General features: G+C 44.7%; 2 protein-coding genes across 7 annotated transcripts; both read right to left on the bottom strand.

Annotated features, from left to right (window-relative positions):
• Nucleotides 1–14,810: 14,810 nt before the first annotated feature.
• Nucleotides 14,811–38,997, bottom strand: NSFL1C (NSFL1 cofactor). Its single transcript, XM_003941034.3, has 9 exons — nucleotides 38,856–38,997; nucleotides 36,488–36,585; nucleotides 30,384–30,458; nucleotides 27,136–27,301; nucleotides 26,400–26,492; nucleotides 25,229–25,338; nucleotides 24,702–24,839; nucleotides 16,979–17,143; nucleotides 14,811–15,218 (listed from the first exon to the last, which is right to left on the bottom strand). Exons 1-9 carry the CDS (start codon nucleotides 38,958–38,960, stop codon nucleotides 15,056–15,058), a joined length of 1,113 nt encoding a protein of 370 aa, XP_003941083.1. The 5' UTR covers nucleotides 38,961–38,997; the 3' UTR covers nucleotides 14,811–15,055.
• A 6,685-nt stretch (nucleotides 38,998–45,682) lies between these two features.
• On the bottom strand, nucleotides 45,683–59,562 carry SIRPB2 (signal regulatory protein beta 2). Of its 6 annotated transcripts, none has more exons than XM_039479603.2 (5): nucleotides 59,354–59,562; nucleotides 51,117–51,482; nucleotides 49,688–50,029; nucleotides 48,758–48,823; nucleotides 45,683–47,768 (listed from the first exon to the last, which is right to left on the bottom strand). In XM_039479603.2, exons 1-5 carry the CDS (start codon nucleotides 59,436–59,438, stop codon nucleotides 47,632–47,634), a joined length of 996 nt encoding a protein of 331 aa, XP_039335537.1. In that variant the 5' UTR covers nucleotides 59,439–59,562; the 3' UTR covers nucleotides 45,683–47,631. The 6 variants fall into 6 exon arrangements, 4 of the variants coding, with proteins under 4 accessions (XP_039335537.1, XP_074262443.1, XP_074262444.1 ...); XR_012519327.1 differs by lacking the exon at nucleotides 45,683–47,768 and adding an exon at nucleotides 49,346–49,432; XM_074406342.1 differs by having other exon boundaries at nucleotides 47,677–48,823.
• Nucleotides 59,563–59,854: the final 292 nt, after the last annotated feature.

Genomic DNA, 59,854 nt, shown 5'->3' with positions numbered 1-59,854 from the left:
CCGTGAAGAGTGCAGCACAGCGGGATGCTGAAGCTTTCTGGCTGGAAGCATGAAAAGGGAGCCCCAGGAGGCCAGAAAGTACCGGGAGATTGTAAAAAGGGAGGAGCTCATGAAAGCAACCCTATTACATTGTTTATGAACTCCCTGATGCACCCTCCAATTGCACCTGTATGGATCTGATTGTCATCAGCATATAAAGGCTCTGAGAAATGAACTAACAGACCACACTGCTCAGGTCCCAGACTCCCTGCTGGGTAGTGCACACAGAGGACCAATCCAGATAGTCAGCAAAGGCTTTGCAGACTAAGCTGACATTGGAACCACCACACACAAAAGGTTGGAACTTAAGGCCTGAACCTATCCAGGTTGACTGCCTGCCAAAACAAAAGATATAAACGTTTCTCACAGAACTTAAACATAATACCGAAAATGTTCAGGTTACAATCCCAAACTACTCAGCTTGTGAAGAACCAGGAAAATGTCAACTCTCCAGGGAAAAGACATCAACAGATGCCCACTCCTAGATGACACAGATGTTGGGGTTGTCGGACACTCTTTGAAGAAGTTACTACAACAATACTCAAACCAGTAAGAGTAGATTCTCTTTTTCTTGACATAAAATTCAAGTAACATAAAGTTAATCATTTTAACATGGTGTTTAGTATGTTTACAATGTTGTTTAACCACTACCTCTATCTAGTTCTAAATATTTTCATCTCCCCAAAATAAAGGCCAGTATCCATTAAGCAATACTTCCCACTGTCCCCTCCACACAGCCCCCAGCAACCTTCAATCAGCTTTCTGTCTCTACGGATATATCTATTCTGGGTATTTTATATAACATGTGGCTGTCATGGTATGTGAGTTTTGTGTCTGACTTCTCACTTAGCATAATGTTTTTGAGGTTACCTGGAGTTAGCCAAACTGCAGGTAACCTCAAAAACCTTGTGCTAAGGCACAATCCCCCAGATCACCAAATTTGACTCCCAAGACTCTGACACAAATTTCAAGGTCAAGGGTTTCCTAAACCCACCCCCCCAGGTTGTTTAATTCACTAGAAAGCCTCACCGAAGCCTCTTACATGCACATCTATGTTTATTACAACAAAAGTATACAGATTAGAACCAGCCAGAGGAAGAGATGCATAGTATGGAGCTGGGAGGGGTCTAAATGGGGAGTGTTTGGGGTCCTCTCCCCAGGGTCATGAACAGTTAGTTACTTCCTCATAGCCATGATGTGTGATAACATGTGCAGAGTATTGCCAATCAGGGAAGCTCACCTGAACTTTGGCATCTAGAGTTTTTACTGAGGCTTCACTACATGGGCATAGTTGACTAAACTCAATCTTCAGCCCACTCCACAACAACCCTGGAGGTTGGGTTGAAAGCTCTCACCATAAATTCTATGTCTGGTCTTTCTGGTGTGGCCAGCCCCTCCACCCTAAGACTATTAGGTGTGAGTGGCACTATGAGTCATCTCATCAGCATAAACTACCAGATGTGGTCCCAGTGACTCACCATAAATAAGGAGGACACTCCTGTCATGTGGGAAATTCTAGACATCTCTTTGAGTGAGGCCAAATTCCTTACAACATGGGAAGTTCATCCATTATAGCATTTTTCAATACTTCATTCTTTTGTTGTTGTTGTTTCTGAATAATCCATTTTATGTGTACATGACACGACTTGTTTATTCATTTGTTTGTTGCTGGACATTTGGGTTGTTTACACTTTTGGGCTGTTTTGAATAATGCTATTAAACATGGATGTACAAGTATCTGAGCACCTGTTTTCAAGTACATACCTGGGATATTTAACTTTATGCACTCATTTGACTGGACTATGGGATACCCAGACACATGGTAAAACATTATTTCACAGTGTGTCTATGAGGGTGTTTTCTAGATTCGTATTTGAATTAGTAGACAGAGTAAAGAAGATCATCCTCCCCAGTATGGGCAGGCATCATGGATGAACTTCAGTGTTAAAGGCCCATTCAAATAGAATAAAAAGATGGAGAAAGTGCAGATTCTTTCTCCTTTTGAGCTGGACCACCTTCTCCTGCTCTTAGATAATGCAGCTCTTTGTTTTCAGGCTTTTAGACTCTAAGACTTATAGCAGTAGCCCTCCAACCCCCAGATTCTTAGACCTTAGGCCTTGAACTGGGAGTTACAACAGTGGCTTCCCTGATTCTCAGGCTCTCAGACTTGAGCTGAATTACATCACTGGTTCTTTCCTGGTTCTTCAGCTTGTAAATAGTACGTCATGGGACTTCTTGGCCTCTGTAATTGCATGAAACAATTCCCATAATAAATATTCTCTATCCATATGTATTCCATTGTTTCTGGTTCTCTAGAGAACTCTAACATAACTCCTAAGAGTTGGAATTTCTGGGTGATATGTAATTCTATGTTTAGCTTTTTGAGTAGCCAACAAATTGTTTTCCATAGCAGCTCCCAACAGTGTACAAGGGTTTCTATTTCTCCATATCCTTACCAACATTTGCTATTTTCCATGTTTTTTATTATAGTTAACCTAGAGGGTGTGAAGTGGTTTATCTCTAGTGGGTGTTAAGTGGTATCCTACTGTGGTTTTTATTTGCATCTTTAATAACAAATGATGGTGAACATGCTCTCATGTACTTACTGGCCATTTGTATGCCTTCTCTGTAGATATGTCTATTCAGGTTCTTTGCCCATCTCTTAAATTGTTTTGTTTTGGGGTTGATTATAAGTGTTCTTTATATTTTTCGTAGAGATAGGGGTGCCCAGACTGGTTTCTAACTCCTGAGCTTGAGTGATCTGCCTGCCTCAGCTTCTCAAAGTGCTGGAATTATAGGCATGAACCACCGTACCCAGCCACTAATTACTCTTTTTTCTTTTTCCTTTATTTTTCTCCTTTTTTCTTTCCCCCTTTTCTCTCTCTCTCTCTCTCTCTCTCTCTCTCTCACTTTCTTTTCTTTTCCTTCCTTCCTTCTTTTGTTCTTTTTTTCACTTTTTTCTTTTTCTTCCTTTTCTTTTCTTTCTTGGCTCAATAGAATGGAGGTGTATTAAGGGTTGAATTGTATCCCCACAAAAGATATGTGAAAGTCCTCACTCCCAGTTTCTGTGAATGTTACCTCTTTAAACAGAGTCATTGCATATGTAATCAGATTAAGATGAGGTAATACTAGATTTGACTGGGCCCAAATTTTAATATGACTGGTAGCCTTGTCGGAAGAGGGAAATACAGACCTAGACACGCAGACACAGGGAGCACACCAAGTGATGATGAAGGCAGAAATTAGAATCATGTGTTTAAAAGCCAAGTAATGCCAAAGATTGCCAGCAACCCCCAGAAACTAGGAAGAAGCAAAAAAAAAGGATCCTCCCTTACCTTCAGAGAAAACATGGCCCTGCTGATCCCTTGATGTTATACTTCTAGCCTTCAGAGCTTTGAGAGAATAAATTTCTGTTATTTTAAACCACTAGGTTTGTGGGACTTTGTTATAATACCTCTATAAAACTAATGCAAGGTGATTTTTAAAATAAATCAGTAAACCTAAAGATAGTCAGTAGAAGTAATATAATCCAAACAACAAAACTGTTTTAAAAATTAAAGAAATAAACAGAGCCTCAAAGGCCTGTGGGGAAAACAAAAGATCTAAGATTCATATCTTCAGAGTCACAAAAAGAGAAGAAAAAGGAAAGAATGTAGTGATAAAAAAATTTTGAATAAATAATGTCTGAAAACTTCCCTAACTTGGTGAAAGACATAAACCTACAGATTCAAGAATCTCGGGGAATCCAAAGCAGGATAAACTCAAAGACATCCACACCCAGACATGTTAAAATAAAATGGCTAAGAAGTAATGGCAAACATCCAGAAGTAATTCAATGGAGAAAGGAAGACAGGCTTTTCAACAAATGGTGAGGAAAAAATTGATCATCCACATACAAAAAAAACAAATCTCAACCTAAAATTTATACCTGAAAAAAAAAAAAGGAATTAAAACTAGATCACAGATATAAATGTAAGCAAAAAAACTATACAACTTTTAGAAAAAAAAAAATAGAAGCAAGCCTTCTTGGTTATATCACCAAGGCGTAATCCATCAAAGAAAAAAACTTTCCAGAAAAGTGAGATGGAAAAAAAAAAGAAAAAATTCATAAGTTGGACTTCATTAAAATAAAAAATTTGCTCTGCCAAAGCCCCTGTCAAGAGAATGAAAAAACAAGCTACAGACTGGGAGAACATATTTGCAAATCATGCATTTGACATACATATTTTGCATTTATATTTTTGAAATCACAATTTGTAAAGAACTCTTGAAACCCAACAGTAAGAAAACAAATAATCCAATAAATAAAAAGGCAAGGACTCTTAAAAATGCTTTATCAAAAAGGATTTATGGGTGGCAAATGGCATATTAAAAGATGTTTAGCATCATTAGCATGACAAGACATGTTAATGTCAAAACCATGACAAGAGATAACTACACACCTATTAAAATGACTAAAATAAAAATGTTGACAATACCAAGTGCTGATGAGGCTGTGTAGCACCTGGAACTCTCATATACTGCTGATGGAAATGTGCAATGGGACAGCCACTCTGGAAAATAATTTAACAGTTTTAAATAAAGTTAAACATACAATTACCATATAATTCAACCACCCCAGACCCTAGCCATCTCCATAGTATTCACCCTAGAGCAGGAGTCCCCAAAACCTACGCCATGGGCCAGTATCAGTCTGTGGCCTGTTAGGAACCAAGACAGCAGGAGGTGAGTGGCTGGTGAGTGAGCAAAGCTTTATCTGTATTTACAGCCTTGCCCCATTGCTTGCATTACCACCTGAGCTCCACCTTCTGTCAGATCAGATCAGCAGCAGCAGCATTAGATTCTCATAGAAATGCAAACCCTATTGTGAACTGTGCATGTGGGGGATCTAGGTTGCATGCTTCTTATGAGAATCTAATGCCTAATGATCTGTCACCGTTTCCCATCACCTCCATATGGGACCATCTAGTCGCAGGAAAACAAGCTGAGGGCTCCCACTGATTCTACATTAAGATGAATTGTATAACTATTTCATTATATATTACAATGTAATAATAATAGAAATAAAGTGCATGATAAATGTAAATGCACTTGAATCATCCTGAAACCATCTGCCCCATTCCCCCAGTCTGTGGAAAACTTGTCTTCCATGAAACCTGTCCCTGATTCCAAAAAGATTGGGGACTGCTGCTCTAGAGAAAGGAAAATTATGTTCACAGGAAAACCTGTACATGAATGTTTATAGCAGCTCTATTTCTAATTGTCCCAAACTGGCAACAACCCAAATGTCCTCTAATGGTTGAACAGATAAACAGATTGTTGTACTTCATACCATGGACTATTACTTGGCAATAAAAAAAACAATGACCTTTTCATATACGCAACAGTTTGGATGAATCTCAGAGGAATTATGCTAAGAGGTCAGTCTCCAAAGGTTAACTACTGTATGCTTCCATTTATATGATATTCTGAAAAGACAGAACCACAGTGACGGAGAAGAGATCAGTGGATGTCAGGGATTGAGGTTGGGAGGTGGTGTGACTATCAAGGCATTGCATGAGGGAGGTTTTGGGGTGATAGAATTGTTTTGTGTCCTGATTGCAGTGGTGGTCACATGAATCTATACATGTGCTGAAATCCATAAAGTTATATACAATATAGTTAATTTTACTGTACGATAATTAAAAAACTTAATTAGAAAAACATTAACAGTTAATACTCACATGGCTAAATGTATAACAACTCTTATGAGGTAGGAGACTGGCAGAACTTATTTTCTGGTCACAACCCTGCTGACCAAAACAGGATGAGGTGTATACACAGTGAAGAAACCAGTAGGAAGCAGCAGATGGTGAGGAAAGTGATCCCTAGCTGCCCTCATTGCTCATTAGCATATGACACTCCCACAAATGCCACAGCAGTTTACAAATGTCACAGTAATGACCTGGAAATTACCACCCCTTTCCTAGGAAGTTCTAAATAACCTGTCCCTCAGTTTGCATTGGCCTGCCCCTTAATTTGCACGTAATTTAAATGGGTTTATGTGAATATAAATAAAGTTGTCAGGAGCCCGTATGTTGCTGACTGGAGTGCACTGCCTAGGGGTTATCCTTGCTCTACAAAGAGCAGTACTGTTCAACAAAAGATTGACAATTCCACTGGCTTGTCCTTAAAGGCCAAGAAGACTCCTGGGATAAGCACCAATTTTGGTGCTCACCTATTCTGTATCAGTTACACTGACATACCCATTTTGCAGATGAAGAAAAGGAGGCCTAGCAGGGCTGTTGGCTTGCCCAGGGTCTCAGAGCTAATAAATGGCCAAGCTGAGATCCTGATTTGGGGTGTTTGCCCTCAGGGTCATTATTCAGAATCTCTTTATTAACTGACTCAAATGGAGGCACAAAGCCAATTTTTTCTGAGTTTTCAGGCAGTCAGTGATTGTTTTTCTTTAAATGTCCTATGAATTTTTTACAAATTACATGTTTTTGTAATTTGTTACATGCTGTAATACGAACTTTTAAAAAATCAGATTTACAACAGCTGAAGTTTCTAAAATACAGGGTGCTTGATCATAAGTCTCTTTAAGAAAAAGATGTTTCAGAATACTAATAAATGTGAAAAAACTGTGTTCTTATCTGGGCCCTTTTATCAGTGAAGCCAAAAGAGCTATTATAGGACAACTTAAAACCCACTCCAAAGATAAAGACAGATGTCTGCACAATGCAGTGCATCTCCACAAGACAGTAATGAGAATCCACCCAACAGCGAAGAGAGCCATGCCCGTCAGGAAAGCTGGTGCAACTGGAAGGAAGGAAAGAAGAGTGCTCCAATCAGCATATTTTTCTTTGAGAACATGAATAACAATATTTATCAATTTCTCATACCCACAAAAATGTTCTAAAAAAACAGAGAAAGCAAGTTAGAAAATCCGCAACCATAGCAAGCAGTAGCCTAAAGAAACATAACTATTTGTTCACATTCCTGAAACATGAACAGGGAAAATGATATATATTTTACCAACTCATCAAAGATTGGCCACATATGATGAATACTTTGAATACCATCCTGAAGTAGGAATAACTAAAATTTGGATAGATGTTATAATCAGATCATTATGAATAAGATGCTGGCATTCATCAATCCAGGAAACTCTAAGGTGGAAACATTCAACATTCAACCCTAAGTTGGATATTGTCTAACACTTTATGCACAAGTAAATGTTTGGGAAGACAATACGCAGAGTGGCTAAGAGTATAAGCTCTGAAATAAACATTCTAAGATCAAGTTTATCGCTGGGTGCAGTGGCTCACGCTTGCAATCCCAACATTCTGGGAGGCCAAGGTGGGTGGATCACCTGAGGTCAAGAGTTTGAGACTAGCTGGGCGCGGTGGCTCAAGCCTGTAATCCCAGCACTTTGGGAGGCTGAGGCGGGTGGATCACAAGGTCAAGAGATCGAGACCATCCTGGTCAACATGGTGAAACCCCGTCTCTACTAAAAATACAAAAAATTAGCTGGGCATGGTGGTGCATGCCTGTAATCCCAGCTATTCAGGAGGCTGAGGCAGGAGAACTGCCTGAACCCAGGAGGCGGAGGTTGCAGTGAGCCGAGATCACGCCATTGCACTCCAGCCTGGGTAACAAGAGCCAAAAAAAAAAAAAAAAGAGTTTGCGACCAGCCTGGCGAACATGGCGAAAACCCATCTCTACTAAAAAATACAAAAATTAGCTGGACATGGTGGTGGGCGCCTGTAATCCCAGCTGCTCAGGAGACTGAGGCTGGAGAATTGCTTGAACCTGGGAAGCAGAGGTTGCAGTGAGCCAGGATCATGCAACTGCATTCCAGCCTGGGTGACAGAGTAAGACTCCATCTCAAAAAAAAAAAAAAAAAAAAAAGACAACAAAACAAAAACCCCCACAAAAATGAAGGTCAAATTTATCATAAAATTGTGGCCTTGCATATGCTAGCCGGGTGCAAGAGGTACGTGTCTTAACCTGTCACCCTTGTATCTAAAATGGAATTAAAAATGGTACCTGCCTTATGGGGCTTGTCTGAGGATTAAATGGGATGATTTATGAGAAAGATTTAGCTTATAATGTGGTACAGAAAAGTACTCAATAAATGGTATTCACGGGGTTGGGTGCGGTTGCTCGTGCCTGTAATCCCAGCACTTTGGGAGGCCAAGGTCAAACTCCTGAGGTCAGGAGTTTGAGACCAGCCTGGCCAACATGGTGAAACCCCCTCTCTATTAAAAATACAAAATTAGCTGGGAGTGGTGGTGCGTGCTTGTAATCCCAGCTACTCGAGAGGCTGAGGCAGGAGAATCTCTTGAACCCAGGAGGCGGAGGTTGCAGTCAGCCGAGATCACATCACTGCCCTCCAGCTTGGGCAACAGAGCGAGACTCTGTCTTAAACAACAACAACAACAAATGGTATTAACGCAAAGAAAACCGCACTGGGAATCTAGTGCTCACTTACCTGATAGGCAAATGCTTACAGCGCACTCTGCTGGTAAATCTGTGGGAAAACAGGTTCTCACGTCCACCGCGGGTGCAAGAGTAAACTGCATTTGTGCATCTAGGAATTTACTCTTTACACATTTGCTGTCCCACTGCAGTACTGTTTGTAACAGCAAAACCCTGGAGGCACCCACATGTCCTTCACAACAAATAATCTCCAAAATCTACTGTGAAATGGAAAAAGATGTTGACAGTGATGGGCTGGCTGACATACTTGTGAATGAGAATCGCTGCAGTTCTATTGGCTCTAAGATGCCAGAAGTGACAAAGGCACCATTAATTTGTATGCCGCTAAGAAAGACCACTGCTGATTCAACTGGCACAATCCTTACAATTTTCTATTTGAGAACTTGTTCAGACTTAAGATATGAATTTGTATCATATCAACTTTGGGCACAAATAAAAAGGAAACATATAGGCAAAATAAATATGTTAAGGTATTCAGTGACACCAGGAATGCCTGATTGTACGATGCATTCTGATTTCAGAGTTGCTAAAACATGAGAAACAGCAGATGCCTTAGAATAGACAGGGAGAGCCGGGCGCGGTGGCTCAAGCCTGTAATCCCAGCACTTTGGGAGGCCGAGGCAGGTGGATCACGAGGTCGAGAGATCGAGACCATCCTGGTCAACATGGTGAAACCCCGTCTCTACTAAAAATACAAAAAACTAGCTGGGCATGGTGGCGCGTGCCTGTAATCCCAGCTACTCAGGAGGCTGAGGCAGAATTGCCTGAGCCCAGGAGGCGGAGGTTGCGGTGAGCCGAGATCGTGCCATTGCATTCCAGCCTGGGTAACAAGAGTGAAACTCCGTCTCAAAAAAAAAAAAAAAAAAAAAAAAAAAAAAAAGAATAGACAGGGAGTACTGGATTGTATTTAGGAACTCTGGAAGGACACCAAAGAAACTCATAGTGGGGAGGGAGGAGAACTGGGCAAATGGCATGGGTAAGAAGGGAGGTGTCTAAGACATTTTTTGGCACCATGTAAATATATTACCTGTTTAAAAGTAATTTTTTTAAAAAGGCCATTCCTGGGTCATAGTCAAGATTTTGAACTTCATTTAGAAGTATGGCTTCTCCCCTCTCTCAGGGGCAGGATCGCAAGAGAGATGGAGGTGCAGGAAGCGCCTACCGGTTTCCTTGGCTGGTGCAGATGCTCTCGGCTTCCCTCTAGGGCGCATTTGTTGGTTCTTCAGATCGTGGCTCACTTCCCTTGAGGAAGCCAACAGACTCTCTGGCTGGTTACTTGCACCTCCTCCTGGAATCCAAGGTCTATCTTGCACTGAGGTCTCCCTGTCCTTCCAGAGCAAGACCCAGGAGAGTCCAGTCCGGGTGCCTCATGGGTTCACATCTGGCTGATGGGACATACAGCACCCGCTGGCCCCTCAGGCTCTTGGGGTACAAGCTCCCTTGGCACCAAGTTCTCTTCACTCCATCAGCCTTTTGCTTTCAAGATCACTCAGGTGTGAGGCAGGTGCCTGGCACCTTCATCATCCCCAAGCTCAAGTGGTCTCCTTGAGACCCCATTCCCTAGGCTGAGGGAGGAGGAAAGCTCCCCGATCCCCTGAGGACTCAAAGCCCTGCAGCAAGTTCCTTTAAATAAAACCGTCCTCAGAGCTCCAGCTTGAACCTTTAACATCTTTGGTGTAGGAGAGAGGCAAGGAGTCACACAGCTAGTTTTTGACCATCTCTTTGTAAGCCCTGTGTGTGGGCAGCAATTTTCCCTGGGAGGTGGAGTGGCTAGTCCCCCTATTGCCTCAGGAACCCAGCCAAATTGGGCTCAAACTAAGGAACTCACCGATCGAACTAACGAACTTAAGGAGGCCACACAGCTAGTACACAGCAGGTACCCAGCAGGCTGACTTCTAAGCCTGAGCGTTTCCTGCTGCAGGTGGTTCACCCCAGAGGCTGATTTAAAATACAGCTCATGGTACAGAGGCCAGGAGGATGGAGTTAGATGGCCTGGGTCAAATCTCAGCTGTCATGTATGAGTAGTGTGTCCTCCACAGCTTTCTCCTCTGATTCTCCAATCATTTATCCAATATCTATTTAACGGACAGGTTGTCTACTCTGTGTAAGGCACTCGATTTCATTTTGTCAAGATGTGAATAATAAAAACATCTGCCTCATAGAAGTGTTGAGAATTTATGAGATCATGCTTAAGCATTTAACATAGTGCCTGGCACATAGGAAGAGCTCCATAGCAGCACCCATTATTGTCATTTATAAAGTTCCTACTGTGTGTCAAGTGCTTCTCAGACATCATCAATCCCCATAGTGTAAGAGGTAGGAACTATTATCCCTGTTTTCTGAATGAGGAAGCCAAGGCTCAGAGAAGCTTAGATGACTTGTCTAAGGTCATACCTGGTAAAAAGTTGGAATCTAAGTTCAAAGCCTGCCCCAAGCCTCCGCATGCCCTTTGAGTTTGTCTCTTAAGGAAAACCTTTTCGCCTTTTTATCAAAGAACCAACCTCTAGTCACCCTTCATAACCCAGCTCCAGGATGCTTTCTTCTGTTTTCTCTGTTCCTCCCTGCCCAACCCAATCATCCCTCCTGCCAGTGCCCTTGGGCCTGCCTTTTTCACAACAGTAGAGCCTCGTGGTCAAGGGTTGTGGCTTTGCATTCAGGCAGCTGGGATTCAAATGCCTCTTTCTCTGTGTGTGACTTCAGACAAGTCCCATCGCTGATCTAAGGCTCAGTAACTTTTTCCACAGTGGGCTAACCATCGGCCTGGCACAAAGTGAGTGCTCAAATCATGGTAGCTGCTATTTTGATTAGCAGTAGCAAGTCCGAGTTCTGGCATTAAGGTACTCAGGCGCTCAACGCGGAGGGTAACTGGCCCTTAATAAAGGGCTGAGACAGGGCAGGAACAGACTGAGGGACATTCCTGTCATACCTCCTTCCACCTGACCACGCCTTCTCAGCACCTGTTGCAGGAAGGCCCTGTGGCTCCAACTGCCCTTAGGATGCCCCCTTGTGGCGGAGAGCCTGCTTTGGGAGGAGGGACCGCAGTTGCAAAGCATGCACCACGCCTTTAAACCTTCTTGCTTCCCATCTTTTTATATAAGGTCTGGCCTCCATTTCACAGGTTCATCCAAGCAGTTACTTGTAGAAGACCTACTATGTGTCAAGCACCATGTCACTTGCTCCGGATACAAGAGTGAGGAAAAGGCTTATCTGCCCTCATGGAGTCTATGATCTAGTGAGGAACCAAGGAAACAAGCACGTAAATAAGAGTACATATCAGGTGGCGCAGAGACAAGAAAAATGAAGCAGGTCAAAGGGATGGAGGGTGGTGGGAAGGGGCCAGGGCCTATGGGCCTCTGCGGGTCTTAGAAGTTCCCAGGGGTAATGGAAAGCACCCAAAGATGTTAAAGGATAGGAGTGACAGGCTGTGGTTAATGTTGCAAAAGAAGCCCTCTGCCTGGGTGGGCAAGGGCAGAAACTGAGGGACTCAGGAGGTTCTCGTCATAGGTGAGTGACTATGAAGGATGGCCCAGGTGATCGCAAGGAGGGGTGACAAGGGGCACCTGGACGATTGCTGATGGACTGGACATGGCACGAGATTAGGCCACTGAAACAGAGAGATGCAGTCACACAGTGCAGGAGCTGGCTCAGACTGGGGCCTGGGTCAGATGTTACAAGTCAAAAATGTGTTTTCTACTGTTTACCCTGTCCTGGCCTGGGAGAAAAAGTATGGCCTGGAAGAGAGGGGCTGGGATCCCCAGCCACAGGCCCTAAAACACAGGAGTCAAAACCATTTAAAGAAGGAAGACCTCCTTTTATTTGGGCCTGGGAGTCCAGGGTTGGCAGTTCTCTCTGAAACATGAGGAGTTAGGAGACAGGGAGCAGCAGGGAACCCTTATTTCTGCACCAGCTGCTTCCCCTGAATGAACTCTAGTCACCTTTAAGCTCCTGGCAGGGAAGGGCATGCTTTGTCCTATGGATGGGCATGAAAAGGGCCACTGCCCCACTGGAAGGCATTTTGGCAATGCCATTAAAGCCATGCCCAGCTCTTGCCCCACATGCCTGCTTCTTCCCTGGCCTTCTGCTGAGGAAGCAGCCAGATCTGCGCAAGACTCAACCTACCTACAGGGTTGCTGGGCATGACTGTTAACAAGATCAAACAAACAACCCACATCCCACAGCAGACTAAAACTGCACTTTTAGAAAGGCCATCATGACAATTACCTTGCCTTTTTCATTTTGATGAACTTTGGGTATCTTTCCATCAAGGCATTTCCAATGAATTGGCCTGACCCATTTAATGCCAGGAGGTTCTCTTACTATCGTTTTTGGGGAAACCAAAATGCCCCAGAGAACAACTGCCTTGAATTCAGAAGCCCCAGAACCAGTGGCTGAGTAACCTTTTCCTTTTAAAGCTGTGAAAGCCTATCTGGGTGGATGGACCTTTCCATCTGGACTGCCCAAAACAAAAAACTAGGGCTGGGAATATCCTTCCCCAGCATGGAACCAGACCAGTGTAATCCCTGGTCCAAGGTCAGAGGGACTGTCTCTCAACTGTGGTGGCTGCATCAACAATAGGTTAAGACTTAGATCACCTGCCTCACTTACTGCCCAGAGGTGCTGGGGGCCCTTTGCAAACTACTGTAGATGATTCAGGTTTTAAGTGGGTGTTTTTACAATCTCTTCTGGCATGTACTAATTAAGCAGACACTGTGAGGAGGTGCGGGGAGGTCAGGTATATGTATGCAGGCCTGGCAGTTACGGATGGAGTATATACTGTACTTCATGGGGGCTGAGCACAGGCTCTGGATGGGAATAGGCAATAGCTTACCACTTAGTAGCAGTGTGACCTGGGCCCAAGGTTTTGCACTGTAAAATGGGGCCTTTGCGAAGCAGAGAAGTACTTCTGGCTGCTGTAGTTTCTGTCAAAGCAACCCATTAGAAAGTACAAAACTCCATTGTCCTCATTCTGGTTTTTAATGGTCAAGGTGACAACAGTGTACAGTTTCTCCAGACCCATATGTAGGTTCCACAGTAATCTCCACCTGCTGGAGGAAACGCCATGACAGATGCCATTGTCCCAGCAGGCCACTGCCAGTGTGAGAACTTTGGGATCAAAAGCACCAAGCCAAGTCCCTTTCTCAGGATGGGTCTTGGTTGAAACCACAAGCCCTTCTGCAGTTCTAGGTGGATGTAGTGTTGGTTCTTGGCTCATTGCAGGGGTGAAGCAGGAAAGAGAAAGAGGCTGGTGAGGCCTGCTTGGAAAGAGGATCGAGGCACATTACGATTCCAAACCAGGAGATCCTGAGTCAGCATGGATTCTAAGTCTCTGGTTTGTTTAATGGGGAAAGGGTTCCATCCAAGAGCCCAATGGCCCTCCTCTCCCAAACCTGCATAGGAAGCAAACTTATAGAGGTGGTGGAGGGTGTTTACCAGGTCAGGACTACTGCCTAAGTTTCTGCAAGTCACAAGTCAGCAGGTCAAAGAACTGTGAAGCAGAACTTGCTAAGCAAAGCCAACTAGTGATATTACACTCACTTCCAAGATGTACCAGCAGAAGCCTCCTGTAAGTACCAACAGTGACAGGTGCTTGTAGCACAGGAAACTCACCCCTTCTTCAACAGTTGATTTGATTTGCCACACATATCACTAGTGAACAGCTCAGTGGCATTCTGACTGTTTATCTTTAGGGCAAGATACCCTGATTCTGAACTCACTTGGGTTGGGTTGGCATGAGCTGTATCCTACTGAAAAAATACTCCACCTCCCTGCTAGGTCCACTTAGACTTCTGCAGGTGGAGTAAATAAAGCCATAATGGAGCCCATGAGAATTCCCAGGAGGGGAGCAGTCTGGATGGTGATGGAGGAAAGGGCCAGGCAGGCAGGTGAAACAGAATCTCAACTGGCCAAGGCCTGGCAAGATTGGATTTCCCAGGGGTTGAGTAAAAAGAGCATAGGGAAATATTTCAGTTTCTGAAGACACCATGTGCATGCAGCTCTGACCTCCCACTTTAGGGGACTCTGGCTGTTGCTCAGTTTTATCTGGGCAAGTGATACATTCCTGTAGGAACTAGTGGTGGCGAAGCCTCTTTCTAAACGTTTCTGCTCCTTCCTCCAGTCATCTTTGGGGCTGGTGGGTGGGACACACTAGTGAATAAGCACTGTGTGCCACAAGTTTTTATGCAGAGGATGGAAGGAAGTTTTGTCCCACAGGCCCCAAGATAAATATAATTTTAAAGCAGTTAAAGCCTGCTTCAGTGGGAGAGTTTCCGTACAACATGCTGGTGATATTCCTTCAATTTTTTTGGTTGTTTTTATTTTTTTCATTAAAGTCCATTGATCGTCACAAAAACCCAGGAAAATGCAACTAAGGAGAAAACAAATGTCCAACCAAGATCTAAGAACCCAGAGCTATGGAGGAGACGTCACACTCGACTGCTGGGTGTGCACAAGGGGGCAGGAGGGGCGATCCCCATGGACCATGGCCACTGGCCGTGGGAAACACAGGAGGGAGGCCAGGCAGCTGGCTGGGTGGTTATGTTAACCGCTGCACGATGACAGCATTGAGCAGGTTGGCTTCCTTCAGGGTCTGGCTCTCGTCAGCCAGCTCTTTGTTCGGGAAAGTAGTCATGAGGATAAAGCTGGTGGCAGCCATGGCCGGCCGGGCATCCACGATGAAGAGTCGGATGTCGCTGATCCTGCAGGAGTTGGGGAAGTGGTGAGCAGTGCCCTCCTCTGCCGTCCACACCCTGCCCCGTGGAAAGCCAAACACCTTGCAAATCCCGTTCCCTGACCTTCTCCACAGAACAGTGAAAGCTACGTTCAAGCACACGGGACCATGTCCTTTTCCTGCTGAGAGTCCTTCACTGTTGTTTCCATTTTCCTTGGGATGAACACCAACAACCTTGCTGTGTTCCCAAGGCCTAATTTTAGACCACCCTCTTTCCCCTCATTCTTTTCTCCCCACTTTTAGTTCATCAGGCCATACTCTTTCTCTTCCCACATTTCGGCCCTTCTTTCCAGAGGCTCCCCTGCCTGATCCCCGTCCTGCAATCCTAATCACAATTCAGGCCTCAGATCAAATGCCATTTCCTCAGGACAGCCTTCTTCAGCTCCTTGTCTCCATCCCTGACCCTCTTTCCACATTTCTGGGATGATCTGATTAAGTGTCTCCTCCTGCAGCTCAGGAGTTCCACAGGGCAGAACATGTCTCTTTTGGATGTCACAGGAGGCACTCAAACTATTTATCAGAAATTAATGGTCAACTTCTCAGGGCCAGGAATCATTTCTCCAGACACTGCCTGTCTCCTGAACCTGGAGATCATATGAGAATGAAACCATGTGGAAACAATGCTTCCTTCCCCAGAGCACTTAAACAAAAGTTTCCTTTTGCCCCAAACCCCTAAAATCTATGCAACTTATAATCTGGCACATCTAAGGGCAAGGACCTGCAGGATTCTGACTGTGACTTTTACCTTTTAGCAAACCAAGCTTTTTCACCCAGCAAAGCCCTCTGCATGGGCTGTTCACCCTGGGAGTGGGCAGCAGTGTGCTGAGCTTAATAAGTGAAATGAAACTGAGGCAAGTAACTCACATCAGTGGGATGGGTTACTCCCTTAATCACCAGGCACTTGAGTGAAGGGTCCTGATGAAGGAGGTCTGAACAGGCCTCCAGATGCTCCTGGCTCACAGCTGGGGCTTGTCGCCTGCTTCTACCCACAGGTGAGCCCAGTTAATACTCAATGACTGTCAAAGCATTCACTGACCCAACATGTGGGTGCTGGCTTAGAGGGCTCATGACCAGTAAAATTAAGACACTTCTGTTATACAGAAAGGAGATGCCAAATGTATTTACTGGCAACAGTCTTCTAGCACCTCTCCCACTAGTCTCTTCACTTTGCTGTGCCTCAGTTTCTCCATCTTTAAAATGAAGGAGGCACTAATCCAGCCCAAATGGTCTGAGATGTAGAGCAGGTATTCCCAGAATTCTCAACAGCCAGATCTAGAAGAGATCTTCCTGGCCCTGCGGTTTTCACAGGCCCCTTGTAAGGAGGGAGGTGGAGGAAGCCAGGTGAGTGGGATGCTGGCATTGCACCACTCACCCTTCCACCAACTACAGCAGTTCGAATTTGATCTCTTCATAGGACTTTAGCATGAGACTTCCTCTGAACAGTCTGGTAGCTAAAAAATGTCCCTGAGAAATCCAATACCCTGATTTTGCAGATGAGGAATGAGACACACAGGGGAGAACTGAACAGTCACTGGCCACACTAATGGAAGAGTGGGGACCAGACTAAGGCTTCAGACTTGTAGTCCTTCCCACCCTCGTGCCTCCTTCAGGTAAAGCATGGAGGGCCTGCTGGTGTTTAGGAGGAATAAGGGCTCTCTACTTCCCACACATTTGCATAAGTCCCAGAGGACACGCCTAGAATACTCTAGGTCACACAATGCAAGGTACCTGTGGCTGTGGTTAAATTTCTGCACCAGCCTCCCGCCGTCTGCAAGCCGAATTTGGATGTTTGTGGTAGGCTCTGATTCGTCGATTAAAATGGAAGAGCTGGCTTTGGCTTCATTTTCTGCCTGTTGGGCTGGAGAGCTGGTACTCAACACCTGGGGGGCAGTGCTGAGAAGAGAGGATGGCATCAGGACACAAACAGAAACAAGGCCCCTGGGAAGAAGGGAACCCCATCTTGGACTGTTACTGAGCATTTGCTATGCGCCTGGCATTGTTTGGTGCTGCTGATGTATTGACCCAAACAGGCAGAATCGTACCCTTATGGAACTTACAGGTCCAGCAGAATTCACCTCAAACCCTGGGCCATACGTTATTGCTAGCTCCCTCGCTCCTGAGTAATGTGGGCAAGTTATTCCGCCTTTTTTCCTCTTCGGCGTCTTCACCCGAACAAGGGCTTGAAGGGAGGAAAGGACAACTTAGGGTGGAAGAGACAGGGTCATGAGGCCAAAGACACTATAGACCAGGGTCAGTTTTAGCCTCCATGGAGTGGTGGAGGGGAGTGTTCTGAGTCTGCAGCTGAGGCAGCCCTGGCACAGCCTGGCAGGTGAGTGGCAGGATGTAAGGGAAGCAATCCAGATTCTTCCTCTGTGATGGAATTTTCAGGCCTGCATTACCTAGTGCACCTCACTCACATGCGTATCTGTACTCATATATCCACTATTGAGGGCAGGGGAGAGAGTTCTGAAGGGCACTGAAAAACCAACCAAGTGCTGTGTACTGCTGGGATTCATCATACAATGAACAGGACACAGCGTCTGCCGCAGTGTTAGATTTCACATCTCAGAATCACATGGACCAGGGTTTGAATTACTCAAGCACCCTTAGTTTCAATAAAGGTAGTAATTAGATTTTTAAAGGGTTAAGGCTATAGGCTTTGCTCAGTTTTTGTGAGGATTAAAGGGGAAAACTGCCTAATGCACTCAGGATGGCTGACAAACACAAAATGCACACACAGGACTCCCAATTCTCCATAACTATATGGAGCCGCCTTCTCTTCTCTAAACCACCTGTCCACTTCACTCTCAGTCTTTCTCTTAGCAGACAACCTGACCTAGACCTTTGCAATGGTTTCGGCCATTAGATGAGTGTTTGCTTCCCCTCAAAGCCTCTAATGAGATCAGTTCTTGTACCTTATCCTTCCTCCTTCACAGCCCAAAAAATGGTACTCAGAGCAAATCCAACTGAAAGTGCTTTCCAAAGTGTGATCCATAGGACCTCAGTCCCTTGAGGGACTTCAGAGCCATTGGCATATTAAAGGTTTTGAGACTGCACAGTTAAATATTTCCCTGAAGCATATAATTAACAAAGAATGTCTGAAAAGTAAACTTAATTCTTTTCTGTGAATGTGAAAAATATGGGTCTACAGGATTACAAAGTAGAACTCAGAGGAGAACGTCACCCACATTACTAGCACTAGAGGAGCTGCTTCTGTGCATCAGCCTCACAGCATGAGGGACTCAAAAAGAGTGGCTGGAAACACAGTTTAAATCACACCACCATAGGCCACAAGAGTTGCTTGGAAACAGTGAAAAGGTAAATGTTACATACCTGTAAATGCCTAAGCTCTACACCAAGTTTATCCCACCACCGAATGCGGCTCAGGATGGCTTTGAATGCAGCCCAACACAAATTCGTAAACTTTCTTAAAACGTGAGGTTTTTCTTTTCGCTTTTTTTGTGCTGTTGTTAGCTCATCAGCTATCATTAGTGTATTTTAAGTGTGGCCCAAGACAATTCTTCTTCTTCCAGTGTGGCCCAGGGAAGCCAAAAGACTGGACATTCCCAATCTATACTATCTTGTTTTGTTCATTAGTTTCACAGACATTAGGTCAACTCTCCAATTAGACTTTAGGCAGCCTGTCCCTCACCTATTTATAATAATTCAAAGTACATGTACTCATTGAAACCACTGTCTGCCAGAAAGAGAACTATAATATTTTCATTCAGGCCTAAAATTAGGCCTGTTAAGCCAAAATAGCTGATATCTATACAGGCAAGGGGTGGGGAGTAGAAACAACAGGAGTGACATTTACACCAACTTTGTGCAGGTGCTGTCTAAAGGTGCTTTCATAGCCATGACCTCACCAAATCACCACAACCATCCTTTGAGATGGGTGTTTGTCGGGAACATTCCCGTGTGAGACCCCCAAAAGGCGTGAGTCTCACTATACGGTGAGTTTGATCCCAAACACAGTTTCCTACTGGAGGCAGTTGAGCTATCGGGGGAAAAAGGAACTTAAAGATGGATGATCAGTTTCTAATATCAACCACAATATCGTTTGGGCCTAAAACTATGCAGTGCTGCTAGACCGAGTGACTCCCTGCCAGCAACCAGTTCCTGCTTTTAACTTTTTATGACTCTTTCTTTAAGAATAAGCTTTAACCTTTTCTTTACTTGCCTGACTGCCTTGTACCCTAGATAATGGTTTAACTGTCGGGATATTTGCAAAGCAAATGCCACCATAAGGGATGGCTTTGATTCCTGACTCAGAGACTCCTGAATGGGGAAGTTGAGATAAGTTGAGTCAGGAGCAGACAAAGGAGAATCCGGTTAAAAGATATTCTGATGAGGAAAACCAGAAAACCTTTTCACATCTCAGTTCTAAAACAAGATCAAACCAGAAATACCTGCAGCCAGGAGGAATAATGTCTAGATGTAAACAAGCTTTGTGATCACAGGAAATTCTGTTACAACCACTGATTGCATATCCGATTTCTCTATTGTATAGGCCATGTAAGGTATAGATTTGCATTTCCTCTTGCAATGATGTAAACCAGAGCAAAGAAAGTGTATTTATTCCTGGCCTTTGAAAAAATAAAATTTGCTGTTTAGGCATGGCCTATCAGCCCTCCAGATCCCCGTTCTCTGTCTCTCATATTTCTTCAAGCGCACGCTCTCTTCTAGGTATTGGGACCCTCTTGCAGGTTGAGAGACCCCCGGCAGACGTGCCTACCCGTCCCGGAGGGTCCCTGACAGGTGTTATCTCCGTTTTATAGATAAGAAAACAGACACACATGCTATGGGCCAGTTTCAAAATTTTTAAAAACTCATGAAATAAACAAACTTGCTTTCTCTATATATTCTGTATATTCCCACCAGTCAGGACTTTGCCAAGCTTAACTCAGTATAATTTATTTTAGAAAAATAATATTTACATTGAAAATGCTTTCTCAAATTTCTCCCCTTCTCCTAGTCTCATTCCTCACTTACGAGCTGACGACCCTCAGCAAGTTACTGAGCAGCTTGGCACCTCAATTTCCTTTTCTATAAAATGGAGATACTCTCCCCATCACACCTCCATACCTTTTAGGGGAAGCAGTCTTTACTGTCCCTGTTTTCAAGGAGAGTTGGTGTGATGCTGGAGAAACGGCACAAGCTTTTGAGCTGTGCCACCTACCACATGGCCTCAGCTCTGCCTCTGAACTAAACAAGCAGTGTGGCTTTAAGCAAGTCACAACTTCCCAGGGCTTCAGTGTCTCTGTGTGTAAAACGACGAGCTGTTCTGTTGTGAGGATGAGATGAGATAATGTGCACGCAGGACCTGATATTTAGAAAATCCTCAGCACAAGGAAGCAGCTGCTGTTTGGGTCTGCTTGCCAGCATGTTCTGTTGCAGAGGACTGGTACTCATCACTGGAAGGATGAGAAAAGCCTGATGCCTGGACTTGGCTGTGTTGCTTCTGACTGGCTGTTTCTCTCACATACTCCCTAAAAATTAGGTGAGGCAGGCTGGCCTGATAAACATGGTAACTGTTTATGAGGCACCATTCCTGAGTCAGGCCCTGTGCTGAGTACTTCACATGTATTAACCTACTTAACCCACAGGCTTAACCCTCAGCCTATGAGGTAGTGATTCATCATCTCCACTTTACAGATGAGGAAACCGAGCTACAGCAGGATTAAGCAGCTTGCCCAAAATCCCAGTGTTGGTTCACAGTGGAGGTAGTATACAATTCAAGCTGTCTGGCTCTCCATCCTGTGCTCTTCACACTATCACACTCTCCTGCTGGACCTTACAGTCTGACAGATACAGGCCTGGATTTCAAGACCCAGTTTCCTTATCAATAAAACAGAGTTAAAACTTCCCAGATAGTTGAGAAAATAGCTAAAAATACGCACTGTACCCAGCACACACTAAAAGCACAAACAAATGTCTATGTGACTATGCTATGCAAGAATATCCAGGATGCTATGCAGGTTGGCAGATAAAGGCAGAAGCTGTAGGGACCGAGCTCTGCACTGGCCAGCAATATGGACCTCATTCCCTTATTTGTAGAATGTGGATCAAAACAGGATTAAAGAAGATAAAACATGTGAAATAGTTAGCACAGTGCTTAGCTAACAACATAAAAACTAGTCAATTACTATCATTCTTCAAGGTCCTGCCCCTTATATTTACCTCAATTCTGGACCAAAATCAACTGGAAATGCTATCAGCTGTCCATGAGCTGTAAGTGGAAGGTCACCTGACAGGCATTCCCAGCCTGTGCTGCTCTCAAGGATGGGGAGTGGAAGAGAAAGAGAAACCTCAAGACTAGGCCTCCTCATTCTTCAAATAATAAGAACAAATCATTCAAAGAACCTGAGTTCCACAGTGCTCTAATCATCCTGCAGGGCAGCCACATGCATCTGTTCAAAGGAGGCGGCCTGTCGGCTCTTGCTGAAAACTGCCAACAGCTGGGCTACAAAATGAGTCTCAATTCAAGAGCACAAATCACCCAACACCTTCTAGCTTTACAGTGAGAATAAACTGGCACTAGGTACTTTCTTGCCACAGTTACAAATCCTGAGACCAGTCATCTTCTCCACAAAAATAATCACTACAGAAGGCATGGGAGCAGTTAAAGCTCACTTCCAGCAGCAGTGACTCCTACTCCCAAGTGCATTCTTGCTGTCTGCAATTCGAACCTTCAGATCAGCTCCCAACCCAAACAAACTAATCTAAAACCTAAAACAACAAAAATTTAATACGATTGAATTTTCTCAAAATCTTTGAACTGGGACAACTTATTCACTTTGAAGTATTTGCCCAGATAATTAAGAGAAAAAACTCAGTACTGACTGATTTTTGAAGCAAATCTGAGAAAATTTTGTTGATCTTTTGGCTTCTGATCATTTTGGTTCACAAGACAATGAAAAATGTAGTAAAATTTATGGGAAAAACTAAAGCAGCTGTCCCGATTTAGACTGAAAAGCTAAAGTCCCACCTCACTTAGCTATATAAAACTGTAGCTTTTTTTTTTGAGACGGAGTTTCGCTCTTGTTACCCAGGCTGGAGTGCAATGGCGCGATCTTGGCTCACTGCAACCTCCGCCTCCTGGGTTCAGGCAATTCTCCTGCCTCAGCCTCCTGAGTAGCTGGGATTACAGGCACGCGCCACCATGCCCAGCTAATTTTTTTGTATTTTTAGTAGAGACGGGGTTTCACCATGTTGACCAGGATGGTCTCGATCTCTTGACCTCGTGATCCACCCGCCTCGGCTTCCCAAAGTGCTGGGATTACAGGCGTGAGCCACCGCGCCCAGCCTGTAGCTGCTTTTTAAAAAAAAGTTTTCATAAAGAGCCAGAACTGAAAAAAAAAAATGCAAGTGGAACTGGCAGTGAACACTTACTTTGCTGATAAACATTGTGCTGATATCAAGTTCTATCTTGTGCTTATCCTCCACACTAATATTTATTCCTACCATGCTAAAAGACTTCAAAGATAACAATTTTCTGAGATGCAGAGTTACACACACATAATATAGTTAGACTTTCCAATAGTAGAAGCATTTCTTGTTAGTATTATAAAATCAAACCCAAACTGCATGGTGTTAGGAAGTTCTGAGCCCTCCCTTGTAACTGATGGTGGAGGTAAAAAATATAACCTTTTTGAAGGGCAATTTGACATCTTAAAAATATGAAGCCATTTGAGACAAAAATCATATTTCCAGTCCAAGATCAAAGAGTATAAAAAGATTTAATTTCAGAAATATTAACTACAATGTTGTAATTCTGGCATCTACTTAAATGTTTAACAGTAGGGACTGGTTAAATCATAGCACAATTATAGGAGAGAAAATTACATAAGCATTATAATTAAAAGTGTAGAAATACACTTTCTGATATAGGATGATAGCCATACTTCACTGATAAAGCAGGTGATAAAACAGCATATTTACAAACCCATGTAAGTAAGAGTACAAAGATATATTCGCCAGATAGTAACTGAATATTTCTGGGTGTTAGGTTTAGGATGGTTTTTACCTGCACTTTCTATTAAGATGAACATACATTACTTTAATTATCAAAGAAAAAGAAAACTGGGTGCCCTACAAGGCTCATCACAACTGACAGGGACACTCAGTTGTGAGAACAGCTGTTCTGGGCTAGTCCACAGCCCTTGACACGATAGATGAAATGATGAGAAAAGGGATGACTTAACTATTTTGGGCCTGGTAAATCTAATACCCTGAACTCTGACCCATACTCCTGATGAGGCATCAATGGCCAATAGGAAGGTAAAGGATTCTAGGAGAGGGCTCAGAGGGCATGGTTGCTGGAAGACCAAGCTTTGATCTCTGAAGAGGGTGAGATGAGCAAGGGCAGTAGCTACTTTGACAAATGCCAGATCTAGGTTAAGAGAGGATGTCTCATTGTGCAGGAGTGCAGGAAGGAAAGCCAATAGAAGGCCTGGGGTCTTGGCTCTACCACACACCAGCCATGTGCCCAAAGACAAGCCCTAATGTCCAAGAGTACTAGCTTTCTCTCTGTAAAATAAGAATCACATTGGGAAGGAGGATCACTATGCTCTGAATGCCTATCATGTGTGCAGTTCCCTCTGAAGAATACTAATCAGGTGATCCCATGGCCATGGCCAAAGCTAAGTGCGTCCTGAGAGAAGGCAGCCCACCTATGGGCTGGCTAAGGGTCTGGTGGGAGAACTATGAAGGGTAACAGTGACTATTAGCCAATCAGATATCAACAGAGGGTTTGAATGGAAGATAGAGAATGTCTGTTAGTAGAGGGTACACGAGTGAGAAGGACACAAGGCAGAAAAAATTACAGGTGGCAGAGTGAGTGTCAGAAAGGGCCAAATAAGTAGAAATAAGAGCTGCTGAGCTGCCATAATCGTGGCACATCAGCCTGAAAAAGGGCAGCAAGGTTCTGGAGCATCCTTGCACCCTGAGCAACCCTCTGCGAGTCCTGGCTGGGCAAGAGAGTCTGAAATTCCTTATTCCCCTTGGAATCCCATGTCAGCCTTACACCATCGAGGAGATCACACTTGCCCTAAACACCCTAGATTACTAAGCCATAGCAGTAATTATGTTATACTTTCTGCTTACACTGACTGCTCACTATGGAATAGTGTTCTACAGGCATTAGCTCACGTATTGCTTGCAACAATAATCCTAGGAGTGGACTCTTATTAGTACCAATTTATAGTTGAGGAAACTGAGGATAAACAGTCCAAGGTCACACTGCTAGAAAGTGAAGAAGCAGAGACATAAACTCAGGTCTGTTAACTCCAGAGCCCATGTTCTCCACATTCTATTTCCAATAAATATAAAACTTGAAGTACTTTGTAAACAGTTAAGAGCTAATAACCAAAGTGAGTGATACACAGGGTGTGCTGGGCTTGGCAGGTGTGACTGACACAGTCTGGCTCTTACCTGTGCTGTTCCTTACCTGCCCAGTTTCTGACCCTCGCCAGTGAAGGCTTTGAAGGCTCCTTTGGGCTTCACAAAGTCCTCGTCCCGATGGTCCTCCATATCCAAGTTCACCTGTCCACCGTGAGCTAGCCTCCGTAGCTCTGCTGGCACCTCCCTGTGGGAGAAAAGGCCATGCTGGAGTCCAGAGAGAGAAGATGGAAATGACAGTGATGGGGAAAAGGGGAGAAGAAACCTCTCAGTCCCAAAGGTGAAAACTGCTGGGCCTCCACAGGGAGCAGGCTACATGCCTGCCTCCACCTTTTCTCTTGTCTGTTCAGCCATGGAAGAAACCTACTTCTTATTTGGCCACTTGGGTTTGCCCTCAGGCCCAAAGGGGAAAAATGGACACACAGGTATTTGGAGCAGATCTAGGAATCTGTATCTCAACTATGCGGAGTCTGCTTCAAACAATTTACTTCTTAAATAATAAACATTCTGCCTCTTCCTTTCCTAACTGCTATCCACTCACTGATTTGGGACCTGGAGGAGGGTTTTTTCACTCACCCTCTGCGGATAGACTCTAGAAACTGGGCATTGGATGGGTCTTGGTAGCTTCTGAGTTCTCCATTATCCAGGCTGAATCCACTCTTCCAGAGTTTCAATACTACATGAACCTGTGATGACAGGAAGTAAGCAGTTAATACATTGTCAGGGTTCTGGCAAGCATACCAATTTGAAATCACAAATTAGCAGATTTTTACTATTTCACAGTGTTGCTACTATTAAAACACACATAAACACATATATACATGTGTGCACAAGCAACTCAACAAGCAAACTAAATAAGTATTAACCTAGAATAGGAAGGTGATCTAGCACAGACTAAGGGCAGGGGTTCTGTTTTAGGAGACCTGGGGTTGCATCTTGCCTGTACCACTCACTAGCTAGATGGCTCTGGGCAGGTGACTCAGTCAACATTGTGCTTGTGCTTGGTATGCAGTGCATGTTTGACTAAACTACCATGGAAAATCTTGCTCGTGGACTATTCTAGTCATTAAAAATGTTATCTACCAGTTCTGTTAATAACTCCTGCACACATCACAGCAAAGGGTATAGAAGGCTAAAAACCAATGCATTAGCAGCTGCTGCCTTGGAGGATAAAATTTTTGTTTTCTTGCTTTATTTTGGAATAAAACCCAAAATGATTTAAAACATATTATAGAAATTAATGATCACCAAACTACAAGAAAATGTTTGCAATATAATATTGAATTAAAAAGACTGAAAATTGTCTGTATGATTACACTTGTGGGGAGGAGGCCCCTATGCACAGGGCTAAAAAGTAGTGGACAATAAGAAAAACTAAAAAAAAAGATTTGTGTTTCAAGCCTTGTCTGGTGGTCTGAAGACCAAGTTCTTCAACTATACTCATATCACCAGAGAACCCCAGATACACTGTACTTCTGCCTGAGATCCATCAGCTGCTCCAAAAACTCCTTCATTTGCCTATCCCCTTTCTCCAGCTGTTCTCACCAGCTCTCTCACCCAGCACCCATGAAAGCTGCCTTTGATTTTCCAGTAAGCCTCTCTGTTCGTGAACCACAGCAAGGGCACTGTCTCTGTTAGCTTCCCCTTTAGAGGCTGCTGTTTCATGCACAATATGTAACCAATCCCTTCAGAAAAATGGCAGAACAGTCCACAAGCTTCCCTCATGGGAAGGTAGATGCACACTCACATCTTGGCTGGTATGCTGCCTCTTTTCTCCTGCCACATAGGCAGACTCTTCCTCTGGTGCTGCCCCAAGGCGGTAGCCACCTCCTGCAAATGGCTATAAGGGACAAGTTCACACACATTTGAGGGGTTGGTCTGTGGTACAGGGATTACTCAGATACAATGATATATCTATCTTAGGTAAGAGAAAGAAAGAGGACAAGGTTCCTGATCAAGCTTGTTAGCTACTAGATGTACTTTCTCTGGTATCAGACTCAGTGCCTACATGGCCAGGTAGTATAGTAAATGAATTAGGTGGCCAGAATTGGGGTAAGAGCTGGAAGTGGCAGTGCCTGGCTAAAGGAAACTCTCATTAATCATGGCCATGTAGGAATTTGGGTACAGGATAGTATCAAAGACTTTTTAATTTTCCGCAGGGAGATAGAAAACCAGATTTTATATAAAACAGATGTCTATGAATTCAAGTAAAACAAAACAAAACAAGTCAAATAGGATAGGCCAAACCAAACGAAACATGTATGTAGAACCCAATCTAGACCATAGGCTATAGGTTTGAAAACTCTTGCCCAAATCTTGGTTTCACGTTAAAGGGTGAGAGAAGCTACACTTGTGTTCTGCACAGAAGACCAAGTAAGCAAATAAAAGAAAGAAAAAAAAATCAGTCACTACCAGGGGTGAAGAAAGTGGCATTCCCAGCTCTGGAATCTCAGTCCTGTGGACACAATGACCCTTATACTCACTCTTGGTTTACTGGTCTCTCCAGGGCTCTTGGTCACTCGCTCCACAGCTACAGCTCCATGTTCTTTGGCACCTTTAAAGAGATCATCCACCAGCTCGTTGGGACTTTTCTTCCTGGGAGGGCCAACAATCTGCTGTCCACTTCTCTCTGAGCCCCCAGCATAAAACCTGTGTACAAAATACACCTATAACACGAAACACTCATGGAAAACATGAAAAGAGCATGTGCCAGGTTGGTGCAGGGCACACTGAGGCAAAGGGTACAATGCTTGTCTTTAAAGAGTTACTGGCTAGCTGGGAACACATGGAAGGAGGCAAGCAGGTACAATGCAGCATGAGCAGCAACAGAAGTCAGTGAGGGGTTTCTGCGTACACTGAGCTGGGAAGGATAGCCAAGGCTTCCTACAAGGGTGTCTTCTGGGTCGAGTCTTGAGGATGAGGATGAATTTATCAGGTGAACAAATTGGGGAAAGGCATTCCAGGCATGCACAACAGCTTATCAGCTCAGGAGAGAGTCTCAGCTGGGAAATATCAATCTGGTGGCCAGGCTCCTCTCCAGGAGACAGTGACTGCAGTCATAGTCAGAAGTAGCTATCACTAGTGACTTGGGGTTAATAGTGGCACTGGCATGGTTAGTACATGCAGCTAGGCTCCAGTCTTGGCTCTGCCACTGTGTTCTGGGTAAGCCAGTGCACTACTCTGTAACTCACTTTCCTTGTCTTTGAAATGGGAGGGAAAGACCACATGCCCTACCTACCTGCTCCTTAAGTCAGAGCCGTGAGGTTCAAATCAGCAGTTGTATGCAAAAGAACAAGCAGAGTAATGCACACAGGTAAGGTGGTGTGACACAGCACCAAGAGCTCCCCCAAGCCTCACCTCGCCATTCATGTGACATACACTGGGGGCCCTGAGGAAGGGGGAGGTACTGGAGGTCAGAGAAGCTCCAATTTCAAATACAAACCCCAAGACACCCACAATGGGCTATGCAATAGGCCAGGCATGGCTTGAGATAAAGTTAGTACTTTTTTATATGGGTCTGAAAACCTGTTGTCATTGAGCCTGGCCTACTGCCTCATTACTCCTATTCACAGCTAAATCAACAGCTTGTCCCCAAGTGGGGAAAATTGAGAACCTATAAAAATTAGTCTTAGCCCTCTACTTCCTGACATTCACCAGGGAATGAGAAGCAAAGCCACAGGCCCTGACAAGGGCAACAGTATCAGTGTCCTTTCAGGTCTGAAATGCTAAGGGGTCAAGGAAGTAAGGGGAATGTGAAATAAAGGAAGGTCATCGCCCGCCTGGAGGATGTGACTGGGTGAGAGGAGAATGAGGAAATCATTTAGGAGCTGGTATTCGCATACTTGATGACACTGCCTTTCACTCAGGAGTGTAAAACCCTAAAACTGGCATATATTCCTGTATCTGGGAGTATCTAAAAGGTTTTGAGGCAGTGTGAAGGTCACAATAGGAATAAAAATAAAGAACAGAACACATGAAATTTCTCAGCCTACTTCCGTAAAGACGGCCCATGATGAGGTAACTACATTCCCATAATAGTTATTATACAATTTTCCTTAGGAATGTCTGACAGACCAAGGCAGATCTTGTGAAGAACCAACACCCATGAAATGAGGCTGTAGCCAGTTCATTCTTGTTCATTCTAGGTAGATGAAGTTCTGCTAAATGGACTATAAAGTCTTTATTAAGGGATCTCAAAGCCCCAGCTTCAGAACTAGCAGCCTATGATCAATACCCTTACAAATAACGCATGCCCTTGACCTGGTATTTCCATTTTTAAAAACTATTCAAAAAAAAAAAATCTGAAATGTGGTTAATTAATCCACAAAGACATTCACAGCACTGATATTTACAGTAGAAAAACACTGGAAATAACCTAAATATCAGGCATTCCACGTAACAGATTACTATTACAGTGTATGAAAAGGCATATGAAGGATTTTAATGACATGGAGAAGTGTTTGAGATGTAGTATTAATCCAACAAAATCATATTTATTTACAGAACAAAGAATGGATGGAAATATGCCAAAATATTAACTGTAGTTACCAAAGGGTAGATGAGTTTAAGACTTTTTCATTATACTAGTCTGTAGTTTCCACAATGGATATTTTTATACAATGTTCCTAAAGGTTAAAAACAAATAGTAGATGTGTGCATGTCTATTGGGGGAATATACACTTATAAGCCTAATATTCTGGTTTTTTTACGTGATGTTTTTTAAATTAAAAAGAAAAAGGTGGAAAGAAATATACCAAAAAAAAAAAAAAAAAAGGATATCTGGTTACATATGGATTATAATATAATGAATAACTTTTTCTTTTCCTTATTTTTAAAAACTGTAAATTGACAATTTATAATTTTATTTACTTATGGTGTACAAAGTGATGTTATGCTTTATGAATACGAAGTGGATTAAATCAAGCTAATTAACATATTCATTACCTCAAATACTCAATATTTTTGTGGTAAGAACATTTGAGATTCACTCTTAGTAATTTTGAAGTGTACAATGCTCTTTTATTAACTATACTCATCATGCTGTGCAAAAGATTTTAAAAAAAAAAAGCCTCAAACAGTATTTCTCCTAAGATTTTTATACCCTTTGACCATCATCTCCCCATTAGCCCCTCACCTCTGTCTCTATACAAACTCTGCCTCTATGAGCTCGATTGTACTAGATTCCACATGTGAGAACATGCTGTATTTGTGTTTCTGTGCCTGGTTTATTTTAGTTACCATAATGTTCTCTATCCATGTTAAGGAAAAATGGAAGGAAATAACAATGTCCTTCTTAAAGACTGAGTAGTATTACACTGTGTATATATACCACATTTACTTTATCCATTTATCTGCTGGTAAGACACTTATGCTGATTCATAACTTTGCTACGGTGAAGAGCACTGCAATGAGCATGTAAACGTAGAAATCTCTTTATGAACTGATTCCAAATCTTGAGTCAATACCAAAGAGTGGGACTACTAGATCTTTTCCTTGTTCCCCTCCCCCTAATATTCTTCAATAAATACATTAAGTAACAGGGGACGGGGTCACTTCTAAGCTACAGAGAGTAGAAGAGACTGTTCCTAGGATATAACCCACACAGACCAGCCCACAGTAGTAATGGCTAACAAATAACTGATCATGTTTACCAGGTCCTGTTGTAGGTGATTTACACATTACCCTGGACTTCCCTATGAACTGTCCCCCTGATCCCCTATAAAAGACTCACCTCTGGCCTTCCTCCTCCTCCTCATCCTCATCTTGGTCATGAATGAGGTCTCTGAAGGATGTCACTCTATTATCACTGGAGACACATAAAAAAACAAAATGATCTCAGGGAACATTAAGGAAAGTAACCCTCATCACCACAGCTAAGAAGGTGAAGACACTCAGGTTAGATTTTTGGTTGGCAAGTGGAAGATATATGTGGTGAAAGGTTAATCCCCTAAGATTACACATAAAATAATGTGGCATTTAGTTTTTCAAGCTCACACAGATTGAGTATAAATTAGAAAGTCCTACCATGAGGAAAAATGGAATCCCAATTTAAGCTGTCCTGGCTTTAACAAAAACTAGAAAAGTACTTACTAATATTTAGGGGAAAAAAGCAGTGTTGTATGGGATGGGCATGAATACAAGGGAAGGTTAAGTAGTACAGACAGCAGGGAATATGGGCACATAAGAGAGGTTTCCCAGAAAAATGGAATATTTGAACCAAGTGCCAAAGAACTAGTGGACAGTCATGGTGATGGAGCTGCTGGGGAAAAGGGGTTGGTGTAGTCTTACAGGAAAGCAGCATACACAAGTGCACAGAGATCAGAGGGACTTGACAGGAATGAATGAATATGTGGGTGACTGCACTGGAGGAAAGAAAGCCCCAGTCTGCTTCTGCTGCAGGTTAGTCAAGAAGTACTATTTATTTTTAGAAAAAAAGCAGTGTTATATGGAATGGGCACAACTAAAACTGAATGTGAGAAGGGAATTAACATTCCCTCTGACATTGTCTTCCACTACCACTTTCTGCCTAGTTTAGATCTGCCTTTAAGGAACAGGCTTAGTTTTTTGATGATTATGAGATGGAAATTTTATAACGATAAAAAAAAAAATTCTATATTTCTTAGGGGAAAAAGCAACTTCCAAATAATATGAGAGAAAGAGGTGATAAGGTTTTGGCTCTGTGTCCCCACCCAAATGTCATGTTAAAATGTAATTCTCAATGCTGGAGGAGGGATCTGGATCATGGGGGTGGATTTCCCCCATGCTGTTCTCGTGACAGTGAGTTCTCACGAGATCTGATGGTTAAAAAAAAGTACTCTTAAGTACTACTCTTCATGCATGCTCTCTCCTGTCACCGTGTGAAGATGTGCTTGCTTCCCCTTTGCCGTCTGCCATGATTCAAAGTTTCCTAAGGCCTTCTAGCTATGCTTCCTGTATAGCTGTGGAACTGGGAGTCAATTAAATCTCTTTTCTTCATCAATTACTCTGTTCAGGTAGTTCTTTATAGCAGTGTGAGAACAGACTAATACAGAGAGTAATACAGGTTTAGCGAGGCTTTAATGAGTTGTTTACTAGGAAGAAAGCTCCAGTTCAGTCTTGAAGATTTATTTCAAGGAAGCAATCAGGGGACAGAAGAGTTTTGAGGTTCCATCAACTAGAAGTGAGAGGACAAAAACCAATCAATGTAGCAAACAAGCTCCCTGCATGAGTCGGCTCCTGAGAACAGCCTCCTGGGCATTCCCTGATGCTCGATATGACACGGTTCAAAAGGATCCAAGTGATGGGATCTGTACTAGTACCCTGAGAGTACTAGTTCCACTCATTCATCTTCCTAAAGGGAATTCTCCATACATATTTAGCCTAAAGTTTCTTCCAATGCCTGGGTTAGGATGAGCATATATGAAAAAAATATCTTCTACTTCCCTGTTGTTAAAACTTTCAAATATACATATATACACTTGCTTGGGCAAACTGCTTTCTGTGGTGGCTTTGTTTCTTTCCCCCCATACACCCAGACTGATGGTATCTGACACTGATTCTGGTGTCCATGTACCACGTTCCAATCCCAATTCTGCCTCCTACTGTTGGGATCTTGGACATGCTATTTAAATTCTCAAAGCCTTCATTTTCTCACATGTAAATGAGATAATCATAGCACCAACTGATCGCCTTTCTGTGTACAGGTGGGGTACTGATGCACGGAAAGCCTTCTGCATGGTGTGGCACATTTAAGTACTACTCTTAAGGAGCAGTTCTCAAGGTGTGGTCATGGACCAGGAGCATCAGCCTCACAGTGAACCTGTGAGAAATGCAAATCCCTAGGCCCCCTCTTAATTCTCCTGAACCAGAAGCTCTGGAAGGGGTATCCACCAATCTATTCTTAAGGAGTCCTGAGGTAATTCTGACATACATTCAAGTTCAGAACCACTGTCTGGAGTAATGCTTTGAGTCACCTTATGGCATGGATGTCCTAGGGATATTACCAATTTCAGAATATTTCTGTTCTATGGTCTCCACAAATTGGCAAAATATCTCAGAAAGTTCAATTTTTCAACATTAAAACTATCTCCCGCCGGGTGCAGTGGCTCAAGCCTGTAATCCCAGCACTTTGGGAGGCTGAGGCAAGTGGATCACGAGGTCAAGGGATCGAGACCATCCTGGTCAACATGGTGAAACCCCGTCTCTACTAAAAATACAAAAAATTAGCTGGGCGTGGTGGCACGTGCCTGTAATCCCAGCTACTCAGGAGGCTGAGGCAGGAGAATTGCCTGAACCCAGGAGGCGGAGGTTGCGGTGAGCCGAGATCGTGCCATTGCACTCCAGCCTGGGTAACAAGAGCGAAACTCCGTGTCAAAAAAAAAAAAAAAAAAAAAAAAAAAAAAAAACTATCTCCCAGGCTACTCTGGCATACCGAAGTGGCACAAAAGTCCTTCATCAGATGCCATTTTCTGATTTTTAATCTGGTCACCCTAGCTCTGTGGCAGTGCCTCTCTGTGATGATGGAAATGCTTTCTGTATTGTCCAACTGGAAAGCCACTAGCCATATTTGGCTATTAACTATCTGAAATGTGGTTAAAGCAAATGAGTAACAATGCTTGCTTAATTCTAATTAATTTAAATAGCTAGTGGCTACCTTATTGGATGCTGTAGTAGTTTTAGAGAATCAGACAATGGGGGTCCCTGAAAGTTTAAAGTACAACTGTTGCTGGATGAAAGAGCGGGGAAAAAAGGAAGAAACTGTTACCTCTTGCTTGACCCTGTATACAAGGGTGGGAGGTGCTGGCAGGGAGGTAGCATGTGGAAGTAGAAGCATCTTTGGACTTAGGCAGACTTGGCCTTGAATCTGCGATAACAGCAGCTGTAAGTTATTTGACCTTTCTAAGAATTAGGATACTGATCTGCAAAACGGTGAGCACCTTACCTACTTCAAAGCTGTTGAACAGTATCACAAGAGAACACAGGTGAGAAATATGGCAGAGCTAGAAGGACGGTGACTGCTCCTGAAATACTAGCCCTCCCAATTCCAGGAACTTACAATTTACCTGGGGAGAAAAATTAAGTTAAATATCAGGTAAAGACTTCAGGGTAATGCAGAAGAGATGTCACCCAGTAATATGTAGATATAGTCAAATAACTGAAGGAGTGATAGTTGTGATTGGAGCTCTGTGGAACAGAATTATGGTGTGCCACCTAGTCATGGGGTTGGGAATAACACGCTCAACAGAGGAGTGGGGATGGAGGTGAACATGGAAGGATGCATGGGATTTGGATAGGCAGAAAGCAAGAGAGTGGGCACACCTGATCAGGTGAGAGGCTCAAACAAAAGTGGAATCGAAAATAAGGAAGAACTGGAGCACCAAAGAAATTAGTTTGGTTGGAATAAAGGAGTTCAGAAATGAGAAAAAGGGAGTCAGAGGAAAGTGGGCCCAGGGTAAACTCTAGAGGACTTCAAATGTCCATAAGAGGCAGAACATTGTTGGGGCTGAGAGCTGAAATGCTGAATGCAGAAACAGCCCTACATTTAAACCCATGTTTTACTAGCTCTGTGATCTTGGAAAGATACCCAACTTCAGTGTCCTCATCTATAAGACAGGAATAGTACTAACCTCAGTACTAATAGTACTAACCTCGCAGGGTTGCTGTGAGGACTAAAAAGATGTTCATGTAAAAACTTAACCCAGTGCCTGACTCCTAAATACTCAATAAATGGCAGCTGTTATTATTGAAGAGTTTAAACTTTCTCCTTATAGCAATGGTTAACATTTTTATGTCTCTTGGCCCCTTTACGAATCTCATAAAAGCCATGGACTCTCCTGCCACAAAAAGATACCTCCAATGTGTACACAAACTTTTGCTTACAATTTCAGGTATTAACAATTTAGAGACTTTCTCACGCCCATTCGATAAATTCCTCCTAGGGTTCAGAAGCTTCACGTTAAGAAGCCCTACTCGAGAGCTGGGTGTTGCTGAGGCAGCAGTGACAACATAAAAGGATATGTGAGAAGTTGAAAGCGGGGGAAGGAGAGAGTGGCTAAGTGTCCTGCAACAGCCAGGTGGAAGCAGAGGCAGGCCCCACACAGAATTCCTCTGAGGTGCCAGCACAAGTTTGGTTTCTCCTGAGAATGTAGTCCTAGCATTTGCTTTCCTCCTCAACAAAGACAACCATGCAACAGACTGTGCCCTCCTCCCTCCCTTTTTCTTGGCTTCAGTTCCTTTTCCTAAGCCCACTACCAAGTCTGAGCCTTAACCAGAGCAATAAAACAATGCCTCTTGGACTGAATGTGTGTCTAGTCTTTTTACTCACTTCAGTTCTAATGTTAACCTCTATGTCCCTAATTCTTTTATTTTATGCCTATTATTAAATGTACACACTTGTTGGGGAATAGGCAGGGTAAACAAAACAAGTTGAGAATTAATGCTAAAATAATGATACTAAAATTAAAATAACAACACATATTGTGTTTTATGTACTTTGTAAGCATTAACTCATTCAATTTCCCATGTGGTAGGCACTATCATTCCTATTTGACAGGCGAGGAAAAAGAGGAACTGATATGTTAAGTAACCTGCCCAAGGTCACAAAGCTTTTACTTAAGTGGCAGAGCTGGGATTTGAACCAAGGCAGTCAGGCTCCTGGGCCCATGCTAATAAATCACTGCCTTAATAGAACTTTGAGACTACTGGAGAAGAGAGAGGAGTAAACATGTAACTGGCATTAGAAATTAAGTTGCAATCTCTCCCCCTCTGTAATTCTGACATGCCAACATCCCAACAATACCCTTAGGTGGCTGTCGAAAGACTCATACCGCAGAAAATCAGCCATCTCTACTAGCAGCTGCAAGAACAGCACTTACTCTAACAACATGTCCTAAGCAGTAATACCCAGATGTGCCATCACCAACATCTCGCAGGTTAGGATGTACAAATAGTTAAAAGATCACTTTTCTACCACCTCTTTTCTCTGGATATGAGTTAGAGAAAGAAATTAAGAAAGCATTGAGATCTGGAGTTAGTATTCCTTCTTCAAAGGGAGGAAATACATCTTAAACCTCAGTTGCCTTTAGAGAGAAACATTTACCACTTCATGGCAAAGAAACACTATTATTTATATTCTGGGGTTGAATTCAAACCCATATAGAATTTCCTGGCTAAAACATACACCAGAGAGTAGAAGCAATCTGGCTAAAGCAGAGAGGTGTGCATGGTTCAGACAGCTTTACAGGAAGCACCCCTACTTGTCTCCTGGAAGACCAGCATTGTTTCACTCTGCAGAGCACAGGAGTGATCTGTTGTGGGAGCCAGGGAGGCTGCGACAGGGGATTGCAAAGGTTAACAGTTTTATCTAGTAAGACAAGGTCTCCTTAATCAACTTGGGAAAGGGTGGGTTACACAGGTTTATTTTGTAAAAGACTTCTTAATAAGGTAATGGGCAGCCTAAAATATCAAACATATGTTGACTTTATGCCTTCCTAAAGTCATTTGGCCAAATCTTTCACATCTATAGTACCCCTGAAACGAAGTTTTTTGGCTTTTACTTAAAAGCTTTAGAGTTGGAGTGATTGTTCCTCATACTACATAAGTAAAAGACCCTCAAAAGCCTTAAAAGTAGGTTTTTGGTTTCCCCCAGGATTGAACCATAAACCACACTCAGGTAAAAGTCATGCATCCCTGTATAGGAAATGACTGAGGCTTGCTGGGAATTACTACCCATCACTCGGTCTAACCTTCTCATTCAGACCTGGTCCACACACTCAGGCCTGAACCCTCTGGTCAGAAAAATAGCTCCTCTTCACTGCTGGAAACACTCATGTAGCAATAATTGAAGTTGGCCCTTACCTGGGGGCTGTGCCTCTGGACACTGAACTGGGGGTTGCCTGCGAAATGGTCACAATGTCTTCATCCCCTCCGTCCTCATAAAAGCTCGCTAGTGCGATCTGAAACAGAGAGGTAGTACCTTGGGACCCTTAAACAGGCCTTCACCTAATATATATCTCCTCTGAGCACAAAGGAATACAGACATGACCAACACTTACAAGGTAGCTTTGTTAAGTGTTGGGCCAAAGAAAATTAGATTAGAAGGTTAACAGCTCAACTGTGAGTCTTCAAGTCACCTGAAACAAATTCCACCCACTAAGATGAAAAGAAGGAGAGAATGGCTGGGGTGGAAGACACTCCTCATTCTCAGTTTATGAAGAAATGTGATCTAGTAAAAGTAGCACACATTTAGTGAGCATTTATATGCCAGGTTGTTCTGAGTATTCCATATACATTAGTTTGTTTAATCCTCACAGAACTCTATGGTATTAGTACCACTATCATTTCATTTTAAAGTTGATACAGAGCACCGAGAGGTTAAAAAAAAATTGTCCAAGTTTACACAGCTGGTAGAGTGGAGCCAGGTTTGATCCCAGACAGTGTACTCAGGCCCTCACTCTTAAGCGCTTCTATTATAGCTAGGAGTCAGGAACTGTAGAGTCAGTCCCGGTTGCTACTTTTCCTTTTTTTCAAGTTGTTTCCTAATTTGTGAAATGGGGGTACCTGTCTCACCAACCTGCACACTGGATGAGATAATCAAGATTTACACACACTCGGATCTTAGGTCTATACATACAGAAGGATTATGGGAGTCCTTTGGTCATTTGTGACATCTCACCAGCTCAAAGGACAGGCATATACTAAATACTTGCTTTGCACAAACACATAAGAAAGCACTGAGGTCACAGAGATGAAATAGACATGGCCCCTGCCCTCAGAGTAACCATCTTTACAGGAGGAAATGAGCTGTCATGGGATAAAACCAATCTGCTTGGAGGCAGCGTGCTGTCTCAGGACATGCACTGAACTGGCATTCTCACGGAGCCTACATTCAAGTCCTGTTCCTGCCAGGCAAGTCACATGCACGAGCCTCAGTTTCCCCACTACACTGTGAGGGGAATGGGACAGAAGACCTGTTGACCACAACACCGTGTGTTTTAGGTCTTTCAGGTAGAAACTTAAAAAAAAATTTTTTGCCCAGCACAGGGGCTTCCCCCTGTGTCTGTATAGGTGTGATGCTTTTTCTAATTCTTGCGTTTGGGAAGCAGTTTACGAAGCAGACTCAATTCAATCCCAACTCCATTACTTACTGGCTGTGTGACCTTGAGCAAATTCCTTGCCTTCTGAGCTTCCAATGCCTCACCCATAAAACGGGTCTATCCTTTACCTCATAGTGTTGCTATGATTAAACTAATCATATTACGTAAAGTGCTTGGCACATGGTGGTTTAGAGCCTGGGCTCTGTCTGCTTGGAATCAGAGAGAAATGAGTTCCAATTCTACCTCTTCTGCCTAGTAGCTAGTGAGGCCTTGAGCAAGTTACTCAACTTCTGTAACCTCAGCTGCAAAATGCGAAGGTTATATGACAAAAGACATATAAAGCAGGTGAAACAGCGCCTAGCTCGTGGCAGGTACTCAATAAATTTATCAGTCATCGTCATCATCTACCTAAGACGTAGGCTGGCCAAGAATATTTATGCAATTCTTTCTACAGTTAATTACCGAATGTTTATCATGTGCCAGGCATTGTTCTAGGCACTGGGAATTCACAGGTGTACAAAAATCTCTGCCTCGTGAAGCTTAATTCTCACCAAGTATTTAGTGAATACTTGGTACGTGCCAATGAACTACACAGCAATTTCCACGAGACTCCCATTTTACAGGTAAGTTACAAAAGGTGAAGACGCTCCAACCTTGCGCCAACACCCCAGAGGTATCCTCCAAGCAATTAGGAAGGCGGGCGTCGGTGAATTCCCGAGCTGGGCTTCGGAAATAGAAATGAGCGGCCGTCTAGTCCCGAGTGGGGCTTCACCCAAGTGCTGCTCACTCGGACCAGCCCGACCTCCAGCAGGCTCTCGGCGCGGCGGCCACGCCCCCGGGCGCCCAGTCTCCTCGCTGGCTGCTGCAGTGCCCGAAGTCTCGCTGACGCCGCAAGCGGGCGAGGCACAGTTAAACTGTGGCACGGCAGAGCTGGCCGGGGCTGGCCTGCGTTCCTTCACTCCCAAGCCGAGCCGGCGACGCGTGACAAGCGGTCCCGGGACCATGAGGCCTGGGTCGGGCCGCAATAGAGGGGGATGACTGTGCGCTTCAGCCGCCGCGGGCTTAAGGCACCAGACGCCCGCTCCTAGCAGCCCCCTGCCCACCCGACGCAGCCCACCTCGCAGCGCTACCTGTAAGTCCCAGCCGGCCGACTCGAGGAAGAAGCGGGCTCGGTCCTCCTCGGCGCCAGTCACCGCCACGAACTCCCTCAGCGCCTCCTGTCGCTCCGCCGCCATCTTCGTCCCGTGCACCTCCCAAAGCGCTCCGGCCGCCGCCGCACAGCCCGAGCGCCAGCCCCGCTGCCGCGTTCCGCTTGTTGGTCGACCCGGCTCGGCAGATGGGAGCCGGCCCGCAGCCCCGCCCCACGCGGTGCCTCACGCAAAGCCCTCCGTGCGGGCAGCCCCGCCGCGCCGCGCCCTCTGGCGACCGCGGCGCTCACCGCAGCCTGGCAGCGGGGGTGGGAGCCCGATGGATGAGAGGTGGGGCGGGTCTTACACACACCTGTGGGCTGAAGGAGCCCTGCAGAAGTCAGATTCCCAATTATTCACTGACGCAGAAATGAAATTCATGTCATTAATTTATGCTTTTGTTCATTCACTTACTTGTCAAGCAATGTCCGAGGTTGTTCTAGGGCTGTGGTTATGGCAAGGAGCAAATCAGTCTCTGCTTTCTTGCTTCTTACATTCTGGGAGTAAAAATCCAGACCTTGGGTCCAGCGCAGTGGCTGACGACTGTAATCCCAGCACTTTGGGAGGCCGAGGCGGGCGGATCACAAGGTCAAGAGATCCAGACCATCCTGGCCAACATGGTGAAACCCCGTTTCTACTAAAAATACAAAAATTAGCTGGGCATGGTGGTGCGTGCCTGTAATTCCAGCTACTCGGGAGGTTGAGACAGGAGAATCGCTTAAATCTGGGAGGCGGAGGTTGCAGTGAGCCGAGATCGCGCCACTGCACTCCAGCCTGACGCCAGAGCGAGACTGTGTCTCAAAAAAACAAAACAAAACAAAACAAAACAAAACAAAACAAAACAAAACAAAACAGAAAAGAAAAAGAAAAAAATCCAGATTTTGAACAGATTAGGCCTCCGCTCACAACCCATCCATGCCTCATTATCTCACCCGGCATAAAAGACAGTCTCACGGACTGCCTGCAAGACCCATGAGAAATGGGCCAGTTCCTTCATCTCATCTAGAGATCCCCCGGCTTCTTCTGCTCCAGGCGCTTTGCCCTCCTTGCTGTTCCTGGAACGTGCCAGGGATGACGTATTTGCCTCAGGGCCATTGCATTAGTGCTTCTGTGCCCGGAGCCCCTTTCCCTTACCAGCGGGCAAGGTGCTCTCTCCCCTTTCCTTGGGTATCTGCTCCAAGGCCGCCTTCTCAGGCACAATCCTGTCTTCTGGGTCCTCAGCTTCTTTGCCTTCTTGCCTCAAGGAGCCCTTAAGAAAGTCCCCAGGCTTAGTCAAAACCCCTCTTAATCAGGTTATGGACAGCACAAAGTCTGGGCTTCCCTCAATTGACACAATCGTTTCTTTCCTGGAAAATTTGGTGTATTATTAACACTGTACAAGAAACCCTTTAAGTTTATATGACAAACAAGTTAGGGTTTGGGTTAGGTTACTGAGCGCGTGGTTGCAGCTGCAGTAGGCTCTGGCAGGAGGTGTGGGAGGAGGGTCCTTTCTTTGTGGTGTGAAACTCCCCTTTCTATTGCTAGGCCACCCAGCACCAGCCCCCGTCCCTAGGCCTTACCTCCTTTATCATTGTGTCAACCCAAAATGTACCCCAATTTTCCGGGAAGTTTAAGAAGCTAGAGGCTCACTCTGGACCTCAAGACTGGCAAGGTTTTTCTGCCCTGGAAACTGACAATGACTTACCCTAACAGAAAGATCGGCGGGTGATCAGCTCCTCAAGGTCCAGTTCCCCCGCTAGTATTGAAACTCACTGTCACCCCCCTCTTCATTTTTGTGCCCTCAGGGAAAGCTCTTTGTTGGGCTAGAGGATCCCTGACCCCCTCTTCTGGAGGCCTAGGGGGCATCCTTCCCCATAACGCTGCCTGGCAGCTAGTGTTTATTGAGCGCTTACTATGCCCCCAGACATTCTACAAAGAACCTTAAATCCACTAACTCATGCATCCTGTGAAGTGAGTTCTAGTGTTGCCACTTCGGTTTTTCAAATGGGGAAACCTAGACTTCTAAAGAGTTTTGAATCCAGATATCGTGCAGCTCCTGAGTCTGTGCTCCTAACCACTATACCACACTGTCTCTCTGTAGCCTGCAGGACTGTGCTGGTCACTTACCATGTGGTTTCTGGAGGCAGCTCCAGATGACCCGAATGGAGTTTAGGGCAGGGGATGTGAGGGCATGAACTTGAAAGTATATTTACATACCAGATCTAAGTATCCTTAACAAAACTGGATAAGGAGGCACTGAAGGCCCGGTACCTCCTATGATGAACCACACCACCCTCCAACCTCCAGCCCATCCGGCCCCAGCCCATCCCCAAATTCTACCACCACTCCCACCTCCAGCCTCCCCTCAACCTCACAGACCTGCCACCAGCACCTGATCCACCTAGCCCCACTTTCCCTTCTAACTCTGCCCTCAGTACTAAATGCACCCCCACCCTCCAAAGCCCACCTTCACTCCATTTCAGCCCAACCCCCTCCAGGCTCATCTCCATCTTTCTTCCCACTCAAGCCTCACCCAGCCCCTCCTTTAATCCCATCTTCCACCACCTCCAGCCTCACCCCAGCCTTCCTTCGGCACCCCCTCTGCTGTGTCCTCACTGGTGGTGACTTCACTTTGGGCAGGAGCTGTGTGTACCCAGGACTGATGTCTCCTCTGACCCCCACTCCAGTCCCCTAAGGACTAGACCCTCTATAGCTTTATTGGCCCAGGGGAGCTGCTAGGTGGAGCAAATGATTGATTCCTTAACTGACATTCAGACCTTCCAGTGGCCCCTATATATGGAAGCTGCTGATACCACTTATTATTCTTTACTACCACCACCTCAGTGAAGTTGGGACTATTTGTCTCTCTTTTCACAACATCTTCAACTAATGACAGTAATAACGAAATAACAGTACTGCCAGCCTGTGTGTGGAAAGATGCTTGGCTGCATTAGGCAGCAGTGAGACCCAATTAAAACTGCAATGACATGCCCTTTTGCCCTATCCAACTGGTGAGAAATTGACAAGTCTGTGAGAGTAGGCAGGTAGCCAGAAAGAAGCAGACAAGGGAGCCTTTGGGAAAAGAAGTCCTGGAAACTCTGTTCATTGATAGTCAGCATCATCCACTGACAGTCAGCAAAGGGCCAGTGGCTACACTGGCTACTTCTGGCCTTGTGGTTGGGCTCCTCTGACTCTAAAGGGGACTTGTGAGGCCCTATTCGGAGATAACCATGGTCGGGACTGTCCCACTGATGAGCATGCACACTCCTACAGTAACACGCCCTAAAGTAGCCTTCTGCTCATTATAATAAAAACAAAACACACCCCCGGGTGGAGGTTTTAAATGCTCATGAGACATGCAATGTGTGTGCTAGCATGTACAACTACAGAACATTCATGGCCAAGGGGACCACCTAAAACATGATTGTAAGTGGCACCCCTCATGCCCCTTCATGAATAATCATGTAAGATTCTCATAAAGAGGGTCCCCTGGCACTAGCTGCTGCTGGCTTGTTCTTTCAGAGTGTACTGTCTCTTTAAATAAACACTGCCACTGCTATTTTTCACCTGATGCTGTTCTCCAGCCAGGTCAGCCCACTCCTCTCTAGGAATGTACTTTATCTTTCTTCAGTAAAATCTGCTACTGAACCTTTGCTGTGCGTCTCTTGGCTAAGATCTTTCTTTCAAGCAGACAAGAACTGAGGATTCCTGTACTTCCCTGTAGCATGACCATAGGAAACATTGGCATAAGCATGAAACAACAGGAATTTTCCTGTGTCTGGCAGCAGTATATGTTGGTTTAATGGCACTGGGGCACGATTTGGCAAATCTAGTGGAGTTGAAGGAGCACAGAACCTGTAGAACCCTCCAGTTCTACTTGTGGGTGTGTGCACTGTGCATGTATCAAGAGACACAATGAAACTGTCTCTGTTTAGGATAGTGAGAAACTGGAACAACTAAGGTCTCCATCCATCCACAGAAATCACAGATGTAATATATCGAAAATGGAATACCATACAGCTCTGAAGATGAATGAATTAGAATTACAGGTAACCAACCTGGATATACCTCAAATGTTGAGCCAAAAAGCAAGGTTGTGAATGATCTGTGCAGCAAAGTGCCATTATACAGTACCATCTAGATAGAGTTTAGAAACGTGTTTGGCTAGGCTTGGCATCCCCCACTTCCCTAGCCCGATGACAGGTAGCTGCACTCTGGGCAGTGTGTCTTGTGGGAAGGAAGGATTATTCTTGACCAGGCTGGCGCCTCCTCTCACCCGACACCAATACCGCCACCCCAACGCTGCAGCAAGGCTGCCATCCGTGGGTTGCCAGGGTACAAGAAGCCCCTGCCAAATGGCGTTTGCTCCTCTTCTTCCAGCTCTAGGTCTCACCTGCGGGGGGAAATGGAGGCTCCTCAAGGCCTGAGGAGAGTGATGTGAATGGACCCATCTCTCACGAGGAGCTGTCGCAGAGGCTGGGCCTTTGGCAGCCTTGATGGGGCATAAGAAGCATGGAACAAGAACCATGGGAAGGGAAGGAAAGAGCTAAAGAAGAGTTGCAGGAAGGAGAAAACAGAAGGGGAGGGAGAGAAACGGATGCCCTGATTCAGGGAGCTTGGAGCATAGCCACTGACATCCAGGGATCAGATGGGGAGGCCCAGGCAGGACATGTAAAATAGCGGCCTGTTGGGCCTTAGTGGGGGCTGTGGCCTCCCTGTGGCATGCCACCTGTTCTGTCTTTGGTGGGTCATCTCACCTGTGCCATGCCTGGGACCCCAAAACAGTAGAAGGGCTGGACTGAGGAGTTCTGTATCCCACCCATTCCCTACCCTTCCTATCTGTGGTCAGCAAGTTTCACAGTCTCCACCAAGGGCCTTAAATTATTCATCTTTTGTTTTATTTGTCTTCTTTAGTGGACTTCCCTCACCTTACTGCCTTGCCAGGTCCCTGTGAGTCTCTGAACCCAAGCAGGGCCAACTTTCTGTAGGATTTTCCAACTGAGCTGAGGTGAGTAGGGCCGTCTGGTGTCTGAAGTTGCACAATAAGGGGCCCAGGCGCTGTGGGTTCCATGCTCCTCCTCATGGGGAGGATGGTGACTACAGTTTAGAGTCAGAATTGCATGGCAACCACAGATAATGGAACCCTAATCATGACTTAGTACTTCTCATGTCCCAGGTGCAGTTAATGCTGCACATACACCAACGCATTTTAGCCCCAGAACTACCTAATAAGGCAGGCACGCATGTTACTATCAGTTTACAGACAAGGAAACTGAAAGAAACAAACTCACCCAAGAGATAAGTAGAACTGGAATTTGAACCTGCACAGCCAGACTTCCGAGACTGTGAAATTCACCTCTGGCATGTACGTAGTTCAGATGTTTACAGGGGTCTAACACAGGCCAAGCATTCTGCTCGGTGTTTGCTGTTCTTGTGCCAAGTCAAGCACGCTCCTGCCTCAGGACCTTTGCATTTGCTATTCCTTGTACTTTTCAGCTCTTCCCCAGGGTATCTGCAGGGCTTTCTTCCCTCAGTTCCTTCAGGTGTCGGCTCAAATATCACTTTATCAGGAGGCCTCTTCTGTCCACCCTGCATTAAAATAATGTCACCTCCTCTTTGCTCTGGCTACTTCCTTCCCCCTCCTCCTGCATTGTAAATGCCCTCAGCACTCAGTATGGTGGGGCCTGTTATTCATCTGGGGTTACTTGCTCAGTGTCTGTCTTCTCTCAGGAGGAGGTAAGCTCTGAGACAGCAGACTTCTGTTTTATTCTCAGCACACTGATTAGGGCCTGGCACAGAGTCAGCCTTCAACTACGCTTCAGGATTGAATGAGAATGGTTGCAATAGTGGAATGTTAGGTTCATGGCCCCACGGAGCTCAAATTCTAGTGGGAACAACTCACAACCATCAAGGAAGCAGACACGCAAACATACACACACAGACATGCATACATGCACACACAGGCACACACATCCACATACACAGACACACACGCACTCACACATGCGCATGCGCTCACACACACACCCACACACACAAGTTTTCAGGTAGCAATAAGTATATGAAGAAAACTTAAGCAGCATGGGGGAAATGAGAATGACGGAGGCACCTTTATGGATAGAGTGGTCCGGAGAGGCCTCTTGAAGGTAAGACTTAAGCAGAGACTTGAATAAATTAGGAAGCTTCATGTGGTCAAAGCCCAGTGGAGTGTTGGAGCAGAGTCAGCTTATGGGATCGGGGAGATGTGGTCAGAGGGGTCGGCAGGGACAAGCTCATGCAGGGCCTATAGGGTGAGGGGGTTTGCAGGGGCAGATGGCACCCGCCTCCTGTTATTGGAGGACAAGCTCCATGCTTCCCTGCTGTTTCAGCTTCCCATGGCTGCTGTGACAGTTCACTGCAAACCTGGTTATTTAAAAGAACAGAAATTTATTTTCTCATAGTTCTGAAGTCCCAAAGTCTGAAATGAAGGTATTGTATCAGCAAGGCCATGCTTGCTCCAGAGGCTCCAGGGGGAGAATTCGCCCCTCGCTTCTTCCAGCTTCTGGTGGCTGCTGGCATTCTTGAACCTGTGGTCACACCGCTCCAAATTCTGCCTCTGTGCTCACATTGCTTTCTCTTCTACATCGAAGCTCCTTGTGTGACTTTCTTGTAAGGATACTTACCATCTTTTTTAGAATCTCTTTTAGGGCGCACTTAGATAATCCAGGATAAACCCCAGGCCCATCTCAAGATTTTTAATTTAATCGTGTCTGCATAGTCTTTGTTTGTTTGTTTGTTTGTTTGTTTGTTTGTTTGTTTTTGCCATACAAGGTAACACAGTCCCAGGCTCCAGAGATTAGGACATGAATATCTTTGGGATGGGGGTTACTATTCAGCCTCATTTACCTACCCTCTCTAATGTCTGGGAATTCCGTGATTTATTTCATTCTGAGACTGTCCTCTCTGGCTGTGCTCAAGCTGTTTTTCTGTTTGTTATAATGAAAAACATCTAGACTCATCCACTTCCCCCTATAGTGAGTGCTAATAAATGTCTGCCTGGAAAGAGAACAGGGAATTTACACGTATTGAGTGCATGCAGTGCACACAGCACACAGGAGGCCCTCAGTCAATGCAGAAATTAAATTGGTTCTTTGTTTTTGTTTTTCTCGAGATGGAGTTTCACTCTTGTTGCGCAGGCTGGGGTGCAGTGGTGCAATCTCAGCTCACTGCAACCTCCACCTCACCAGTTCAAGTGATTCTCCTGCCTCATCCTCCCAAGTAGCTGGGATTACAGGCATGCGCCACTATGCCTGGCTAATTTTTTTGTATTTTTAGTAGAGATGGGGTTTCTCCATGTTGGCTAGGCTGGTCTCGAACTCCTGACCTTAGATGATCCATTGCCTCGGCCTCCCAAAGTGCTGGGATTACAGGCATGAGCCACCACGCCTGGCCTTGAATTGGTTCTTACAAAATGCAGAGAAGTCCATATTAGTATCCTGGATGTTCTGTGATGTGAAGGGCCTCTGATTAGTCACTGAGGGTGCACAGTGCAGGGCAGTTCAAGGCAGGTGTGTCTGACTCTTTGGCACGCACACTTTTCCCTATGTCAGGGCTTCTCAGTCCACTAGATGGTGGTAGCACCTCCAAGTTGTGCCAACCAAAAACATCTCCAGACATTGCCAAAAGTCCCATGGGGGCAAAATCACTCTTCCTGGGAACTATGCCCCACATCATGCTGCCCCAGGGGCAGTGATGGTGGGAAGAAGTGCTGGCCAGCTAGCTGGGCATTAAACTTAGGTTTAAACCCAGGGCAGGTGAGAGACTGCCTGTCTGCCACTGTGATGGAGATAACTGGTTATCCCCTGATGTCTACCATCTGGTTCTCTGGTGAAAACTTGCAGCTGGGCACATTGCTGCCAGAAGTAAAGACTACATTTCCCAGACTTTCTTGCAGCTAGATATGACCATGTGACCACATTCCAGCCAAGTAGAGGTAAGTGAAGTGACCAAGTTCCTGACTGTGCCCTTGAAGGGGAGGGTCCTGCTCCTCTTCCCTGTCTTCTTCCTCAGTCTAACTGGCTAGAAGGTGGATCTGGTAGCAATGGGAGCAGTGAATCCCGGATCTCAATACCAGGGAGTCTCTGTATTGCATGGCCTGCTGATGGTCAACATTCTGGTTGATTTCTACTGGGTTAAGCCATTGTTATTTAAGAGTTTTGTTATAGTTGCTGAACCTGCATCCTAATATTACACCCACCCAAGCCAGCCATGAGGGGGATGGAAGGAAGGCAGGAAGGGTGGGGAAAAGGGTGTAGATAGAGGGGCAGAGATGATCTGGCTGGTTGAACTCAGAGATGCTTAGGGACACCTCCTGGGAAGAAGACTCTGAGTTGGATGTTGGAGGCCAAGAAAGATGTGGGGAGGTGGGGAAAGGGGTAGGGTACACCAGAAAGGGCTGCAGCAGGGGCAAGGGTATTGAGGAGAGACTTAGCCAGGTCCTGAAAAGCAAGGAGGTCTTGAACAGGCCGAAAAGAGAAAGGGAGACACTTCAGAGGGAAGCCCGGTGCAAAGAGGGGAATTTCACTAGGTGAACCAAAAGCAGATGTACAGATCTAGTAGTCTGTCATGAGCCCTGGGGGCATCTGGCGGCTGGGACTGGAGGCAGGGAAGTGGTCGAGGAGCCCTGGCTCCTCTCCGACTCAGAGGATCCCCACTCTGGGGCTGACCCCTCAGTTTTGAACCTTGCTCCATGATAAGGTGTTCATGGCTCTGCTGGGCCTGTGGTCTTGAAATCTTCTTGCCCAGAGCTCCTCCAACAGGTAGCCAGGGCCAGCAGGACTGCAGCCAAGATCATTGCCTTCAGCCCCAGGACAGTAGGTATGAACACAACCAGGAGGCCTGGGAGGCACAGGAGAGAGCTCAGGCAGGACCCGTGGTGAGGGCCCCACAGCCCATACCTCAGTGTTGCCCATGGGCAAGGTCACATCCTGCTGCTGTATAACCTCTGGAGCTGTATCCTTTCTACAGTGACAGAGGTGATCAAAGACCACCCTTTCCTCTGCCCTGGGCCCAGAGAAGGGTCACCCAATATTCTATCTGCACCTGTCATCATCTCAGTCGCCTCCCTAACCTCCGCTCTTCCTAATTGCCTAAAGCAATCCTCAAGGTAATTTTACAGCATAAGATCGTGATCCAATTTTTATAGATAAGGAGACTGACCCAGAGTACAGAAGTGATATTCTCAGGGCCACATGTATTAAAGAAGTCATGGGACCCAGGCACTCTGGTCCCCTTGAATGGCAGGAGCAGGGCTGAGCATCAGGTAGGCAAATCTGACCACCTCTATCACAAGCTCCCAGCAGACACTGAGAGTCCCTGAATGTTAACAGGAGATGTGCCAGGCATCATTCTGGATACTTGGCACTTGTGATCTCATTAAATCCACACACAATTCCATGAAGTAGCTCTCTGATGCTTGTCCCCTGCCATCTAGTTCACACAGTCAGATACCAGATTCCAGGGGTGAGAACCTGCCCATCACACTAGAAAGAGGCTCCATCCAGGAGACTTATCTACAAAGCCATGTTCTCCAGTGCTGTGCATAGCCTCACAGTGTGTCCCTAAACTAAGAATCCCAGGGAGCTCACCACCTCTCAACCAAAGCTCCCCACTAAACATAGCCCTGGCAATGAGAGTTTGTTGCAAATGAGCTGTTGTAACATGGTTCTCTGGCATCCCAGAGCTGCAATTGAGATGAGATCCTGGGAGCTTTCTTGGTGGCAGATGAGCCCCAGGAGTGTGGGACTGCTCCCTTCCCATGACCAAGCCATTCATGGCCCCCTTGCCTAAGGTAGACTCATTGACTCCACTGAGGTAGGTACACTCACCTGTTGGAGACATCTCAGTTGCACGTTCCCTGGTGAATTCTGCCTCTTGGAAAGAGGTAGACTTTGCTGCAAGGGAGAGAGGCTTTCTCATACTTCCCTTTATCTTTATCTCCCACCACTTCCTGAGTCCCAGGAGCTGGGGGTGTCTGGGATGAGTCTGCCAGTTTCTCCTGGGTCGGGGCTAGAAGTCAAACCCTGCAGCTGTGAAGGACAAAATTAGACTTTCTGCTAGAGCACCTTTGGGATATGGACATGTCTAATTCATTGCAGTATCTCTAGTACTTAGTATAGTGCAGGACACTCAACAGGCATGTAGTAGATGTTGGTTGAATTGTTATTATTGTTATTATTATTTTTTGAGACGGAGTCTCACTCTTGTTGCCCAGGCTGGAGTGCAATGGTGTGATTTTAGCTCACTGCAACCTCTGCCTCCTAGGTTCAAGCGATTGTCCTGCCTCAGCTTCCCAAATTTCTGGGATTACAGGCATGTGCCACCATGCCTGGCTAATTTTGTATTTATAGTAGAGACGGGGTTTCACCATGTTGGTCAGGCTGGTCTTGAACTCCTGACTCAGGTGATCCACCCACCTTGGCCTCCCAAAATGCTGGGATTACAGGAGTGAGCCATGGTGCCTGGCCGATGTTTGTTGATTTATTAATGATCCATATAGAATTCTGTAGAAACCAAAATGGGGAGAAATTAACTCTGCTCAAGAGGAGAAGAAGGTTTTACAGAGGAGGGGCCATTTGTTCTGGGCATTGAAGGATTAGTAGGAGTTTTCAGAGAAAAGAAGAAAGCATTCCACGTAGAGGGAACAACTTATGTAAAGACACGGAGGCTGGGAAGAGCTGGCTTTTTTGGGGCATGTAGAAAAATTGCTCATGAAACCTGCTCCTCTCCCCCGACAACTCCAAAACCAATTGTCTCACCTTTCAGTTTTAGCCTGGTGCCCTGTCCAGACAGGTATTGCCTGTTGGGTTTCCTCTGAAACTTTGCACAGTAATAGGTGCCTGCATCCTCATTGGAGACGCCTTGCAGAAGAATGCTGAAGTCATTGTTGGAGGACCGCACCGCTGTCGCCTTGGGGTGGGAGATGCCTCCAAAGTTGTAAATGGCCTCCCGGCTCAGACCAGCTCCCCGGAACCACCTGATGGGTCCGGGGGGACCATCTCCAAGCACTGTGCAGTTCAGAAAGACATTGTCTCCAGTGGATGCCAACACCAGTTCCTGGGGCTGGATGATCCACAGGTCTGGTTCAGGGTCCCCAGCTCCTGAAGTCAAAGAAGAGGTCCTTGTTGGAGTCCCTCTCCTCTTTCATCATTTCCTCCCTGGTGCTTTCCCTCCCTTCCTTATTTCCAGATTTCTGCTCTCAGCCACTCCCTTCTGCTTTCTTTATTACTCATTAGTTGACTCATTCAGTAAAGAGGCTCTGAGTACCTCCTACATACCAATGGTAGAATTGGGGAATGTGAAACTCAGGAAGACACATAAGTGCCCTGCCCTGAAGCCATTGTCTGTCTGCTAGTGGAGATGGTCAAAAAATTGCCCAGAGACTGGAAATCCAGAAGATGGCAGAACTACGAAGGAGGCACCATCATAGCTTGGAAGAAGCCAGGGAAGCCTTCCTGAATCTGGCATTAAGTGAAAATGAACTCCCGTGCACAGATACTCTCCATGTTACCAGTTTACAGGGTGATTCCACAGGCATCTGTTCTATTTAATCACCCCATTGACCCTTGAAGTGCAAATTGTGTTGCCTGTTTTCCAAGCAAAGCACTTGAGGCATGTAGAGTCAGGGTAACTGACTTAAGAATGCACTGCTAGTCTATGAGAGTCCTGGGATTTGAGTATTCGGGTCACCATAGGTGGACTTAGAGATACCATGATTGATTACCTGGGGAGCGTGGTAGTTGACATGCTCAGCCTCACGTTTTGACTCTGTGCTAGTCATAGGGAACATCCACACCCTTACCTTGGCTGCATGGTGGAAGGCTATTTTTCCTTGTCCCTTGTCTTGGAGCTGAGCCATGTGACTTGCTTTAGCCAATGGGCTGTTAGCAGATATAATGTGACTAGATGCTTGAGGCGTACTTGAAGAATTGGGACTGGGCTTCTGCTTCTGCCATTTCCATGAGAAAATCATGCCCCACGTAGCTGCTACGTCTCCAGCCTGGACTCTGGCATGAGACATGAGAAGTGGAACCACCAAGCCACATGGAAATGTCCATGTGAGATACAAATGTGTATTGTTGTATGCCACTGAAATTTTGTGTGACACAGCATGATACAGTGGATAAAGGTGACTGTGCAGGGAAACAGACCAGAGCAAACGTGTGGCCTGCAGGGCCTGATACTCACCCTTCACAAGCACTGAGGTGCCCTCCTCCGATTTCATTTCTGAGTGTTCACTCAAACGATTAAACCTCACACAGTGGTAGGTTCCAGTGTGCTCCCTGGTGACATTGTGGATATAGATGGAATAATCGCAATTCAGTGGTTCTGATGTCCATTGGATCATCGGCATCACCCCAGGGAAGGAGCCACGTTTAAAGTTATAAATTTCTTGTTGGTTCTGAGTGCTCACTTTGACCCATTTTATCATACCATCGGTGCAGGAGCCAACCACCATACACCTCAGTAGGAGTGTCTTGCCTTCTGCCACCAGCATGGGGCCCTCAGGCTGTAGCACCTGCCACTCATTCCGGCTGCTCTGCTCAGAGGCTTCTACAAAAGAGGAAGAAAGACCTTGCACTGGGCAGGAAGGACTTGGAGCCCTAAAAGTCAGGCTTAAAACAATCAAACCATTATCTGGCCAAGAACAATGGCCCAGGACAAGACAGGAGTGTCATTAGAGAGGGAAGGGAAAGAGGGGATGAGGTGGTTGCCTGCAGAGAGAGAACTGAGCTATGCAATGGAAAACCTGTAAATAAATAACACTCAAGTTACTCACCATGTGCTGGGCCCTGCATGCATTATGTCACTTATTCTTCATGATGCTCCTCTAAGGTAAACTGCATTATTCTCATTTTTCCACAGAGGAAACAGAGGGCCCAGAAAGGTTAGGCAGCAGACCCAGGATCATGTGCTAGGATTGTGTCTCCCAAATGCACATGTTGATATCCTAACCTCCAGCACCTCAGAATGTGACTGTATTTGGAGGTAAGGTCTTTAAGGAGGTAATTCAGTTAAAAGAGGACATTGTGGGGCAGGGGGTGGGGGGCTTAATCTAATCCAACTGATGTCCTTATAAGGAGAGGGAATTGAGACACACACATACAAGGGGAAGACCATGTGACGATACAGGGAGAAGGCAGCTGTTTATAGGCTGAGGGGAGAGGCCTCAGACAAACCAGCCCTGCAGACACCTTGATCGCGGGTTTCCAGCCTCCAGAATTGTGAGAAATTACATTGAGATGTTCAAGCCACCCAGGCTCAGTACTTTGCTATGGAAGCTCTGACAGATTCTTACATTCACCCAGTAGGGGGGTGACAGGCTTAATTCAAGCCCTCTCAGCCTGTTTCTGGAGCTCTGGCTGTTAATCCGCAAATGCCACCCTTCGGAGATGTAGGTTTGTGTGTTGTAGCATTCAGTATAAATACCCTTCCTGCCTCCTGTGAATTATTCAGCAGACTGCAGTTCTTGTTAATGTGTTGTGAAGATAGATTGAACTGTTGATTTTGTCCTCAAAGTGGATACAGAGAAAGAGGGCTGAGGCTGCCCATAGAAGTTCTGGGTTACAGACATCATCACATGTACTCCTTCTAAGAATTCTGTGAGCTAGATGCTATTATAATCTCAATTTTTAAAAACTTTTCAGTTTATTACTTATTTGTATTTTTTTTTTTTTGTAGTTATGGGGTCTCACTGTGCTGGCTGGTCTCAAACTCGTGTACTTAAGTGATTCCTTCACTTTGGCTTCCCAAAGTGCTGGGATTACAGGTGTGAGCCACTGTGCCCAGCCTATCATCTCCATTTTTGAGATGAGAAAGAAAACAAATGCTCATAGTTGTAAAGAAACATGAAGTAAACCGTGCATTCAGTAGATATCATGGCCAGGATTTGAACTCAGATCAGGTGACTTAAGATTCTGCTCAACTCAAGGTCACCAGATTTGTGCCCTGAGTTTCCTTTTCATCTGTGTTCCATCAGCTTTGTGAATAGCTCAGTCTCACTCCACAAGTTCGTCTGCAGGATATTACGGTGTTTCTCAGTTGTGAATGAGGGAAGGAGAGTAAGAAGATGAAGCAAACACTCCCTTCTAAGAAGACCTAGGAAAAAGTTATGGAATTCTAAATTCTGTTTCTACCTGTCTTCAGCTGGGCATGTGCTATTAACTACCAAGAAAGCTTTCCCACAATTGTGAGCAAGTGATAGCCACTGGTTGAATCCTAGGAACTGCTCTTGTCCTTGATGTCCTCAGTTCCGAGACAGTCAGCAACATCCACTCTCAAACATTATTTGAGCCAGTCAGATCTGTTATCACTAATCCTTCCTGTTGGTTCTTTCCCTTGCGTCAGGAAGTTTCCTCACACACATGCACAGGACTGTGCCCATCACTCACTACAGAGCTAAGAATGATGCCTGTTCCTACCAGCCACACTGGTAAACTTCATGATTGTCTGGGCACTGGGGAGAATCTGTAGAAGAGAGTACACAGCCCAGAAAGAAGTGTCCTGGTCCACCCAACAAATCTTAAAAGGCTCCAAACTGATTTTTAAAAAAATAACGTTCTACTGTGAGGCTTCTAACACATGTATAAGTAGAAGTCATGACATCAATAGAATAAAGACTGGGAGTGGAGAAATGTGAGATTACTATTGTAAGTTTTTTTCCCTTCCTTCCTTCCTTCCTTCCTTCCTTCCTTTTCTTTCTTTCTTTCCATCACCTGAGTATTTATTATTTCTATGTGTTGGGTACATTTCAAGTCCTCTTTTCTAGCTATTTTGAAAAATATACCACATTGTTGTGAATTATAGTCACCCTACTCTGCTATCAAACATTAGAATTTCCTTTTATCTAACTGTGTGTTTGTACCCATTCACCAACCTCACTCTTAATTCCTTTCCCTCAGACCCATCACCTTTCCTCGTCTTTGGTATCTATCATTCTATCATTACACTCTCTACTTCCATGAGATCATTTTTAGCACCCTCATATTTGTCTTTCTGTGTCTGGCCTTTTCTCTTTCTTTCCTTCCTTTTCTTTTTTCTTTTCTTTTCTTTTCTTTTTTCTTTCTTTCTTTCTCTTTCTCTTTCTTTCTTTCTTTCTTTCTTTCTTTCTTTCTTTCTTTCTTTCTTTCTCTTTTCTCTCTTTCTTTCTTTTTTTTTTGGAGTGTGATGGTGTGATCTTGGCTTACTGTAAACTCCACCTCCCAGGCTCAAGCGATTTTCCTGCCTCAGCCTCCCAAGCAGGGCTTATTTCACTTAATAAAATAATCTCCAGCTCCATCCATGTGCTCTGAATGATGACATGATTTCATTATTTTTTTATGGTGGAATAGTATTCCATTGTGGGTATGCTTGGGAATACCCAAAATATATGTATTTTCTGTATCCATTCATCCATTGATTGACATTTAGATTGATTCCATACATTTGCAATTGTGAATAGTGCTGTAATAAACATAGAAATCCATGCACTCTTTTGATATATCGATTTCTTTTCCTGTGGATAAATACCCCATTCTAGGATTGCTGGATGATATGAGTGCTATTTTTAGATTTTTGAGAAATCTCCATGCTGTTTTCCATAGTGACTGTACTAATTTACATTCCCATCAATAGTGTTCCCTTTCCTCATCTTCATCTTTTTTTTTTTTTTTTTTTTTTTTGGAGACAGAGTCCTGCTCTGTGACCCAGGATGGAATGCAGTGGTGCCATGTCAGCTCACTGCAACCTCTGCCTCCTGGGTTCAAGTGATTCTCCTGCCTCAGCCTCCTGAGTAGCTGGGATTACAGATGTGTGCCACTATGCTGGGCTAATTTTTGTATTTTTAGTAGAGATGGGGTTTCATCGTGTTGGCCAGGCAGGCTGGTCTTAAATGACTGACCTCAGGTGATCTGCCGCCTTGGCCTCCCAAAGTGCTGGGATCAAGCTCAAAATGAAACTTAATACAGTAGAAACACACACACACACACACACACACACACACACACACAGAGAGAGAGAGAGAGAGAGAGAGAGAGAAAATCAATAAGAAGAAAATCTTTGAGAAGATTACTAAAATAGATAAATCTCTAGTGAGACTGAACAGAGGAGACACACACAGAGAGAACCTAAATTGTGAAAATCAGGAAAAAGATTGGTGATATTACTGCGGATTTTACTCATATTAATAGAATAATAAGGAAATATTATGGAAAACTTCAAGTTATGTATATTTGACAATTTAGGTAACATGAACAGATTCCTTGAAAAAGAGCCACTGCCAAAGCTATCTCAAGAAGAAAAAGATAACCTGGATAGCCCTATTAGCTATCAAAAAGTTTAATCTTTTATTAAAAATCTTCCCAAATCCTAGTTTCATTCATAAATTTTCATATCAAGGCCTCACTCTGTCGCCCAGGCTGGGGTGCAGTGGCACTGTCTCGGCTCACTCCAACCTCTGCCTCCCAGGTTCAAGCAGTTCTCCTGCTTCAGCCTCCTGTGTAGCTGAGATTACAGGCATGTGCCACCATGCCTGGTTGATTTTTACATTTTTGGTAGAGGCGGGGTTTCACCATGTTGGCCAGGCTGGTCTTGAACTCCTGGCCTCAAGTGATCTACCTGCCTCAGCTTTCCAAAGTGCAGGGATTACAGGCATGAGCCACCATGCCCGGCCGAATTTTTCATATTTTTAAGAAATAAATAATACCAATTTTATATAAATACTTTTAGAAAATTGAAAAAAGGTCATGCTTTTCTAATTATTCTACAAGTCCCAGTGTTATCTTGAAACCAAACCCTAAGTCCTTACAAGAAAAAAAAAAATCCATGGCCGGGCGTGGTGGCTCAAGCCTGTAATCCCAGCACTTTGGGAGGCCGAGGCGGGTGGATCACGAGGTCAAGAGATCGAGACCATCCTGGTCAACATGGTGAAACCCTGTCTCTACTAAAAATACAAAAAATTAGCTGGGCATAGTGGTGCGTGCCTGTAATCCCAGCTACTCAGGAGGCTGAGGCAGGAGAATTGCCTGAACCCAGGAGGCAGAGGTTGCAGCGAGCCGAGATCGTACCATTGCACTCCAACCTGGGTAACAAGAGAGAAACTCTATCTAAAAAAAAAAAAAAAAAAATCCCTCATGAACATAAAAAAATTTTAAACAAAATTTTAGTAAACCAAATTCAGCAATCAGCAATATGTAGAAAGTATAATACATTATGATCAAGTTGAGTTTATCCCTGGAATGTAAAGTTGGTTTAATATTCAAAAATCAATCAATGTAATTTACCGTATTACTAAACTAACACACACATGCATATACACGCACTCATATAATCATCTCAACAGATGCAGAAAGAGCACTTTTCAAAGTTGAACATGCATTCCTAATAATAACTCTCAGCAAACTTGGAATAGAAGGAAGCTTTTCAAGTTGATAAGGGGCATCTGTGAAAACCCCACAACAAATATTATGCTTAGTAGTGCAAAAATGAATGTTTTCCCTGCAGATCAGGAACTAGACAAGGATGCCTGTTTTTACTATTTCTATCCAATATTGTAGGAGAGGTACTAACCATGCAAAAAGGTAATAGGAAAGAGAAGACAACCAGATTTGAAAGAAAAAAGGAAACTATCTTTATGTGCAGATGACGTAATTAAATTTGCAATGAAAATTTCTTAAAAAGGCTGCTATACCTAACAAATGAGTTTAGCAACAATGACGATAAAAGATCTATATACAAAATTATCTGCATTACTATATACTAGCAATAAAGAATTTGATATTTGAATTTAAAAATTCCAGTCATTAATATTATAAAAAAATAGAAAATATTTAGCCAAAAAATGTGAAGGAATTGCAAACTGAAAACTTACAAGACATTGCTAAGAGAAAAAAAAATCAAGCCTAAATAAATAGAGAGATACACACTGTTCATATGTTGGAAGATTCAATATTGCTAAGATGTCAATTATTCTCAAGTTGATACACAAATTCGCTGCTATTCCTATTCAAATCCCAGGAGGCTTCACTTTAGAAATTGATAAACTAAATCTAAAATTTCTAGAGTAGCTAAAACAATTTGAAAAAGAATAAAATTAGGAAACTAATACCACCTGATTTTAAGACTTAGATAATGCTACAGTAATCAAGACAATGTATCACACAAAGATAGATAAAATGTATTTCCCTAAGAGGAATGAAAGGCTATATCGACAGAGACTTGTAGGCGAATATTCATAGACACTTTATTTGCAATAGCTCTAAACTGCAAACAACCCAAATGTCTGTCAACAGGTGAATGGGAAAGGGTTTATCCTTCCAGTGGATAGACATGAGAAGAAATGAACTACTGACAATGCAACAACATCAATGAATCTCAAAATAATTATGCTGAGTAAAAGAAGCCAGCCAAAAAGGAGTACAACTGCATGATCCTTGTTGTATAAAATTCTAGAAAATGCAAACTATAGTGACAGAACACAGATCCATGGTTGCTTTGGAGACAAAAAGGGAGTGACAAGCACGAGTCACAAGGAAACTTTCGGATGCTGGATACATCCAAAATGCTGATTTTGCTGATGATTTCACAAGTGTGAAATATACCCAGTGCTCACATACAAAATTTATCAAATTGAGTACTTTACATATATGTGGTTTAATGTATGTCAGTTACACTTATCCCAGCTGGGGGTGAGTCTGGAGAAGTGAACACCAGGGCTGGAACCTGGACTCAGTCCTGGTGCCCACACCCCTCCCCTCTCCTCCCTCTGTCCTTCTGAGTCTCCTTCTGTGTTGTCACATGGGCTTTAGGAGGTGTCCTAGGAGGTTTGCCTCTGCCTTGTTGGTGGAGCTGGACCAGCCCTGGGCTTCCTTCTCATCTATTTGCCGTCTGCATTCTCTGCCTTTCATGGTTCCTGTACAGGGGCTTCCTTTAAAAGCCTTATAGAACGTCTGTTAGCCCCTGTCTCCTCTACTACAAGACAGGGCACTCATAAGACCTTTCTCTAGGGCTGCTGTATTAAATTATAAAGTAGTGAGGCTCAACCCTGGGCCAGCTACATAATTTGTGGGGCCAAGTGCAAAATGGAAATGCAGGTCCCTTTCTGAGCAACACAGAAGAGCGTTAAACCAAGCATGGGGCCCTTCAAAGCAGGGGGCCCTGTGCCCTGACTCGGCTTGAGGTGCAGCTGGACTGAAACCTTCCGGCTGACTGGTTTAAGCAACTTCTCTTATTTCCCATCTATTCAGTTCCAGCAGTCATTCAGAATATTTTTTATTCTGGGTAGTTTAGATTTCTGATTTCCTAGTCTAGTGCCTAAAACATAGCAGACACTCAAAAGTAGTTGTGGAATGAGACCTAGGAATTATGATTCATATCTTGCAATTGAGGAAATCAGCTCTGAGAAGTGAAGTGGTGTCATGAGTCATATGGCCAATGAGTGAGGGAGCATCCAGGTCTGACCCCACACCTGGGTTCTGCCAGGAGCTCTCCTGGGGGTGGACACTCTGGAGGACCAAAGGGGTGATGGACAGAATTTAGATTTCAGTAGGGCCTGTAGCAGGGGCCCAGATGGTCAGGAGATGGAATGAGCCCACTGAGAGCCAAGTATTTCTGCCTGGTAGATCAGAGAGTTCTGAACTCAGAGGCTGAGCTATATCCAGTGGTCTCAATCCAGACTCAGGAGCTAACCTGGCCTGCCCCTGAGTTAGGGGAGACAGGGGAATGATAATATTAATGGCCAAAGTTACTAAATCTTTGTTATGCTGGGTACTTACAGGTATTATCTTCTTGAATTCTCCTAAGAAAGTCACAAGGTGGGTCCTATTTTTAGCTCCACTTTACAGATGGAAAAACTAAGGCTCAGAAAAAAGGAAACTTAAACCGGTTAGCGGTGAGGTTTGAGCCTGTTGCATCATAAGCTGAGCCGTGGCTGGTTCATGGCTGTGCCATCTATACAGTCGCACAGGGCCCCGTGCTTAGAAGGATCCCATGCTTGGTTTAATGCTCTGCTGTGTGGCTTAATAGTTTTTGAACAAAAGATCCCAGTTTTTATTTTGCCCTGGGTCTCATCAACTATGTAGCTGGCCCAAGGCTGAGCCTCACCACTTTTCTATTTAATATTAACAGCAGCCCTAGAGAAAGGTCCCATGAGTGTCCCTGTTTTATAGAAAAGGCTCCTGGGGCTAACAGAGCTGCAGCATCTGACGTGGGCATAGGAGCATCCAAGCTGGAAGGCAGTGGGTATGAGCGCAGAGCCTGCGAGCTCATCACTTCACTATGCTGCTCCTTGGGGCACTGGGTCTGCTCTCTGCTGGGGTCGGGCAAATTTTCAGTGTCCCCCTCTTTATCTTCGTGGGGTCAAGCTTCTGCAGGCAAGCCAGAGCACTTGGCACCCCCCTAGGGACCGACCAGCCAGGGGTGGACCCTGTTCTGTCCTAGATCCCGCTTACCTGAGAGGACAAGGACCAGAGCCGGTAGCAGGAAGCAGGGAAGCAAGTGGGCCAGGCAGGTGGGGGCGGGCATCATGGAGCGCATGGTACCTCCTGTGGTCCCCAGGACTTGGGGCTCCTCTGCTTTCTGTTGAGTGTTAAAGTCTGAGGTGGGGCCGTGGACAAGGCAGTTTCTGTGTCTCTTGGCCACAGCTGCTTGGGGAAGTGTTTTCGCTGCAGCAACACAAGGCTGCTGGTGCAATAGGAAAGTAGTTCCTGCTTTTGTGGCTGAGCTGTGGTTCCTGTAACCACTGTGCTACAACCTTGATGACCCCTTGCCATAGGCTCTGTCCAAGGTGCCCAGGAGGGAGATGGGTACTGAGGTCATAGGATGCACTCTGGAATCAGCTGGACTTGGGAGCAAGCACTGGATCTTCCTCTTCTTGGCTGTGCAAGATTTTAAAGTCACCATTTCTGAGTCTTGTTTCTTCATTTGCAACGTAGGAACAGCAGCAATCCCCT

The sequence above is a fragment of the Saimiri boliviensis genome, chromosome 9 (assembly GCF_048565385.1).
Source record: "Saimiri boliviensis isolate mSaiBol1 chromosome 9, mSaiBol1.pri, whole genome shotgun sequence".
Lineage (NCBI taxonomy): Eukaryota > Metazoa > Chordata > Mammalia > Primates > Cebidae > Saimiri > Saimiri boliviensis.
This window is presented reverse-complemented; position numbering and strand designations above follow the sequence as displayed.

Coding starts and splice junctions, on each gene's coding strand:
- NSFL1C (XM_003941034.3), bottom strand. CDS start 38,960: ATGGCGGCGGAGCGACAGGAGGCGCTGAGGGAGTTCGTGGCGGTGACT. Junction 26,493..27,135: donor GAGAGACCAGTAAACCAAGA/GTGAGTATAAGG, acceptor TGTCCCTTATAG/CCATTTGCAGGAGGTGGCTA. Junction 25,339..26,399: donor GGCAGCATACCAGCCAAGAT/GTGAGTGTGCAT, acceptor CTGTCATCACAG/GTTCATGTAGTATTGAAACT.
- SIRPB2 (XM_074406342.1), bottom strand. CDS start 59,438: ATGCGCTCCATGATGCCCGCCCCCACCTGCCTGGCCCACTTGCTTCCC. Junction 51,483..59,353: donor TCTGGTCCTTGTCCTCTCAG/GTAAGCGGGATC, acceptor CCTCTTTTGTAG/AAGCCTCTGAGCAGAGCAGC. Junction 50,030..51,116: donor CACCTCAGTGCTTGTGAAGG/GTGAGTATCAGG, acceptor CTTTGACTTCAG/GAGCTGGGGACCCTGAACCA.